Source organism: Cucumis melo, chromosome 5, assembly GCF_025177605.1.
Source record: "Cucumis melo cultivar AY chromosome 5, USDA_Cmelo_AY_1.0, whole genome shotgun sequence".
NCBI lineage: Eukaryota > Viridiplantae > Streptophyta > Magnoliopsida > Cucurbitales > Cucurbitaceae > Cucumis > Cucumis melo.
This window is the reverse complement of record NC_066861.1, coordinates 20205900-20268586: the sequence shown is the minus strand read 5'-3', so window position 1 is coordinate 20268586 and position 62687 is coordinate 20205900. Positions and strand designations below refer to the sequence as shown.

General features: G+C 33.6%; 3 protein-coding genes and 1 long non-coding RNA gene across 12 annotated transcripts; 2 read left to right on the top strand and 2 right to left on the bottom strand.

Annotated features, from left to right (window-relative positions):
• Nucleotides 1–3936: 3936 nt before the first annotated feature.
• Nucleotides 3937–8963, bottom strand: LOC103485908 (2-alkenal reductase (NADP(+)-dependent)). The gene is made up of 5 exons (XM_008443688.3): nt 8532–8963; nt 7004–7184; nt 6271–6437; nt 5484–5566; nt 3937–4586 (listed from the first exon to the last, which is right to left on the bottom strand). The coding sequence occupies exons 1-5, from the start codon at nt 8751–8753 to the stop codon at nt 4208–4210; spliced, it is 1032 nt and encodes a 343-aa protein (XP_008441910.1). The 5' UTR covers nt 8754–8963; the 3' UTR covers nt 3937–4207.
• A 2048-nt stretch (nt 8964–11011) lies between these two features.
• Nucleotides 11012–13972, top strand: LOC103485907 (uncharacterized). Of its 8 annotated transcripts, none has more exons than XR_007821322.1 (10): nt 11013–11308; nt 11507–11651; nt 11886–11957; nt 12067–12122; nt 12206–12257; nt 12343–12427; nt 12505–12621; nt 12706–12824; nt 13332–13400; nt 13751–13972. It is a non-coding gene; the product is annotated as an uncharacterized LOC103485907 (long non-coding RNA). The 8 variants fall into 8 exon arrangements; XR_007821321.1 differs by having other exon boundaries at nt 11013–11328; XR_007821320.1 differs by adding an exon at nt 13547–13590 and having other exon boundaries at nt 11013–11651.
• Nucleotides 13973–18327: 4355 nt separating this feature from the next.
• Nucleotides 18328–30901, bottom strand: LOC103485906 (sister chromatid cohesion 1 protein 4). 2 transcript variants are annotated; one of them, XM_008443686.3, is made up of 16 exons: nt 29987–30901; nt 28610–28871; nt 28399–28496; nt 28250–28299; nt 27298–27347; nt 26437–26527; nt 25966–26287; nt 25356–25850; nt 24769–25221; nt 24516–24660; nt 24004–24140; nt 21903–22843; nt 21415–21448; nt 20794–20896; nt 19469–19598; nt 18328–18843 (listed from the first exon to the last, which is right to left on the bottom strand). In XM_008443686.3, the coding sequence occupies exons 1-16, from the start codon at nt 30108–30110 to the stop codon at nt 18745–18747; spliced, it is 3534 nt and encodes a 1177-aa protein (XP_008441908.2). In that variant the 5' UTR covers nt 30111–30901; the 3' UTR covers nt 18328–18744. The 2 variants fall into 2 exon arrangements, with proteins under 2 accessions (XP_008441908.2, XP_016899503.2); XM_017044014.2 differs by having other exon boundaries at nt 25356–25754.
• A 20324-nt stretch (nt 30902–51225) lies between these two features.
• Nucleotides 51226–51838, top strand: LOC103485957 (uncharacterized). Its single transcript, XM_008443735.2, has 2 exons — nt 51226–51330; nt 51416–51838. The coding sequence occupies exons 1-2, from the start codon at nt 51226–51228 to the stop codon at nt 51836–51838; spliced, it is 528 nt and encodes a 175-aa protein (XP_008441957.2).
• Nucleotides 51839–62687: the final 10849 nt, after the last annotated feature.

The window sequence follows — 62687 nt, the reverse complement described above, 5'->3', positions numbered from 1 at the left end:
TTAGTATTTTTCTTTTTTCTTTTTTTCGTTTTTTTCCTTTGTTGAGTTTGTGGGAGTCTATTTATTTTGTTATTCCTTATAATGCAATTAAAAGTTATCAATGAAAAATATTATTGAGTTTGTCAAAGTTTATTTATTGATCAATAAGTTTGGGGTATTTATTTTGTTATTGATTAAAAAATATTATTGAATAATATTATCGTACAAAATTTACGGCCCATAAATACTCTTTGTTTGAATTGCATAGACGTTTTTTCTAGAAAATATTAATTTATATTCCTAAATTATAGGAGTTCTATCCATTTAAGCCCTAAACTTTTTTTTAGTGTATCAATTTATCCACTCCATTATGTTTTGTATGAATAAACATTACGTGAGACAGACGTGTAATTTTATTATTAAACTCAAATAAAGTGAACCAATTTAGTTTCACAATGATGATCGTTTTGATAAGCCAACACTTTTGTGAAATCTACACGTATAAAAATTGAATGTATGGACAATTTTCAAATATAATCTTAAGAAATTGTCTTTTACTAATAATATTTTGAAGTTTTATTGAAACAATTACAAGTCTCACTTTAACATCTTTTTTTTAACTTAGTATTAATTGATATGTATTTATAAAAGTTTATGATTTTAAACCTATTCTATTTTACATTAAATAATGAATCATTCTCATCCATTATATATGCCTAAGCTAGTTAGTATCAATAGATTATAATTATCATAAAATATGCACTTTTAATTAAGGAATGAATCTCCGTCGTCTCACGTAGGAGAACTAAAAACAGAACATGTTTACATACATAATATATACATCTAAATTCATCAATTACATTGAAAAGTGTAAAAATCCAATCCATTTATATTCCATTAAAATAAGAAAAATTTGAATGCTTCCATAGATGCATCCATCTCTTTGCACCCATCCATTCCGAATATAGTTCAATAAAATACTGTAATATGACACTTTTTTCTTTAAAAAAAAAGTTTAGAATTTTCTTTTTGTAAAGTAGAGGAGTGTGAAGTACAAGAATTAGAGTTGCACCTGATCATTACTGTTCTTCAACTATTTTTAATGTCTCGGAGGTAAAAGATACTCGAGGGAATAATAAAATATTTAAGATTAAGTTACATACTTAATCTTCCAACTTTTATGATTTATTTAAAAAGGTCATGAACTAATATTATGTTTAAGTACTTTTCGTATAATATAACTATTAAAAAAAAATCAATTTTATGTCTAATACATTCTAGTCTTGGGTTTTATGTCCTAAAATTCGTAAATAGTAAATATAATTTATTAACCGTTATTAATAAAATATTTTATTATTATAATTTCAATAAGTGTTATTGATTATATTATTCGTTTTATCTTAATAACTTAAATTCAATAAACTAACATTCTAAGTTGTTTGATAAGTCTCGAACAATATGTAAAGACATACAGAGATCAATGTTCAAGATCAACTTAAAGGATCTATAATATAGGGTTAAGATTGGGTATTTTATTCTGGTATACCACTATGGATACGATTCACTTTGTATTTGATACAAACGCATTGATCCAACACGTTCATGTAAGCGACATGTGAGAGAGTATCCTATGCAATGAGTTTTCATAAGACTAGACCACGAAATAGTAACCATTAGATGTAACTCCATCAACTAGTTGAGTTTCTATTTCATTAGGATGACCTAGGTAATTTAGTATTAATCCTGAGTGTATTATGAACTTCTATTCGCAATGGACTGTCCTTTGATTTGTACGGATGAAGTGGCCAGACTGTCGACTCAATATGCTTATCATTTTAGGGACAAGACCGAGTGGAGAGCTAGAAACATAATCACACAACATGAAATTCACTTATTCTCTACTTTATGGTAAGTAAATAAATATTCCCTTAAATGGTGTCTCCAGGACTTGAACAAAGGGCCCTAACTTCTCTATGGCACGAGAAGAGTTTCTATTTAGTGGTTGGACCATAAATAAGTTGTTTATTAAAGGAGCACCAGTATTTAAGGACTATAAGTAACCCAAGAGTAAAACGGTAATTTGACCCAGTTGGTGTTACGAACACTTGTGAAAGACTAACTTACTAGTATTGGTCTATATACGTGGACACAAAAATATATCTACAGTCAAAAGAGTTCAACTGTGAGTCTTTAGTGGAGTGTACACAAAGTTAACGAATATTGATTAATGTGGTTAATGAGTTTAGTCAATTAATCTTATATCGTTGAAACTTCTGATCTATGGGTCCATTAGGTCCCCTTTCTAGCTTGTAAAGGGTAATAAGTTTTATTTATATTGGTTGTAGTTTGAAATATTCAAATCTACTTTGGGAATTAATATAATGTATGGTAATATATTATAATATAAAGTTTATTTTTTAACATATTCAAAATTAATTTATGAGAAAATAAAATATTTGAATGAGTTCAAATATTAATTTAATGCGAATTAGATTCATACTATGGGTTAAAATTTAATGCGTATCTGATACACATTGAAACTATAGGTTATGAGAGAAATTTATATTTGAATATGATTTAAATTTGGATTAAATTAAATATATGATATTTAATTTAACAATTAATTAATTAGAGAATTAATTAAAAATTTAGTTTAATTTTATTTAATTAAATTTGATTTAATTAAATTAATTAAATTTAAAATATAGGTTGCGTGAGAAATGTTCATTTAAATATGATTCAAATGAAATATTAATTAAATATGATTTAATTAATGATTAATTTAATTAATTAATTAATTAATTTTAATGTTATTTAATTAGTTAAATTACTAGGTAACGTGGGTGGTTTACTCTCCAACTTCCCTCTTAGGAGATACTGGTATGTGAGAATAGATTTGTTCTGTGAGTTCTATGTATTGCAATTTCTCTCAAGAAGAAAACTCTCGTTTTCTTAGAATTTCCTTCTCCAATTTTGGTTCCTAAAAACCAAATCTCAACCCAAAGAATAGGAAGGTATTTGGAGTTTTGTAGATCTAGAGACGGTTGAGAATAGGAAGGTTTCCAGGTACCCCAATTTGGAGTTTTGTAGATCTAGAGACATCAACATGTCTAAGTTTACTTAATTTAATTTTAGAAGCATGTTTAGTCTAATAAATAAATTAGATTTTAACAATGTACGGTTATTTTTAGGTTCCTATTTTAAACTTTAAATTGTGTGTTTGATAAATATGTGAATTTCATGGCTCAATCCACTCAAAATCGAATGCCTAATAAGTAAATAAATAAATAAATAAATAATTTAAAAACACATTTTTTTTAAGTATTATTTTATGAATTTATTAGACATGAAATTGAAAGTATATCCATTAAAAACTTTTTAAAATTCAAAAACTAATTCAACGCATACAGTAAACATTAAGTGAAAGTAAATCTAAATAAAATAAACATTTTAAAGGTTTATGTACATAAGAATAAAATAGGTCGACCAACGTGAGATTTAAATCAAGAAATATATATGAAGTGAAATAATTGAAGTCTCATGAAGTGAAATATGATATTTTTTTTTAAAAGAATTGGATTCAAACTTAAATTATCCAAATTCTTAGTGGTAGATTTGAATTAAAAAAAAAAAAGTGTGAGGTAAGTTAAGATAAGGAGATTACAAATAAATTTGAATTCTTATCATATGACTAATAAAGAAAAATTGACAAAAGATAAAATGCAGTTCTTTAGATGGTGTTAGTTATTAAAGTATAATATTTAGACAAAATATGGTAGCAGTGCCCCACTCTTACAACTATCAAATTGTACGTCTTTCTATAAAATTTCTGGATCCACCTTGATTCTCAAGCACACGATTTTTTTTTTTAAACAATTTTTATCAAAATATTTAAATGAAAATGACATTTGAAAACATATTTATTCGGACTTGATCCAAACAACACTCACCAAATAATGACAAAATTAAAAATATAAATGGATAATCTAGGAAAGGCCTAACCACATTAATTTAAGTAAACAGGAAGATCTTTTGCTGATCTTAAAAGCGTTATCCCTTCCCAAAGAGTCACTGAAGGGACCGTAGTTTTGTTTATTTTGAAGAACAAATATTTCAACAGTAAACAACTTATTTTGATCATAAACCATAGGAAAATGACGAAGAATCCAATCTAGCTTCTAGTTTTGCTGTTATGCTACAAGTTCATGCAACGACCGACATCGAAAAATCATTGACGTGCAACACGAACAACTTGTTTACCTAAGTTATCTCCAGAAAAGAGTCCAACAAAGGCAGCTGGACCATTTTCCAATCCTTCTTTTATATCTTCAATATAAACAATCTTTCCCTGCTTGTAGTAGTTACTAACCTCTTCGTAGAAACGTGGAAACAAGTGCAGGTAATCGCTTTGAAGAAATCCCTTCATGTTGACACGTTTTGGTATTAGATTCCACAGATTGCTGATCCCTTTTGGATTAGAAATGCTGTTCTGAGAGATCACTCCACAAATGGCAATTCTACCATGAACCCTCATGTTGCAAAGTGCAGCATCAAGCATATCCCCACCAACATTGTCAAAATATATATCTATGCCTTTTGGAAAGTACCTGCACATGAGATAAGAGTTTGTGTAAAAGTCCTAAAGGCTTGAGATGTTTGGAGCTGGCCTCGGTAGTTTATAAACCCTTTCTAGGAATTAGGAAAAGAAAGAAGTTACGTCTCTACGAGATAACGACCTTTCTCCTAGAAGTCGCAAAAAACAACCAGATTTGAGCTAACTACAAAGGAAGAATCGTGCACAAGAAGAGTTTGAAAGTGTTCATCGGCGACAAAACAATTATGATACATTAAGGCCCCATTTAATTACCCATTTAGCTTTAGGTTTTTGGTTATGCTTACAAGCTCTACTTCCACATTTCATCTATCTACTTTCCAAGAGGGTTTTCAAAATCTAAGTCAAGCTTTGAAAATTAAAATAAATGGTTTTTAAGAACATGTTTATGATTTTGGGATTTGACTATGAATTCAAATGTTTTAAGAATATGTTTATGATTTTGGAATTTGACTATGAATTCAAATGTTTTAAGAATATGTTTATGATTTTGGAATTTGACTATGAATTCAAATGTTTTTCTAGAAAAGATTGTAAAAATAAATGGTTTTTAAGAATATGTTTATGATTTTGGAATTTGACTGGAAATTCAAATGCTTTTTTAGAAAAGATGGTAAAGGAATCGTACGAAAACAACACTTTTTAACGTACCAAGAATAAAAAAATCAACTGGCAATCTAACATGGCCTAAATAAGTCTTATCATTTCAGGTCATTCCCTTTCCTGTAATTGAGCAGTGCAGTGTGCTCCTTTTTTTTCTTTTTTTTTTTTTGTGCTTTTTTCTAATGCTGAGATTAACTAACAAATTTATTTTAAAATGGTCAAGAAAAAATTTCTTCATGAAGCGGTGAGGGTTTATCCAAGTTTTATCTTGATGAAACTCATTGCTAACCTTTTCAAAGTTGCATTCAAGTCGGATTCTTCTTTATAGTTGAAAGCTTCGTCAAATCCAAGTTTGTTCTTCAGAATATCAACCTGAGATGATCAATGCAATAATAATTAGTAATGATTATCCCATATTTAATTTAAATTCTTCTTCTAAATTGCTCTATATCATTAAGATTTGTTTGCCTATCTATCATGAGCATGAAAGTTTTGGCTATAAATAGAGTATGCTGGAGGTGTTTTATTAAGGTGGATTTTTAAATTGGGAAGAACTAAGCCTTCTCAGAATCCATAATACCCTCATAATTTTCAGCTCCGAGTAATTCACAGGGAAATGGTATGGATATGATAATGACATTAAATGGGCGTATATGAAAAACCGACCTTTCGTGAAGCATATACAGGATATTCGACCGGGCAACACAAAAAAATCACCTCAAACCAAGAAGAGTCAAGAAAAGAACTGAGGATTGAAGATCAAGAAAAACAGAACCAAAAAAAAAAAAAAAAAAAAAAATTGCTGTACCAAAGAAAATTGCAAGGATACTAAGCATATTCAAGATGCTTAGAACTCTCCCAAAACCATTCTCCAAAATCTGTAGGTCTAAAATTTCTTCAACCTACTCTATTAAAAGCCATTCCATTAAGGAACTCTCAATCCATTGATCAATGTGCGCTTTTAATATCCTAATAATATTCCTCATGAAACAATATATTTTGTCTTGATTTCTTAAAATTGAAAAATGAGAATTCAAAATGCTTACCACGGCCCCAGAGAATCAAAGAAAGATTACCTTTTGCTTTGTCCCAGCACTTCCTACAACATAACAACCATGCAATTTAGCAAGTTGGCCAACAAGTTGACCAACTGCTCCAGATGCTGCAGAGACAAATACATAATCACTTTTCTTCGGGGAGCAAACCTCAAAGAATCCCGCATAAGCAGTAAATCCAGGCATGCCTGCGCAAATATGCATAGTTGCAAGACCATTTTAAATAAAGTACAAAAGAAAACTTTTGAAAGAATGAAATGAGTCATGTTGGAATATCCAGTCTTCCATCTGAAACCAACAAAGCTACACGCAGATATGCCTTTCAAGTGCTTAATCCAAAATTAGTATGTTGTTACCCCATGTATTTTGATGTGGTTGACTTTAAGACCTTAAGCTTAGAAATAAACGACTAAATTGTGTATCTAACTTGTGAGCATATGATAGTTTTGTATGCAAAAGTCAAAGATATTATAGGTGAGAAATAAAAGCAAAGAACAAATGCTTATTAGATTCATCCTGGCAATCCATTTCACGAGAATTCCCTTTCATGTACATTATTGCTATAACCTTTACACGTATCTGGTAAAGTAAGAACTTAACCACTCTAAGCACTATGCCAATAGAAATAACCTCTGCAGTTTAAACCCTCGGGGGCAAAATGGTTACGTTGGTACTTCCAATTTTGTATAGCAAAGGAAAAAGAAAACTATTTATTTCCAATGGTGAGAACTGCTTTATGACGTAGAGAATATACCAAGAAGGCCAACATGGAAAGAGAGAGGGAGATCGTCCGGTTCAACTTTTCTCAGTTGAGTACTTTCTTTATTAATTAAGCTGTAATCCTCCCAACGTGTAAAGCCTGAAATGATGTCACCAGGCTTGAAATTGGAGTCATCAGAGTCCACAACTTCAGCAACCCCAAAACCTTCAATTGGCTTCACAAAATATAATAGCTATGAAGTGAGGAACCTTTCACCAATGCAAAATCTCATATAACTTGTTTACATACTCTATAAACTATCTCCTAGCAATAAAATGTGGCAAAAAGAAAAAAAAAAACCGAAAAAAAACTGTTTGTTGTAATCAAACCTAGCTTCCTTCTTATAAAAAGCAAGGGGTAGAGTTGGACAAAGATTAACCCACTCAAGACGAATAGAAAAACACTCAAAATTGAAAACGATACTCAAATTTGCTAGAAAATTTTCCTTTTTTCCGTACTATAACTATTAGGGGTTAAATCATTACTACCTGGTGTGACAAAGTTTATCTGTACTACTCTTCATCATCCCAACGAATACTTATCCATGGATACAGAAGTTTCAATCACTTCACAACCATTATTTTCTCCATTAGGATTCAAGAGGAGCAAAATAAAATTATTCAACGTTAGCATACACCAATTTGATTAAGTGTTGTGAGTTCACAAAGTAAACAGTCAATTTGTCAATGGCTAAAAGAACAAAAGAAAATGGTTTTGCTAATATACAAACTAAACAAAAAAGAGCTAAGAAGCACGAATAGGGGTAATAGACATGGATACAAACTTTTTTTTCTTTCTAAATCTAGGGCATGGACACATCTACTAAAACATACATTTTTTTAAAATATATTTCATTTTTAGACATGAAGGAATCAATGAGTTTATGTATTTATATACTTAAAAATTTAATTTGATATATTTCACTTTTAAATTATACGTAACATGTGTTTGATGTATGCCTAACAAGTTCGTCTTGTTTTGACTTGTACAACTTGTATCTTAAACACATATATTCCACTGACTAACAAGTGTCCAATACATGTCCAATAGGTATTGTACTAACTAACAAGTGTCTAATACATGTCCAATAAGTATTGGATACCAACACGCTTACCAAACTAATTAAGGTGGCTGTTCTCCTTAAACAAAGAGTATTTGAGAGTTTTCTAGATTTCTATTTCATTTCATTTTCTTGCTCTGCTTTCTTATTCTGTTTATAAATGATCAAAAACTCAATTATACTCGAAGACATCAATTCGATCATCACTAACCATAGAAATGCATCCAATTAATTATGGTAAACATGATTAACTATTCAAGCAATCAATCTAGATCACTATTTCTTGGAGAAAACAACTCAAAAACATGCATTACAGCCGTCCAACACGGAAAGGAGAAGAAAAGGAAAACCCAGAAACCAAACCGCGTGATGCTATAAGAATCAGAAACAAGAATCATATACGACTCACAGAGAAAGCCAAAACAAGAAAAGAGGAAATTAATTACAGAAAAGAACAGGTACCTGGCCAGGAACAAAAGGGTGAATGTAGGAATCGTGGTAATCGCGCATACGGCCACGCATATAAGGATCGCATGAAAGGAAGAGATTTTTGACAAGAAAACCTCCGGAACCTTTAGGAGCTTCAAGCTTGAGCTTCCCAATTTTGAGCTCGAAGTCTCCCAGTTGGGGAACTCCGTCAATGTAGCCTTTGAATATCACTTGCTTGTTCTCTACTTCCGTCATTGCTGCGAAATCGAAGGAAGAATTTGATTGCTGAAATGATATGGAGAAAGAGAGGTAAAATCTTCAGCAATGTGGCTCGCAATGCAATGGAGCGGTTGAATTTCGTGTACAAAAATGACCGAACTCTTAAGCGTTGTTAATAACGAATAGTAAGAGAAATTTGATTAAGCAAATAATTAATAGCCGTTGATTTTAAATGCTTCTTAATTTATTAAAATAAAGGTTAAATTATATATATATATATATATATATATATATATAAAACATTCCTATACTTTGAACAAAGGGATATCCTCCTAATGAGCACACTCAAGGCTAGCACCTTTTTTTTTTCTTTCTAATTCCTTCTAATACTTTTTTATTTCGGTCCATCTTGAGCTAGAACGATACCGAGATTTAGTTAAAAATGTTGATTTTTTAAGTTATTGATTGTTTTGGGTCTTGTTGGTATATAATTGCCATATTACATACCAATTGCCCAAATATATAGAGCCTCAATGTTATTTTACATATGATTAACATTGAGATCCATGTAATTTTCTTTCAAATTATATACAATCTCCCCAAATTTCACACCAACCCTTACCTTCCCATATATTCTCTTGCAATATTTCCCAAATCTTATATAAAATTTTGGAAACCTAGTCTACAATTTATATTTACATATGTTTCTAAGTAAATTTTTAAATTTTGAAAAGATTTGAAAAAATTACAAATTAAATAAGTTTTTTACTCAAATCTCAGTATATAATATGTTAAGAAGTAGCAAAAAGACCCAAATCAATAGATAAGTTAGAAAAAATAAATTTTTTTAACTAAATCTCGGTTTCAATCGTTCGAGATGAATCGAGAAAAAAATTATTTGAACGAGTTTTCGAAAAGTGAGTCGTTAGTTTTATAGGGTGAAAATCTAGGGATGTTAGTTTTGACATGTTTATCATTTAGAGATAATTAGTTTTCTCGTCCCTCCTATGATATTGCTGGAAGGACAATTCTATTGAATATGGTTGGATGGTTGCTCAAGAGATGATGCAGATGCAGATCCTTTAAAAGAGATGTGAGTGACACTACTTTTAACAAGAGAAAGAACACTTGATTCTTCTTCCTCTTGATCAAGAAAACTTGTTTAAAGAGTTGCATCATCAATAGCAACATTAACGGATTTCATGACATAATAGGTTTGACTATTCAAAACACGATAAGCATAACTATTTATGGAATAGCCAAGAAATATGCCCTCATCAATTTTCTAATTCCATTTTTGTTTGGCGTTACGATCAACTAATATGTAGCAAGGACTACAAAAAATATGAAACTAATTGACATTAAGTTTTCTTCCCCTCCATATTTCATAAATGGAGCTTCAGGATCCTAGCCAAAAAATGACCCTATTGTGGATATGACATGCCATGTTGAGAGCTTCTGCTTAGAAGTGGAAAGGTACCTTATTAATATGTAACATAGCTCAACCCATCTCTTGGAAAGTCATTATTTCTTTCAACAACCTCATTCTACTAAAAAGTGATAATGCAAGAACTCATGGTGAATATCAACCTCATTGCAAAATTCTGAGATTGGCGATTTTCAAATTTCTTTTTATGATCCCTTCGAATTCGAACAACAAATATATTTTTCTCATGCTGCACATGCAAACAAAGAAATTGAAAGACAAAGAAAGTCTCTTACTTTTCTCTAAGAAATTTCACCCAATTGTAGCAAGAATAGTCATCAACCACTACTAGAATATAACGTTTTCCACCAAGGCTTTCTATTTACATAAACCCATGATGTCCATACGAAGGAGTTCAAGAATGCACATGGAGCCACCATGAGATGCTTTGCGACTATTATAAACTTGTTTTCTTGATTGACAGTTAGCACATATAATATCTTCATCATACTAACATGCCAAGACAACTATGACAAAGGTTGTCTTTGTCTTGGCGGCTAAGGTGGCATACCTATGTGGTATTGTTAGATTTTCACAAATAGCAGTTATGTGAGGAATACATGCCTATATTAACATGGGCATTGACATCATCGGTGATGACATATTTATTTTTAGTAAAATTCATGCTCATTCCTTGTTCACAAAGTTGACTAATACTAACACTGTAAGAAAAGGAACCTATTAGGAGAGAGTTTATTCCATCCCAAATTGAGAGGAGAGAAGAAAAAAATGTTATAAAATTTTAAAATATGTGTTTTTAGCCTTAAAAGATGATGATTTCGGATTTTACTGATACATGACGGTTATTTGTTATTCTAAACAAAAGAAACAAAATGCAAAAACCGTCCGTTCCACTTTTCTTCTTCAAAGTTCAAACTCAAAAACGATTTTCCTGTGAACGTCCTGTCCCCCATCCTCGTTTCCTCTCCCTGAACGCCTCCAGCCGCTGCTACCCTTAACGTTTGAACACTGTCGCTCCCTTAATGTTCCCGTCCCCATCTCCTCTTCCTGAATGCCGCTGCCACCCTTCAAACGCCGCTCCTACCCTTCGAATACAATCGAATACCGCTGCTACAATCGAATGCCGCTGCTACAATCGAATGCCGTAGCTCCCTGAAACTCTTCGTAAATCTCGGTTTTCGAATACGTTTATGTTTTCACCACTTCTTTATCTTTTTATTATAATTGTGATTGAAATTGTGGTTATGGTGTTGAGATTGAGATTGAGAATTTCAAATACCGCCGCCCCTCCATTTATCTGCAATTCTCTGCCTTCTGATTATGATGTTGTTGAGAATGGCAGAAGTGAAATGGTAATTGATGGTAACGAACAGAAGGCGAAGAAGATTGTGTCTGATGGGTTCGATGCGAATCTTTCTGAAATGGAAATTTCGGTCAAGGAAAAATGTCCATTTAAAATTGATATTGGGCCTGTATAGAGTGTGGATGTAAGTAAGAGTCTTCCCAGTTTCTCCCATCAGTTTAACACTCTCTTTCCAGTTTTCTCATGATTTCTGATGATTTAATTATTAACTTTTGCATAATTTGGTTTCAAGTAATCAGATTTATTTCAGTAACAAACATTTTGCATGGTTGTTTTGAGTATTATTTGTTTGAAAGAGTTTTATTTTTTTGCGAGATTCATTTGTCTTTCTCACACACTTCCAACTTTTATACTTCAGCCTGCAAAGAGACATGCATATGCTGGCAATAACGTATTTACTCCAGTGGAAAGGGAGTTGGTTTTTGATATTGTAAGCAGATTGTTTTTCATGATGGTCACTATATTCTAATTCTATTTAAAAGTTAATTACTAGGTTCTTTTCGTTGAGAAATTAATTGGAAAATTTCCTCCATATTCAGGATATGACTGGTAGCCGTGGTGTTCATTGTTGGGCCTGTGATGGAAAAGCTAAAAGGTAAAGCTAGTAATCAAATTGTTGAATTTGTAGTAAATTATATTATCTGTAAAGGTCTAAAATTCCCACCATCACTGCTACAGGTTGTCTAATGAACAGCGAGCTGCCATTGCTGAATATTTCCATTTATATCAGGTTATACTGTGGTGTTATAAAATATTGGCCTATTGGGGAATTTTAGCTGTCTTTAGCTATGGAGCTGAATATGGTTGATGTGCAGGGTAATGAAAATAGTAGCAAGAAAATTTCTCTAACGGGTCCAGTTCTTCATCCATTTCTCGCGTAGTTCTTCATCCATTTCTCGGGTAAGTGGTGCTTAATATTTAAATGTGATGATTCAAGTCTCATTTTTTTTCTCATCCAACTTATGTAATTTTTTCAGGAGATCGTACACCAAAGTTCTCAAGGATAGCTTTGAATCACAATTGCTTTGTAGTCAAAAAGATTTTTTCAACTGAGGAGAGATATGAGAAAATATTAGATATGATTCCTGATGAATGTAAGTGAATATATATATATATTTGTCTCAGGTAAGTACTGTCAGTATGATAAGCTTTAGATACTAACAGAGTTACTCTTGCAGCGGCCATTACCTCAGACCTACGGGGAAGGTGGCAAGATAATAGGCGATCCTCTAAAAATGATGTTAACTCATTAAGATGGGAGCAACTGAAAAATCTATTGCAATCAGGGAAACATAAGGTATAATCAACATCTATTCACGTACTTGCAAGAAGTTACATCTTGGAAATAGTTTATTGATGAGGAGTTTGTGTTGTTATGTTGCAGTTTGGAACCATTTTTGTCCAGTGCAATAATTACCAAAAATAGAAAACAGTGTTTGTGGGCTCGTTTTTTGTTGGCTCATGTTGCAAGCCTACATTTGTCCCTTTTATATACTATCATCTTTTTGAATCAGAACTTGGTTCTTTCATAGTGTTTGTGCACATACAAATATTTATTTCAACATTTATCATGTGCAATCCAAGTAGTTGTAATTGTTATTTTCAGTTCCCGCTTCTCCATCATCTAGCTTCCTCTTTCCGCTTCTTCATTTCTTTCCAGCCATGCGTTGTGTGGCTGTCAATAAGATGTGTCTTGGTGCAACATTTTCTTTTTTATCTTTTAGTCTTATATGTGAGGATTTGGTTGCGTAGAGTTCAACTGTGCTACATTTAGTCAATAATTATGATGTTTTTCTCTGTTCAGGCTCAAGGAATGCGTAGGCATGTTGAAGAGATTGTTTTCTCTTTTACCTACCCTAGGCTTGATTTGGAGGTATCTGTATTACCTGACTTTCACTCAATATTCTTAACTAGATTTTCTGCTCCATTTATTGTAATTAGATCAATCTGTACTTGCATTTAGCTTTGTTACATTTTGGATCTCTAATTTAGCTTTGTTACCCTTGGATGTATCAATAGTTCGATATCATTTGTATTCCAATGGAATTGATCGAAGTTACAAGGTAAGGTTCTGACATGGTGAATATTTAAACTCAGAGAATGTTACTAGTAGAATGAAAAATACAGTGGATGAAAAAGATGAACTGAACTGAATGTAAACCTTATATTCTTATCTTGATGTGTAGAGTCGTACTCTAAAATTTCATTTTGTTTTCTTACTAGGTTTTGCAAGAATCCATTTGAGCAGTGAAGTCATATTTGCGGCAATTGATTGATATATAGGTCTTTTTTAGGTTTGGTAGAAAATTTTGGTTCAAATGTACTTATTTAAGTATCTTGGTACCAAAGCATGTATGTTCATTCTATCATACTACAAACCTTTACCAATAATTGTGTACACATACTACAAAGTATATATATTAAATCGTTCATGGTTTCTTTCCATATGGGCGTGTTGTATAGTACTTTGTGTTTGAATTGGTTTGTGTAATTACAGGTCGGCAAGAAAAACAAGGATTAAAAAAAATAGGGCAAGAGAAACTGGGACTGAAAATAAAATTATGACATTTAAATTTTTTTAAAAAAATATCATAGAAAAGGTATTTTTGACAGTCAATTAAAGTCATAGTAGGTGAAATAATGACAGTTAATTATTATCATAAATTATAAATAACGATAGTTAATCATTATCATAAATTATAAATAATGACATTTAATCATTATCATAAATTATAAATAATGACATTTATTATCTATCATAAAATATAAATAATGACAGTTATTATCTGTCATCAATAAGAGATTCGTGGCATTTATTTTCTGTCATGAAAACCACCTTTTGTGATAGTTCCATGATTGGTGGAACAATGACTGTCACGAAATCTAACTATGACAATGTTTAACTGTCATTGTAGGTCATTTTCTCTAGTAGTGTAATGAGATTAGCCATAAATCCATCTACTGACATCATGTCATTTGGAGAAGAAAGTCTTGAATAGTTTAGTCTTAATTTAACACAATCTTGCAGATCATCGTCTAGAAAGTCTTGAATAGTTTAGTCTTAATTTAACACAATCTTGCAGATCATCGTCTTAATTTAACACAATCTTGCAGGAAACACCATCACCAAATGTAACTTTTCTTGTACTTACTAGTTTAAGATCAGATAAGTAGCTTTTCTCTCATGTCATGTGTCTTAAGCTTCCACTGTCAAAGTAATAATCGTACTTCGACGAAGACTTGAGAAATGTCAACACAACATTACATTTATTTTCTACAAGCTTGATTCTCCACTCTGTATGATCTTCGATACTTGATTGAGTTCTTGCTTTAAGTTCAACAATACTAGAAATGAGTCTGTGATTATCAACCATCAAGGACTCAAATCTTTATTTTTGAACATCTAGAAGTCTTTTAAGTCTTCTTGCCATCTTTTGGAGAGAGTTTGATAATTTGATAGATAATCTGATAGATCTTCATCCATTGAACTTTGTCTTGCATACTCCTTTATTTCATTAGTGTAGACATTGAACTCAGAATTTATGGAAGAGGTGTTCGACATGATGTTACCAATACCTTTGAAGGGACTAAAGTTTTTAGGCAGCGAGTTTTCTTACAAAACTTTAGATTCGATTTAATTTTGGATTTAGAAATACCAATACATTGACAATTATAGAAAGATAATCCTATTGTAAAATAAATTTATATCGAAGCATGCTTTTAAAATTAAAATTATAGAAATATAGATAACAAGAATTCTTTCCCGTTGTCATCTCTGAATCTTCAATTCATCAAGTTTGTAGTCACGAACACCACCAGGAGCATTTTCAATTCTTTGAGTAAGAGAGGCCTAATGTTTGTGGAAACCTTCAGGGATTTGAAAATATTGAGAGAGAAAAAAAAAAAAAAAAAAAAAAAAAACTAAGATCACAATTTTCTGTATAGTTTTTAGAGAACAAAAAAGTGTCTCACTTACATCCTTTTCTGTTTTATAGGTCCTTATAGAAGGAGATAGAAATGATAGGAGAACGTGTGATGATCCCCACGTTTTGGTTAATCCCACGTAAGAGGGTTATTTTTATTATTTAATAATAAAAAACAATATTTAATTACAATTTCATTTAAATGATTTAATTATATTAAAATAAATAAATTATTAATTAATTCATCAACTAATTTATTCATTTATTTTTATTTATAATATATTTTTTACTTTAAATTTAAAAACAATAGCCTCTTTTGTTAGCTTCTTTTCTTTCTAATTTTCATTTAATAATTAACTTAACTTAATTTTTTACTTAAGTTTTAAAAAAACAATTGTTAAAAAATTTATTATTATTAATTTAAAGAGGTTTTTTTTTTCAAAAATAGAACAAAACACGAAAATATTTAGACCGTATAGAACAATTTTGAAAAAGAAAAAACCCACAAGTCTGCAACGTGAAATAACAAAAATACTCCGCAATTAACTGGTCAAACACGCGTGAAAAATGATTTTGTATGTAGTCTAAACGATCTTGTATCCTTGTACTAAGTCCAAACGATCTTGTATCCTTGTACTAAATCCAAACGATCTTGTACCCTTGTACCTAACCTAAACGATCTTGTATCCAGTATAAACGATCTTGTATCCAAGTTAAAAAATCTATTAATGGTAGTGGTCTACTGTTTATCTAGGATAAACAACTCATCGTTCAGATATTAGTACACAATTATTTAGATCATATACCAATATCGTTTAGATCTTATACCAAGAAGAAGAAAAAAGAATATGAGAGTTGAAAAAAATGAAGAAATTCTAGAAGAGAAAATGAAGAAATTGCAAACAAGAAATGGAAATATGAAAAAGGAGAAGTAATGATATGAAGAAATTAAAAATATGGAAAAGAGAAAAAGAATAAATCGCAAAGAAGAAAAGAAAAAGAATTGATCGCAATAATCAAAATCCAATAAGAAAAAATATGGAATTTATAGAAAAGTAATTGGCTTCATTGACTTTTCTTAAATTGTTATACAAGTCATAAATATTTAACACTTTTGTTATATTTACGTAAATTTATTTAATTTAAATTTATTTTAAATAAAAAAATAATTAAAAAATGGAAAAGGGAAAATTTTCCCGTGAGGCACCCAAAATGGGGAATGGGGTAGGGACGGAAATGGGGAGTGTCCCCTGATTCCGCACTAGCCCCGTTGTCAACCCTTTGATCAAATTTAGTAGCCACTACTGCCAACCTTTGATCACCATTTTTTTTAGTGACCACCAACGGTCACCATTTCCAACGACAACTTTTTAGCAACGGTTTGTGGCCAAGTTTTTAATAAAAACATTTTTTTAAAACTAAATGAATAAAAAGTATATTTACTATAATTAATTGGTTGAATAATTTTCAAATATAAAATATAATTTAGTAATTTTAAAATCACTTAGGGAACCAAAGATAATGATTTGAAAATCAATTTTAAATATTTGAAAATCATTTTTAAAAGTTTGGAACCAAATGTAAATTTGATTACTTGAAATTTAATTTTACAAAATCAATTATACCTAATATTTCTTTCTAAAATCACTACTCCACCTATCACTCCCAAACACATACTTATTTTATTTTGCCATGCAATGTTGATCAAGATTTTATGGTTATAAATACTTTATGTATTTATTTTTATGAAACCAATATTTGGGTGACATCATATAATTTCAAACTCTGTCCACACCATTCAAGTCATCCCACAAATAGAGATTGGTACAAGCAAGATGGGATCTTGGGATGGCTTCCACATCTCTTCCTTGCTCCCTCTTTCATTTCCCCTAACCCTACAAAAAAAAGAAAAAAAACTTCATTTTCATTTTGTAGAGGAAATCAAGTAGGGATTTGGTTCCCATCACAATATCTTCTCTCATTCGTTTTTTTCAAACAAATATTTAACTAAAATAACTATACTCTTCAAAACTTTTAACTACATATTTGAGTTCACTAAAAATCTTCCAAAGGATCAATTCACGTGTAAATTTTGAACTTAAAGAAAAGTGACTCAAATATTCTAGCTCAATGAAATATCTATATAATTATTGATATAATTTAAATCTAGATGTTTAATTTAGACATGAGATCTATGATACCTCCACTAACCGCTTGTCATGATCTCTACATATTTATGATATAAACTAACGAATTATGAATCTCATAATAATAGAAAATTTCTCAATATTTTTCTCGTCAGGGGTAAGTCTCCAAGAGACCTCATCTCCACGTGGATAATTAATATAACATATCGGTACTCATATGGCCTTTTTGCCCTCAAACAGTAACATTAAAATATACAAATATTTCATAAACTTGTATTTCAGTAATTTAAAAAATTGAAAGTAAAATAGTTATATTTTATTGTGTTCTACCGTAGTAAATGAACCATAGAGTGGAAATTAAGAGGTAAAAAGGGAGAAAAGTTATAGTTCTGGACTATCATATTTTATGTGATTACACTATAAATGGTTGTGAATCCAACAAATGTGGAGATGAAAGAATCAACTCTTATTGTTAATAATAAAGAAACTAAGGCCCAACTCAGATGTAACTTACTAGTTAGCATGGATCCCTTCACTTGATCTATATAAATTCCAAAATTATCTTTGCTATTGTTTGATCAAAATCCATGGGGAAAAGTCCATATAATCTCTCTAACTAATCCAAATGCAAAGTAGATTGCTCAAGTTCACAGATATATTTTCATTCTGATATTTACAAATCCAAACTTTTGTAGTAAAGCTTTCAAATTTGAGCTGACTCCATCATAGGTGATTCTAACAAATAAATCAGCATCTTCAATAGCAAGAGACTATTTTTACAGATAATATATACATGAGAGTATCTGTCATAGTACAAAAGTTGGGTACAATAAACACATTAATATACGATGTGCCCACTTGACTCGACTCGACCCAACCTGACCTCACTGTTAGACTCACTGAGCACTTAAGTAAACGTCTATCTTAAACAAAGCAATATATAAATAATAATAAAAAAAGAAGAAAGAAGAAAGAAATACAAAAGATTATTTTGTTGGGAAGGGGAGTTTCTGATGATGAAAAAAGCTATTGACATCCCGAGTGGAGCATCGGCCGAACTAACATCTACCGGAGCCTTTTTGTTTTTTGGTTTTCTGTTTTTTGGTTTTTTTCCCAGCTGTGTATCTCTGCCTTTTCCTAAAGTAAATCAGAAACTTGACTTCATGAGGTTTATTCTTGGCTTTATACTAATGTTGTCAAAGGGTCTTTCCTGTTCTACATGGAGGTAATCCTTTGTCTTGAGAACCTGGAGAAAGAGTTATTTAATATAAATGAACAGCCAAAAAAATTTGTTCCAATTAGCACGAAAAGTAAACATATATTCAAGAACACAAAAACCAGAAGACGTCAATATAGGCAGGTGGCGAGAACTCAGAGACTGAATGAAAGACTTTTATAAATTTTAAGTTGGTCTCTATTAGCTCAATCTCCATGCTTATTACTGGATGGTGGCACATTTTCTAAACCAGTTAAGGTCTCTCCAAATGTCCAATGAAAAATTTGTCGTGAAAGAAAATTTCCACCATCCCACAACGGCATGAATGGTTTAGAAGATTCAATCCTCCCATACAAACTAAAAGAAAACTTCTAAAACTCCAATGCACCTGCCATAACTAAAATGGAAATTAACTAAGAGTAAAAACCTGAAAGCTCGAATGCATTTTAATTTTACAAGTGAAGTAAGAGGTGGGTAATATTTGTTACATGATCAAGAGAGTAACACATAAGATGCAGATGTCACTTATCTGAACACTAATCTCTTAAAACGTTTTCTACCTACAGTGGTATTCAAAAGCAATGCACAAGGACCACTAGGAAACCATACTCATAGAAACAAAAATGTAAGTACATGAGGGTACAAAATGACGTACCAATGTCTCAAAAAACATTCTTGATGCTTCCTTCCGAGTTTTGTTAACGAGTAAACTATCCATGTGAAGAACCTTTCTCCCATGTACAGTGTCCCTATCAAAGAGATTTTGAAGATATCTGGCAACAGCCCTGTAACAAGGAATAGTGATTAGTTCCGATGAATTGGAAATAAAGAGACACGTGATATGAGGGACTTGGTACGCAAATCAAATTTCTGGAATACATGCTATTCAATGAAAAAGTAGACAGGTTTAGTGCTTTCTAAGCAGCAGACATTCAGAACAGTTTGCAACGGTCAGAAGTTACAGCACACTAATTATCCACTCCAGCCTATGTTTATTATTTTAAGAACATTATGTTCAACTACTAGTTCTGATATCATCTTAAATCATTAATTCACCCAAAAGGTTAAGAATATTCAATTCTGTGTCCACAATAGTGGGTATAGGTAAAATTAATTATATATTACAAACACTCTCCTCACTTGTGGGCTTGAAATACTTGAAAGACAACAAGTGGAAATCAATTTTAATTGGGGAGAAAACAACAATACAGATGCTTGAACCCAAGATATCCTCAAGCAATCTTTGATACCATGTTTGATAGTATGAGGTTCCATCTCAAACCAATTAACAACAAGAGGAATAACTCATCTATCTTATAAAGAGTGTGAATCCCATTAGAATCTAATGCAGGATTCTCAATATCTCAACATGCTCCTCAAGACGGTGTCGGGTTCACAAATCTTGATTGAACCTTAATTTTATTTTATTGGATCGAATATCCATTTTGGTTTAATGAATTCTGATACCATCTTAAATCACCAATTAAACTCAAAAGCTTCAGCTAGTGGTTGAAGGAAAATTTAATTACATATCACTCACGGTTTTTTTCAAGTTCAGAATCATTACAACAACTGAATACCTAAAAAAAGATTAACTACCCGAGCATGCTTTCTACATTAAAAAGAAAAGACAAGTAACTTTCTAATTTCATTCCAAAGTAGCTAGATTATACGTTGTCCCCTGTTTAATAAATTGTTAGAATTAACTTCAATCCAAAAAACTTAAGATTGGTGAAGCTAAATGATGCAAACAATTTGCGGTCCAAACCAAAATATAAAACAAAAGAATATACAAGAGAAAGAGTGAGCCAAAAAAACCTTCAAATTCTAAAATTCCAAAATGAGAAAATGGCAACTATCCTTTATCAGCATGTGCAGTTATAATTCAAGTAGCTTTCAACTTAGAGCAAAACCACGAGTCCAAACATCAAAGAGAACAGAAGAGACAATATATGTATATCCAAGCAATAAAACACATACCTGGTGCGGGAAGACCATCCACTGTTTTCAAGAAAGCTAGGATCTCCACCAAATTGCATGTTGTCCTCGTCTTCTTCATCGTCATCATCTTCATTCAAAAATTCTGGAGGAAAATAACATATCATCAGTAAGCATAACAAGAGTTGCTCTTAAGTAAAACAATAATTTGGCCCCTCAAATATTAATTTTTAATTTTAAAAAATAATAATAATAAAAACAAATAAACAAGAAAGAAAGAAAGAAAAAACTCAGAATCTGATTTTCTCGAGAAATTTTACTAATGAAATGAAGATTACTGTCCAGGTAATGAAAATATATAATAATAATAAGAAGAAGAAGAAGAAGAGAAACAACAAGAAAACCACATACAATTTCTAAAAAGGAATTGAAATATGATATGAGGGTAAAATTCCATGGGGAGAGAGAAGAGGGCAAGCTGCTGTCTGTAATTTGCGTTCCTTTTCTTTAATCAATATAGGAATACTATGTGAACACAATATCTATCGGTCAAAATAAGAATATAGATGCCATAGAATTATGACCGGAGGGAATTATGGTGATACTAAGGACACTACTAAAACAGAATCAAGAATGTCAAAATAACCAAAAAGAAAAGCAAACCTATATCATTCGCCACTGTAGCATCCTCGAAGTCCTGCACATCAAAGAAATTTTAGAAACAAGGGAAACAAACAAGTACTGATGTGTAAAATGGGTACAGTTTTAGGGAACTGTTTACAAAAAAATAATAAGAAACAACTTTTCAATGAAAGATGAAAAGAAAAGATTTTAGAAATTTTATAAAAAATATGTATTTGATTTTAGTAAAACTACACGCGAACCTTTATATTGATTAGTAAAACATTAAGAACCCACAAATTCATCTAACAGCTGTCTCCTCCCTAAACAGGACAAGGACGTTAGGATAAAAAGAGAACATCAGAAGATCCTTTCATGTTTTAAAAAGAATAAACTGGAACATCAGAAGAAATTCTAAATTACAACACCCCCCCTTTATTTTTCTGCAAAAGAAACTTGTAATTCTTAAGATCCTTTCATGTTTTAAAAAGAATAAAAAGAGAACGAGGAAGGGAAAAAATTGAACATACACCACGGTCTTCCATAGGATGGTCAAGAATATTCAATTCTGTGTCCACAATATTGAGCAAATCAACTTCTTCAGGATACTCCGGATTTACAACTTCATTGAAGGAGGTACTTTTAAAATCCATATCAAATCCCGATGAAAAGTGAGAATCCACCTGAGCTCCATCAATTAAACAAAGAGAAGCCGCATCCTTTTCATCACAAACAAAGTCTGTCGTATTTACTCCATCCACATCAATTTCCCCTAACTTAACAGGTTTGTCACAATTTTCGGGTGTCAGATAATTGGATTCACCATTTTCTCGAGGTGAGGTTACAAGGGAAACATTGTGATCAGATTTTTCATCGTCAACATTATCTCTGATTTCAGTGCAATTATTAGTATTAACACTGTCAAGACCTACATTCCCTGTCTCCACTGTAAGAGTATCTTCAACACCAGGCTGCGATTCCAAAATTTTCTCTGAAGAAAAACAAATATCCATCTGCAAAGAAGCATTTGGATCATCATATTTATCCCCAATGGCTAAGGATGGCAACTCTAACTCCGGAATGTCAAAGCTATTGACTGCACCACCAACATTTCCCGCTTCAGAATCTATTTTTTCCATCTCTCCCATGGGTTCCAGTCCAGCATTCTTGGTTGAAGTCACTTGCTGCTGATCTTGAACATCAAGATCAGGACACTCCAATGTTAAGTCTTGGGCTAACTCAGTTTCATTCTGAACAGCAGCCTCAGCAGGCTGAGATTCGAGATCATTTTTGTCAACCACTGCTTCAGGGTTTGTTTCTGTAGCACTTTCTTCAGTGGTGTTTGGCCTGACAGCAGACTCAATATCGTTTCCTGCCTCAGTAGAAGCACTGAATGGACCCTTCTCATAAACCCTGATTTCACTAAGGTCAAATGCTTCTACATGCAATGAGAACAGCTCCTTGGAGATGCCTACAGCATACGGAAAACACCTTGCCTTCAAAAAATTATTCAACTAGCTAGCAAGAAGAAATTATTTAAAGAATGCAAGCAATGAAATACCTATGGAACAGCTCCAAATACTATAATACTACCAATCTATTATCATTAGAACTGAAGGACTCAGTTATACAATTTACACAACAGATCCAGTTCAAGTAAGGTAGTTACAACCAATCCATTTCTCTGTGACAAAAGTTTCATCAACAAAATTTCCTTCTTAGGGAAAGCTTGATTTCATTTTAAAGGAAATATTATGAAAATATTTACTAAAGAAAATATATTATCTGATTGAGAAAAAAAAAAGAGAGATTTCTTTTGGAGTGGCATAGGAACGGAAATTGGAACATCTAGATGTATAGAATTGACTCCCGATCCCCCATCAGATCTTAGGGGTTTTGGTATTCACAAGTGAAGGAAAAAATGGAGCTTCTTTAGTAAAATGATGTTGGAGATTTTCAAATGAATCAAGTGGATGGCATACGACAGTAACAAGTAGTTTGGGTTTGCGAGTTTATGTGGTTCACAAAATAGAAAATGAGGGAAAGTTGTAGTGTAGCAGTCCATTAGAACATATCAAAACCTTAGAGTTATATGTGACCAGTATTAAGTTTGGAACTGGAAGAACTCAATTTAGTCAGACTCTCAACTCGTCAATTTAACTTTAGCAATTCAATTTCAAATATTCTTTGCAGTGGTTAAAAAAAAACATATCTAACTTTTTATGCACTGCATTAGAAAAGAAATTCCAGGAAATTTTTGGCAGGGAGGATATTACTAGAGGAAAAACTTGATATATTTAGAGGCTTAAAAGAGGTGGTTGATGGAACGTTCCCTCGTTCTTCAGATAACAAAGAATCACAAGATCTATCAAGTCATCTTCAATCAAATCCATGAAAAAGATTTCTACTATTAACTCCTTCATCGAATGTCTATACTTAGGGCCAAGTGAAATTTGAACGTGCAGAAAACATACATGTTTTTCAATGAATTGAACGTGCAGAAAACATAATTGTTTTTTCATTCATTCACAAGTACAGACGATATTATGAACACATTTAATCTTCATTAACAAAATTTTACTACTGCTGAAGGTGATGGAAATGAATATTGTCTAAATAATGACAAAATACCTGAATATATGGATTCACTGAAAATTTCATCTTCTAAGAATTGTCTCTGAATCATTGAAATTTCAGAACGAGTACAAGGTGCCTTTTTCCGAACACGACGTATGTCTTCAGTGTTTGTAAGTTGTTGACGTATTGTGCTGAACAATAATAGTACACATGCTATTAGTGTTTCAACACTCAGCAGGAAAGGTCAATTTACTACAGTGAAAATCTAAATAAATAGTGAAAATATACCAAAAAACAAACATTTCAGTAAAATATTAAAAAATAGTATGTTACAGACAAAATCTCATACTTTGTGACTTAATACTTCAGAATTTTTTATCAATAAAACTTAAGGAACAAGGAACTACAAATTAATAAGCTTGCAGAATCCATAATAAATAAATATAAATTTTAAGGAAACTTTAGATGCAAGAAATTTAAGAACTATATAGAAAACTTGTGAAATAAAGTACAACTTAAATATCACATCACGTATAAATAAACAAATAGATGCATATGATACATACTCTCCATGCAAAACCATCACATCATCCATAAGCACCTTCTTCTTTGAGGTGCCAACTCGAAGTGCAGATCTTGGGCGTTTCAGGGATATTGTCTCGTGCACAGGAGGTGACGGTTTCAGTTTCAAAACTGAAGATCTTCTTCCAACTAAATCAACATGAAAAGCTACTCAGTTACACCCAGGCTACCATTACCAAGTTAAAAGTCAGAAAAATTAGCACACTCTCTCAGACGTCAACAGAAATGTAATAATACCTAAAATAGATGATAACAAATCATCATCATCAGGAATGGATTCTGTAACCTTTTTAGAAGGATGCACCCCAACTGACTCAGCTGAGTTCAAACTCTGGGCTGTTAAAGTACTTTCAGTAAAGCTTCGCTTCTTTCCCGATATAAGATTAGTTCCAGAAACACCTCCATCATCTTCAATTAAATTTCCTTTGTCCAATGAAGAATCCAATGGTAAGTTGTCAACATGCATTTCGGTAAGGCCCTCTGGTACAGAAAGAAACTTCTCAGGTGCAGGGAAGTCCGAGGTGGGAGACCTATTAGAAATCTCTGTGCAAATATCATTAGATAATGCACAATCCAAAGGTTTGTCAGAATCCCTGAAACCAGCTTGTCCGTCTTCAGAAACTTCTGTACCAGCTTTCTCACTTGATTCCAAATTTTGGGTAACAGCATCGGTTCCCTGGTAGCTTTCACCTAAAATCACAAAAAATTAACTAAATAATTTTCAATACAATGTATATCATGGGAGGTCCAGAAGAATAAGGTGGATCCTATATTCTTGGCATTTTTATAAGCATAACAGTATACTAAAACCACCAATTGATCACCTTCAAGAGATGACCTATCAGGTTCCATTGCATGGGAATTGCATGGCTGAAGCACAGACTTCTCCATGGATGTAATTTCCTCACCATTGAAAGAATTCTGAGCCTCAGTGTCTTTTGGCTCCTGAAATTCCTTAGATTCAGCATCAATAACCTCAGGCCTACCAGGAGATTCTTCTTGGTACGTTCTATCTGGAGCAACTTTTTCAGGTGAGAGCACTTCAACCAAGTTGTCCGTGGGATTTGAGGATAGTTGATCACCAATCAAACCACCTTCTGATGCTGTTGCATGCATGGCATCTGAAGGAGCTTTATGACCCAAGTCCTCCATATCAGGTGTGACACCGGACCGGCTAGGAGACATCATAGTTGCATCTAATGTAGATTGGCTGCGGTCATATTCTGCATCAACGTGATCAAGAAAGGTCATTTCAGGCTCATTGTTTATTACAACTCCATTGTTCAATTCTTCCCCTGTGCTTGGGCCACCCAATGCATCTGTATATATGAGCATTTTACAGCAGAGGATTTATCTTTTCGATAGAAACAACAAAGGATAATTCTTAGGATTCTAGAAAACAATACGAGTGAGAAAGAATTAAAATGTAATTACCTCCTTTGATCTTTTCCATTGCCTCATCAGTTGGCAAAGAAAACTGTTCAAGTTTTCCATCTTTGTTTTCTGGGTCACTAGAAAGATGGCCATTCTCTTCAGGCTGCATGCTTCTTGTAGTCTCATAATCCAAATCATTATGGGAAGACCAATCCAAATCGTCAGTAGTACCACGATAAATATCTGATTTCCTGGATTCATTATTTTCAATTCCAATGGCTTCCAGGTCTGTACCATGATCTTCCATTTTCAAAGAAACGTCACAATCCTGTATGCTTGACAAGTTGCATTCATGCACTTGTCTCACAGTAGATGATGGATCCTGCATAACATACAAACGAACCAAAAATTTGTGGCCAACTCTTACCAATTTGTATAAATAGATTCTATCATTTACATAAGCTACAGTGAACAAACAATTAACAAATAGAAAGCTAAAATCATAATATGTCTATTAACCTGAACAATTACCTGCACTGTTGCAAAAGTTTCTACATGTTCCTCCATATCTTCATCCTTGTCTTTCAAGAAGGTTGATTGAGAAGGCGTTGGAGGATCATTACTGCAACAACACACACAAAGAGCAAAACATATGAGTTCATGGGTCAACTGGCAGACTGTAGATAACCTTAAAAGATAGAGGCTTCAATCACAAGACTCAAAAGTAATCAGAGAACTATAATTCTTTTGATTCTTTTTGGACTGTGTCAACACACAACTTCTTGGTGGAATATGAATTACATCAAACACTTTTGTAATTACAGCCTTTCTATGATTTTCCACAATTGGAAGGCCATTATTCTTTAGTTTCTGTTGGGGAGGGCCTTCTTGTCCCATGCCCTTAGATTGTTCTCTTTTGTTCTATGAGTATACATGTTTCTTATCCAAAAAAAGCATCTGCTAAAGGAAAACTAATCCCACCAGATGACGATCTCAGATGCTATGGGGAAATTATCCTAGCAATTCATACAGTCAGATTCATATAGATACTTACATACTTGATTAGTTTACAAGGTAAATACCTATTTCTTCATACTTCACATAAGCATTTCGATTTAATCTGATCATTCTTAAAAACTAAATTGAATAAAGCACTCTAATAAAAACTAAAAAATTATATCAATTTAAAATTATGTATTACATTTTAAAACACACACACACTCCAACAATACTTTTTATGGTGAAAATTTAGTCAATCAGAAATTCTGCACTTCTAGTAAGGATCTTGTTCTTTTTATGGTGAAAATTGATACAGAATTCCAATTTTATGAATAACAAGATTAAGAAGAGCCAACAAGCTTTAAAATCCCATATAGATATAAAAATGCTTACTCTGAAATATTATCATGGTCCTTAACAGTGATCTTCTCCACAAAGAGTTCCTGCACACCGGTAGGTGGGAAAGGGAAGACAAAATTACAAACAAGAGGGAGGAATAAATTAAACAAGAAACCCAGAAAAAAAGAGAAAGCAAATAGAAATAAAGGAAAAACTGAAACCCAACAAAAAACACAATAGTGGGCATTTGTTCCATTTTTCTCTAGCTTTTTTCCTATCAATAAATGAACTTATATTACGATAAATGATGACCAAAAGCAAGGGCAGTACAGAAACAAATTAAAAAAAAAAACATAAACAGATATTTAAAAGCCAAAACTAAAGGATAATCACAACAGTTCTGGACTACCAAAAGGAGAAAATACGATGGACAGAACTGCATGTACACAACAAAATTAGACATTTGATAATGAATAATACACTACATGAGCATAGTAAAACCGAAACTTTGGTGAAACAAATATGTTTTAGATTATTTTGTGATAATCATCTCATTCGGGCAAAGTATGTAATTGCTTAGTTTTAAATATTGGCACCACAGAGTGCTTTTAACTTTCTAAACAAGCTCCAAGGCGTTTTTCGGGAATGGGATGTATCAACCTTTCTGTCATATATCTCAACTTTTAAATTTTAATGAAATCTGTTTCTTTCTCTACAAATCAGTCCCATCATGATCTAATAAATTTAATTCAACACCAAAGACTTCAATCATAAAAAATTCCAACTCATTTAGGAAACTGCATTTATAAAAGAAAATCAAAAGATCTACATTCATCAGCATCCAACCAGATATTCAAAACAGACATTGTATAATGTGACAAATTATTCAGATGACCCCTCCTAATAACTGTTATACTAGATCTAAAAATATATTTTCTCAACAGTGCAAAACTAGCAAACACATTAATGCGGCCTCCTCAAATAATTTACTGTATTATTATGTTACCTCTTCAAGATCTAAACCAATTTGTGAAGCATCACCATCACCAAATCGCTCTGCATAGCCAAGAAAATTAAAATTTGTCAAATCAACACTTGATGCCCTTTATAAAACTAAAGTATCATCACATGAAACATGGAGCAAAGAATACTAACCATCCAAGCCAAATTGAGAAGTGGTGTAGACTACACCCTCCATAGTATCTTGAAGTGTAATTTGCTCTCGAGAACTAACGTGATGATCAACATAATTACTGCAACAAACTTAGAGGTCATTCACAGAGGGGAAAATTCTACAATGTACCTTAGTTGCTATTGCTGCTGGTTTATCATATTCAGAAATATAACTGAAAATCCTTGAACTAACCCTTGATAAATTTCATTGTCTGGAAGCTCAAAATCATCAAGATCAAAAGTCTCGGGCAAAGTGATAGAATGATATGGAGCAGTAGATTCTTCAGGGGGTAAATCAACAGCAGTAGAACGGAATGCCTGCTTTATCTTAAGCAAAGCTTCGCTACAATCGTCAAATAGGTAATTCACCTTTCTAGAATATATCCTCACCACCCCAAGAAGAAGATGGCTGGACAATCGCAATGCAATTGGCACATCAGGGAAAAGAATTGAATCTGTTCCAAAAATTTGAAAAGATAAGTAATTTCCTAGGTTCCTACCAGGGAAACACAAATAATAAATAAAAAATTGCCTCATATGGCATTTTAAATTATCATTTACAGGCAAATTGAGTCCAATCTCCAAAGGTTTGATTCCCCCAAAAATTGTAAAAGGTAAAATATTGCATGTAATCTTGGAATCATACTATCACAAATTAAAATATTGCATCAATCTTTGGAACCATAATATCACAAACTATAAGTTTCTGCCACTAAAAATTGGTTGTTTTTCTTTCTTTCGGTTGGAAAACTAATCTTTCATTAGAAACATGATAGAACCTGTTACTAATGTTATCAGTACTCCATAAAGCTAAAAAGATTACAGAGAGACAACTCTGTAGAGCTGAGTATCGAAGCTTTTCTTGGATCACACTTGTATTCTTATTTTTAACAGCGAAAAGCTGTTTGTTGTGAATAATGATATAATTACCAACCTACATCAGTGCTTAGATCCAGAACACAACCAGTCACAGACACGTGCATCTTAAATGACAAACATTGTAGGCTAGATTAAAACCACCACACTATAATCTCTCATTAAAAGAAGTACCGCACAAGCACAAGTAAGACATATTTTCCATAACCAAAAATAATTTCATTCAGACAGATCATGCTGCTGTATGCTACGACATCTATTTGAAAGAAGATTAGTACCCAAAAACATTCGGACACAAAAAAAAATCGATCAGCTCTTACAACTATATGTAAAAAGATCCACCAATGCACAGGAAAAATAATTTGCTCTTTCAACTTGTAAGGGAGGTACAGCCGCACAGGAAACTATTGCATCCTAAAACTGCTAAATTCATCCCCCAAAAGAAAAGGATTCTTGGGCTTCACTAGTGAGAAATTACACCACTAAATGCTACTAAAAGGGGGAAGGAGAGTAACCCGCAAATCGTACTTTCAGTCAACAGCTTTGGGATTGGTCAAGTTCATCTACACTACACCAAGCTTTTTCCAAGAGGGGAGAAAAAAGATTTGATTTGTCTAAGAAGGAAAGGGAAAAATGAAAGAGCCAAGAACACAGAGTGAAAAATAAAATAAAATAGAATAAAAAAGCAACTAACCAACTGAGACCCCGATATCAGTGTCCGCCACTTGATTTTTCCGCAGCTTCCTCTCCAAATGTGCCGCTATCCATATTGTCCCAAGCGGCCCTTTCTTGGCCAATATGAATTGAGAATAGAACATCTTTCACTTCACCTATGGAACCTTAACTTTAACACAGAAACTGTTTCCCAAACCTTCCTGAAGTCGCAAAATCCCATTAAAATCTCCAAAGAACCCAGCAAGAGAATATCCCAAATTCTAAGCCAACAAGAGGTCTCAGATACAGTTGAACCCCAAACCCATCTTCTCCACCACCAAAAACACCATAAACAATCAGTACGAATCAAAACCAAACAAATTTGTATAATTCACAACAGAAACCCTAATTCCGACCCACCAAAAAAAAAAATCTCAATTTCCAACCTTTAACACACAAATTAAGCAATTCCAACCTAATTCCAAACACAAACCCCAACAACTACAAACTCCAGTAACAAAAAACAACAAAGGCGAAGCTAATTAAAAACCCCCAGAACTTCGAATCCAAAAAAGAAGAGGCCCCAATTCCCAAAATCAGAGTGGGGGCTCCTTAAAACAGTTGCCACAAAAGCTCGAACACCACGACTCCGATAACCAACGCTCAAAAGAATGAGAACCCAGATACGGAAGCAGCTAGAAATCCCAGGAAGCAAAGTGGTTGAAGGAATTCGAAAAAGGAGCAAAAAGTGAAGAAGTGAGGAAGAACCCAAGTGAGGAAAGAAGTAATCTTGAGAGCAGAAGAGAGAGTGAACCGGATCAGACCGAGTTGACCCACAAATTGAAGTGAGAGAGCATAGGAAGTCAGTCTGCAATTGAGAGAGAGAGAGAGAGAGAGAGGTTGAAGAAGCGGGTCTGGCTCGAAACTTGAAGGATTTTCGGACAGTGAGCGGAAAAAATAAACGCTGTTGGTATAAAACACAAAAGAAGGTTGTCTTCTTGATCACACGCGTCAAATAACGATTGGAGGGTGTTTTTTAGAGAGTGAGATTTGAGTTTTTGATGAAAAGTTTTCAAATATTTGAATGAAGTTTTGGGAAAGAGCCGTCTTGGGAAAGCTTGGATTTTCCTAAAATTTATCCTACTTTTCTCCTTCTTCTTAGCTTTATTAATTGTCATTGTGGCTGATTAAATTTACAAGGATATAAAAATGAACTCGAAAATAAAAATAAAACTTGGAGCCAAAAAATATACAAATTCATTTTTTGGTCCACTAATTTTAAGGATCTATTTGGTTCAAGGGTTATTAGAATTGGAATATGGTACCCAAACATTGTTTGGAAAGGGTTATCATTACTCCTCTTCCATTTTTTTTCTTCTTAATCCCTCTTCAATTCCCCCATAAACCCTATGGGTGTGTTTGGGCCTCGGGTTTAGAGGGAAAAGGAAAAAGATTTTGGGCCAAACCTTGTTTGGCCCAAGTATTTTGTTGAAAGGGGATTAGGGTTATCCTAATCCCCCTTTTAACCTATCTTCTCTACTTCCTTAGCCGTCGTACGCGTCTCCTAACCCTACCATTTTCCGATCTGATGCCGTACATCTTCTCGCGATTTTCCTAACGTTTTCCCTTCATTATCTTCCCTTTTTTTCTCTGATTACTTCCCTTTTACCGATCTCTTCTCTTTCCGTCTTGAAATTAATTTACATCTCCTTCGTTGAATTCGAAGGAGATGTTCGTGTTCTTCGTCCTCCATTTTTTGCCCTACTCTTCCCGAAACCCTTCTTAATCTCTCTGTTTCGTTGATCGGTTGCCACCAACGTGCGTGACCTCCGAAACATTTCTCATCCTCTCTCCATATTTCCATACCCTTCGTATGCCGAACAAACCCTTGCCGCTCCCCACTCTTGCCAGTCCTAGAACGAGTTTACTACACTTTTTTCATACCGAACAACCATTTATGGTAGATGCTACACTAAATCGTGAAAGGAATTCGAGTACGGGCATGGCGGAGCACGGCAGGGGTCTTCGGTGTGCACCAAAGGTATGGTCAGCCGATGATGAGCATTGTGGTGGTCAATCTGATTACATTATGCAATTTTTTTTCTTATTATCAGTCTAATATTTATTCCTCTTCGCGGTGCTGAGTTTAATTTAGGCCTTATGTTGAAATTTTGTTTACTGCCTCGTCTGTGAAGTTCATTAATCATCCGCGCTCTCTGTTTTTCATATGAATTCCGAATTTCTTCTATCATCCGCACTCTCTGTTATTCACATGTATTTCATATGTTGTAATTCATATGTTCTTCTGCCTCCTAATGAGCTAAATTTTGTGGTAATATCCATGCTGTTGAACATGTTTTTATTTGTTTTGCCTACTGTTCAAAAAAATGTCATAATGTCATGGATACTGTGTGCTTCTGTTGAAAAAGATTACCTACTTCCTTCAAGTTTGACTGAATTTGTGAAATCCCCTTTTTTATGGGATTCTTGTTGGGTTTCTTTACTGCTGGTTTATACTCCCTTTACTATATAATGGACCCTTCCTCCTTCCATTCCATATTCAACTAACTATCCTTTTTGGTATACTTGCATTTGTATTTGGTATGTTATTCAAATTCCATTGTTATACTTGCATTCCATTCTTTGTTATATGGTATGTTTATCATGTTTCCAACGACAATTGATATTTTTTCAACTATGCTAATTTTTTTTTTCAATTCAGCCCCTGTGTTTCACCTTCTTTGCCTTTGTCTGTATTTTACAAAAGAGTGCTTTTGTAAATTTGTTTCCTGCTGCACTGTGACAAGTAATGCTTTGTTTCCTTCTGCACTGTCACAAGTAATGGTTGCTGTATTTTATGTCTGTATTTGGTTGCTTCTGTTTTACATATGATGTTATGAACTCGACCGCAAAAAATGGTACCGTAACTGCGTTCTTCTTGAACGTCTTTGCGGTAATCAAATTAACTCTGTGTTTCGCCTTCTTTGCCTTTGTCTGTATTTTACAAAAGAGTGTTTTTGTAAATTTGTTTCCTGCTGCACTGTGACAAGTAATGCTTTGTTTCCTTCTGCACTGTCACAAGTAATGGTTGCTGTATTTTATGTCTGTATTTGGTTGCTTCTGTTTTACATATGATGTTATGAACTCCACCGCAAAAAATGGTACCGTAACTGCGTTCTTCTTGAACGTCTTTGCGGTAATCAAATTAACTCTGAGGCTATGTTCTTTTACATACATTATGTACTCACACCTTGTTTGATTTTTTGACCCGTTCCATGGATTTGTGAAGTTTCGTTTCGGTTAAGGTATGTTTCATTTTCGTTTTGTCATTCATTTTTTTACAATACGTTATTCTTACCGGCACGCATATGTAATAACAAACTATTTTTTTGTCTATATCTTCAGGTTGTAAAGGTTGAAGCATTCGTAAACGAGGTACTACGGTTATAAAACTCCTTCTTTGACGAAGTCCATCTATATATTCCTGTACTTAGTTGTTTTATTACATTTTTGTTTCAATTATAAATCCTCAGACGTTTACATTTGTTTAACTCTCTCTCTATCTCTCTCTCGCTGTCTATATATATATCTCCAATAAACCATCATACGGAATGTGTCATTTCTAGATTTTCAAATAGTCCTCTATTTCCTTTTTTGTTGTGTTGGTGAGTGATCATGTATGTCTTCCAACCACTGCATGTTTGGAAGTTTAAAATCATTTCTCATGTCTTCAAAATCAATACTTTTGAAATTTGTACTACAAATAAAATACATTTTAAATACTATAAATAAAATTGTTTTTAACTAATTAAAAAGCATTGCTCGAGTCTTTTTAAAATTTTTTTAAATCACAATGAACGTGCCCCTTCTTCATAAATGATGAAGCAATAGGTAACAAATTCATTTTATTTAGGGTATGTTTCGACCATTAACAATTCTTCTAAAAAAAAATAAGAAACCAACCACCTAAGTAATTTCCATTTCTTTGTAATCTGTTTGTTTTTTTCCAACCATAACTTGAAATTTTATTATTTTCGAAATAAAATATTAGTTTACTTTTGCAAAGAAAAAAACTATTATTTGTACTAGTTGTAGTCACATCTAATTTTGAGGTAGATTAAAAGTTGCTTAATTTGACTAGTTTTCAATTTTGTGAATTTTTATAAAAAAAAATGTTATTTAATTACTTTTGTAATTTTGAATTATTTAGAGTACATTAAAGAATATAGAAACGTTCCAACAATGAGACGCTATAAAATACAAATTGAGTGGTCAAATTGGAGACATATACAGGATGATGCATAATAACGAGAATAAGGGAAAGTATAAAAAGAAAAAAGAATTGATTTCTTGAATGCTACTATTTATATTAATTTTAGAAGTCTGTTTCCTACGAGCAATATAATTTATATTAGGTGGAAATTTTTTTATATAAATGTCACGTAAGAAAAATTATATGGATGATACTATTTAGCAATATGTTTTATTTCGTAAACTAATTATCACGATAGATTTCAATTGATAATTAGCAATATGTTTTATTTCGGAAATTTAAATACGTATACTTCCATATATACATAAATCAAAACATAAACATAAATGAAGTTTGCACAAAAACGTATTTTCAAAAAAGTAGTAGAAGTCAATTACTTAATTTGTAAACATATTAACTTAGTTTACCTTTGAAGATATTTCCAACATTTCAAAACCAACATTGGTATTATGTGATTAGGTTAACAACAGGGTGTCAATCTATAATTTAGAATGGATGAACACGAGTTGGCGTCTATTGTAAATGCGTTCATAGCATCCCAACGACAGTTGTTACTAATGTTGGAGCTCTTGAAGAATGATACGAAGAGGATAACGCACATCCCGTATGAAACTAGGCATAGGATTAGACAGTTAGCTTACTTTCGCATGATTCATGGGTCAGACCTTGTCTGTCGCCAAAGTACGAGAATGGACCGAAGATGTTTCGCCATTCTGTGTCACCTACTGAGGACCATTGCTGGACTAACGTCGACGGAAGTCGTCGATGTTGAGGAGATGGTAGCAATGTTCCTCCACATTCTTGCGCACGATGTGAAAAATCGTGTCATTCAACGAGAGTTCATGCGGTCGGGTGAGACAATTTCCCGCCATTTCAACATGGTCTTGTTGGCTGTCATTCGACTTCATGAGGAGCTGTTGAAAAAACCACAACCAGTGCCTAATGAATGCACAGATCAAAGATGGAGGTGGTTTGAGGTACACATTTGTCTCGAACTACGTACTTCCAACACAACGACGTTAGTTCTTCTCAATAATTTTTAGTTATGCGGTGCAGAATTGCCTAGGTGCATTAGATGGCACGTACATAAAAGTCAACGTTCCAGCAAGTGACCGGGCTAGGTATAGAACACGCAAGGGGGAGGTGGCCACAAATGTACTTGGCGTGTGTGACACGAAAGGAGATTTTGTTTACGTACTTGCCGGTTGGGAAGGATCAGCTGCGGACTCACGCATCCTCCGTGATGCCCTTTCAAGACCTAATAGGCTTAAGGTGCCCAAGGGTAAGTAACAAGGGCATTGTACCTATGAATGGAATTTTAGAAGTAACAACTGCGACATTTTAATCGTGCATTGTGCTTACAGGCTATTACTACTTGGTTGATGCCGGGTACCCAAATGCGGAGGGTTTCCTGGCACCATACAGAGGCCAACGTTATCACTTACAAGAATGGCGTGGCCCTGAAAATGCACCTTTAACGTCGAAAGAGTTCTTCAATATGAAACATTCTTCTGCTCGTAATGTAATCGAAAGAGCATTCGGTGTCTTGAAGGGTCGATGGGCGATACTGCGGGGAAAGTCATACTATCCTGTAGAAGTTCAATGTCGCACAATACTCGCATGTTGTCTCCTCCACAACCTTATCAATAGGGAGATGACGAACTTTGATATAGAAGACAACATAGATGAGGTTGATTCCACCCACGCGACTACTGCCGCGGATGACATACATTACATAGAGACGTCGAATGAGTGGAGTCAATGGAGGGACAACCTTGCAGAAGAAATGTTTACTGAATGGGAGTTGCGTAACCAATAGAAAAATTAAATGTTCCCCGTTCATTTTCATACTTAAGTAGTTCTGCCAATAAGTCTTATTCTGTCATAGTTTTTGTAACATGATTATTTTGAATGTATTGGTTAACCAATTAACTTACTGCCAAACTGTTTTTCAGCAGGAGTTCATTGTACTATGAAATTAATCGTATGTATGTTATCTAATCATACGGAACTTAATGAAACTAATATGTTTTGCGTTTTACGTCTAGCATGACAAGTTCATCGAGACTACCTAAACATACTTGGACTAAAGAGGAAGAGGCAGGCCTCGTGGAGTGCCTCGTGGAGTTGGTCAATGCTGGTGGGTGGAGGTCCGACAATGGGACCTTTCGTCCCGGGTACTTAAATCAGCTGGCGAGAATGATGGCGTTCAAGATCCCAGGTTCTAATATCCATGCTTCAACCATCGATAGTCGAATCAAATTGATGAAGAGAATGTTTCACGCACTTGCGGAGATGCGTGGCCCAAACTGTAGTGGTTTTGGGTGGAATGATGAAAAAAAATGCATCGTCGCTGAGAAAGAAGTCTTTGACGATTGGGTAAAGGTGCGTTACTAGATATTTGAACACTTGTTTGATTATTTGAATACATGGACTAATAATTTATTATTGCACTTATACAGAGTCATCCGGCGGCGAAAGGCCTCCTTAATAAGTCGTTTGTCCACTATGACGAACTGTCGTACGTGTTTGGCAAAGATCGTGCAACAGGAGGTCAGGCTGAGAGTTTTGCGGACATTGGGTCAAACGATCCTCCTGGGTATGACGCAGGAGCTGCTGATGCTATGCCAGATACGGACTTTCCGCCAATGTACAGTCCGGGATTGAACATGTCGCCTGATGATTTGATGGAAACAAGAACCGCTAGGGTCAGTGAACGTAGAAATGTTTCAAGCGGGTCTAAGCGGAAACGTCCAGGACATGCCACAGATAGTGGGGACATAGTTCGTACTGCCATTGAGTATGGAAATGAACAACTTCATCGCATTGCTGAATGGCCTATCCTACAACGTCAAGATGCTACCCAAACACGTCAAGAGATTGTTCGACATTTGGAGGCCATCCCTGAGCTCACATTGATGGATAGGTGTCGCTTAATGCGTATACTTATGCGTAACGTCGATGACATGAAAGCTTTCCTTGAAGTTCCCGACCATATGAAGTACCCCTACTGCAGCCTCATTCTTCAAGAAAACCAATGACTAGTTAGTTTGTTTTATTTGTATTAATGAAACTTTTCTTACTTGGACTATATGTTATTCTTCTAACTTGTTATGTCTTATTATATAACGAACTTTAAATTCTGTTGAAGTTAATTAGTTTGTATTTTCGTTTCGCTTTAAAATGTAATGGTATGAATTGTTGTATTATCCTATTAATGTAGTGTTTTCGTTCAAGTTTTTTTTTACAATATTTATAAGTTGCTAATACGTGGAAATAATTTGGTTTAAATACGCTAATGAATTTACGGATTTACGATTTAATTTTGGACGACATAACGTAAGAGAATTATATTTTCAAAACCTAGTTACAGAATTATGTTTAGATTATTCTAATTACATAATTGAATATTGATCATGAAAAAAAAATTATATATTTTTTATTCTTATATTAACATTCCTTATTTAAAAAAAAATAACATAAATCTAATTAACGTAATCTTTGCCCCAAACAAGTTTTATAATAATACTACAATCACAACTCTTCCTCCAAACACATTTTATAATAATACTATAATAATAATCTTTCCCCCAAACACATATTATAATAATACTACTATAATAATTCTTTCCTCAAACACATATTATTATAACACTACTATAATAATCCCTTTCCCAAACACATACTATTATAACACTACCAATAATAATTCTTCCCCCAAACACATATTATAATAACACTACCAATAATAATTCTTCCCCCAAACACATATTATCATAACACTATCAATAATAAATCTTCCCCCAAACACATATTATCATAATACTAGGATTATCATAATCCTTTTCAACTTTCCATAATTTTACTAATTAATTTAATGATCTTAAAAAGAATATTATTTTTTAATTTATTTTCTTTACGAAATTAATTTTGACTAAATATTAATTGTGACTTGTTTACGCATTTAGTCCTCATATTTAACTTTTTTTTTTTATTTCACGTCTTTTATTTGTTTTTCACCTTTCCAAATATTTTATTTTAAAACTAATCTATCTATATCTAAACTATTTACGATAAATTTAAGTTAAATGAATTTCTAAAAAATGAATTTTATTAAATTTATAAAAAAATCAAAACAAAATCAAACGATTTAAGATTAAATTAAATAACTTTTGAATCCTTAAATAACCTAAAAATATATATAACAAATATTTTAAAAAGTATTTAAACTTTAAATGTATAAGAATTTTCTTTAAAAAGATTGAATTTAATGGTGATATTTGATTTAAAATTTATTTCAATTAAATTTTGAATCTAAAATCATTACCAAATTATGCTAATATTTTTTCTTTTCTCTTTCTTCTTCCTTATTTTTATATCTTCATTAATTCATTATAATTTTTATTTTAAAAGAAAAAACAGTAATTTATTCAATTTAACGATTACTTAAAAAAAAGTTGAAAATTTCAAGTCGTATTTAAAGAAATTAAGGCAAATTGTTTTACAAAAACTAGAACGATTTGTTAAATTAAATATACAATATTCATGTACTTGATTTAACATATGAATTAAAATAAAAAATTATTCTCACGTAATGATTACTTAAAAAAGATTTTGTAAATTGTTTTACAAAAACTAGAATGATTTGTTAAATTAAATATACAAAATTTGGGTATTGGAGTTATAATATGAATTAAAAAAAACTAATATTTGCATGCACCAATAATGTAAAAAAGGTTGATGGACGTCGTATTTAAAAAAATTATTGGAAATTTTTTTTACGAAAATAGGACATTTTGGGAAATTAAATATACGAAATTTGTGTGTTGGTTTTAGAATACAAATTTTAAAAAATTAATAATTTATTTGCACGTAACAATCACGTAAAAATGTTGAAAATAGACGTCACATTTAAAGAAAATGCTGAAAATTGTTTTACGAAAATATGATAATTTGGTAAATTAAATATACGAAACTTGTGTATTGGATTTAGAATACGAATTTTAAGAAAAATATATAAAAAATAAATTTCATAACACTACCTACATAACCCTTCCTCAAACAGATCTTATCATAACCACCTCATAACCATAACCCTTCCCCCCAAACACGTCTTATTATAACACTACCTACATAACCATTCATTCAAACACATACTATCATAACGCTAAGTTCATCATAACAATAACCCTCATAACCTAACCCTTCCCCCAAACGGCCCCTGATTAGTTATATATAAATTTGTACATATAATTAATTTTTGGAAAGAAAAATAATTATATTAATGATAATATAATTATTTATGAAAAATTTATGATGTTTTGAAAAGAGGGAAGGTATGAGATGATATGATGGAAGAGTTTAAATGAGGAGAGAGGATAAGAGTTATTTGGTTTTATTTTAGAAAAAAAAAGAAAAAGAATGATTTGATCGGGTATTAAATGAAGATAGAAGATTTGATTTGTTTTATTAGGAAAAAGGAAAAGGAAAAAGAAAGAAAAAAAAGGAAAATAATAATAATATTATATTGATTATTATTTATTTAAGGCCTCGTGAAGCGTGTCCAATAACTATTCATCATCTTCTTCACCACACAAAAAAATCCTAGCTTCACCTTTCGCCGCCCATCTCCACCTCTATTCAGCTGCGTCCTCGTTGTCTCCATCAACCCCTCCACCGCGAGTAGATGTCTTCACTTCTGTTAAGTCGTTCTCTACAAATGACAAAAGTCATCACTTCAAGCATTGTTTCTTGTCTTTGTCAACTTCTTCGTCACGCATCAGGTCGTCTCTGCTCGTCTCTGTTCGACTGTCGCGTCTCTCCATCGTTGGCCACCATTCGAAGTGCCATCTGAGCTAATCCTTTTCTCTTCCAGCCGTGTGGAAGAATCATTCCCTTTCCAAGCCGAGTTCCTTCGTTTCGAGCCATACACATGCACACCAAGTCGAGAGCAAGTTGTTTCCCATTCTGAGTCGTAAGCTAAGCCATCCCCCTTTAGTCGAGCCGTCCAGCAGCTTCATGCCCTCTTTTCACCTATTTTGAACTATTTATGGTGAGTTTAATGAGTTTTGGGTAATAGTCATTAAATGTTAATTGGATTCAACCTCAACTTTGGATAAGTTGAATTAAATAGATTTTTGGGTCTTTAAGCAACCATTAGATTTACTATTGAACTTAGTTATTTTTCTACCTTACCGTTTGGGGTCTATTATTTAGAAAGCTTTGACTGTTGCTGTTAGGAATAATTTTTGTTTAAGCTAACCTCTCAGTTAAGAGATTCTCCAACTAGACCTTCGAACTGAAGTTAAGAGCTTGCATGTAATTTCTCCCTTATGCATTGATAAAGCTAATATGCATAATGTATTGATGACTTGTGTTGATGATTGATATTATGTAGATGATGATGGCGATGGATGGTACATCAACCCAACCAATGGAATTCAATATTTTTATCGTAGTTTAAAATGATGTTTAAGGATGCAAATAGATAAGGGAAACTGATTATATAATTTTTTTGGGAGATAATTAATAATTGAAATAATAATGCTATTAAGAGGTCGATCATCCTTAAATGTATTTTACCGTGGCTAATCTAACACATACATATCCATTTAAATGGCTTGAGTTTGATAGTTAAGTTCCACTTATATAGCGATGAAGAACCAAATTAAATTCGGCAAGAGTTAGCAGTGAAGATAAAGAATAAAATTAATTAGAAAAGCCCTTAAATTAAATAGTCATTCATAATATAATGTTTTAAGTCTAGAAGACAAGAAAGATACAACACACATAGAATTTTCAAGCCTAATATAAATGATAATCATCAAATGAAAGAAAAAGACAACATCGTCTTTGTTTTTTGTTGTGTCGTATATAAATGAATATTCAAATCCATTGTAACAAATCAAATATGGTACAAGAGACTTTGTTTCTAGTTGTGTGGAGTTGGGACTAATTAAGGGAAAGGCAAATTCTTTGGAAGTGTAGGTAAAACTTAATGTAGGAGGATGGACAACTCAGGTAACCTAGGGAGTTTTGGTTTATGCACATTTGATAATTTTGGTAATTTAGAAATACGAGGTTTAGGCAATTCAGAAAGTTTATGGTTTTTTAAAGGTGGAAGGTGGGGCAATGAAGGTAACTCAACCTTTGGTAGGGGAAGAAGGTCGAACTTTGGCAAAATAGGTATTTGTGGTTTTGCAAGCTCCTTGGGTACCTTAGGTAATTGTAGCTGTAGGAGATTCCTTACACTCATTTAGCTACATTTAGCTGACCACGAGGCCGTTTTTGATCATTTTCTACCTATTTTGGTAAGTTTTAATGAGTTTTGGATAATATCCATGCGATATTAATTTTGGACTCTAAATAATTTAATTTTAGATTTAAGCTGGGTATATTTTTCATGAAGGATTAGTCAGATCTAATTGAAATTTTGAGCCGTAAAATTTTCCCAATTAAGAATAATTTGGATTCAACCTTAATTTTGGGTAAGTTGAATTAATATGATTTTGGGCTTTTAGTTAGCTGAGGAATTTATTAATTTAGTTTCATTTATGTTTAGGAATTGTCTATTTGGAAAACGTTGACTATTGCTATTATGCATATTTATCTGTTTGCTAATCTCGAGGTAAGAGATTCTCCTACTAGACCTTCGTACTGAAGTTAAGAGCTTGCATGTAATTTCTTCGTTATGCATTAATGTAGTTAAGATGCATAATGTATTGATGACATATGTTGATGACTGATAGTTATGACTGACATTAAGTTGATGATGACTGATTCACGTTAAAGATGATGCATGAAATTTTAATCGCATGATTAAGGACGTTAGAATTAATATTCATGTCATGCTTATGATGTTATGGTGTGCTATATGCTATAGATTGGGTATTCTGTTAACTTTATTTGTTACAGTTGTATACATATGAGTGTCCGTAGAGATCACCACCATTTTATGGTTGTGGGGTCCAACGGGATCACTAGTCTGTCATGAGATGTTACGTATATGAGTGGTTTGACGGGGTCACTTACAGTCTAATTGTCTTAAGTGTTCCTTCGGGTTCATTGAAGACTAGTTTTGTCCTAGGTGTTCCTTTGGGTTCACCCAAGACCAGATGTGTTCCTTTGGGATCATTAGATTGTGTGTGTTTGGGAATGTGCCAGTTTAGGGGTACTTCTTTATAGGACTCTAATGGGAAGTTAATAGACACTTTACGAGACTAGTAGTAGGTTCCTTATTGAGTATATGTTTATACTTACTCTTTCTATGTTTAATTTTTCAAAAAAAGGTAAAGGTAGAGGTAGAGGTAAAGGTAAAGGTAGAGGGAAGCTGCCGAAAGACAAGAAATGACCATGACTTGCCATAGGAAAACGTTTTACTTTTGTTTTTACCTTTTAGTTTTGATTTTAGTGTTTTTTTTTGTGTTTTTTTGACTATTTTTTCTTTAAAAGTAGATAGGGACCAAACTAGGATTTTGTTTTAGATCTTATTTCTACAAACTTTTATTTATTTAAAAATATAATGGGTTTTTGAGGTTTTCAATGAAAGTTGGTATTAATTTCCATATTGGTTAAGAAAGTTTTTATTTTCTTTTAGTAGTAATGACCTCAGCTTAGTACGGAGAATTGAGTCGTTATAATTTGTATCGAAACCTCTCCCACTAAGATGTGGTTTGAGAACAAACCAAGTGGAAGCTGATGGGCATGTAATGCCCGAGTTTAGGAGGGAAACATGAATGAACCGATATCACATCTGAATGAGAGGGATCCTAAGGACATGAAATGAGGTCATGAAAGTACGATTAAGAAAGACTTAAAAGAATTAAAAGTAACTACCTATACCAACAAGGTGTACCTTCCTTTTCGATGGCTTAATCATAGGAACTATCGTAGTTTAAAATCATGTTTAAGGATGCCATTAATAATAGAATAAAGGAAAATGATTATATAATTTTTATGGGAGATAATTAATAATTGAAATAATGATGCTATTAAGAGGTCGAACATCCTCAAATATATTTTACTGTGGCTAATCTTACGTATATATATCCATTTAAATGGCTTGAGTTTGATATTTAAGTTGCACTTATATAGTGACGAAGAAGAAAATCAAATTCGACAAGAGTTAGCAATGAACATAAAGAATAAAATTAATTATAAATGCCCTGAAATGAAATAGTCATTTATAATATAATGTTTTAAATCTAGAAGACAAGAAAGATACAACAAACATAGAAATTTCAAGCCTAATATAAATGATAATCATCAAATGAAAGGAAAAGACAACATAGTTTTTGTTTTTTGTTGTGTTGTATATAAATGAATATTCAAATCCATTGTAATAGATCAAATATGGTACGGGAGGATTTGCTTTTAGTTGTGTGGAGTGGGGAATAATAATTAAGTGAAAGGCAAATTCTTTGGAAGCGTAGGTAAAACTTAATGTAGGAGAATGGACAACTCCGATAATCTAGGAAGTTCTAATTTATACACATTTGGCAATTTTGTTAATCTAGGAATATGAGGTTGAGACAATTCAGAAAGGTTACGCTTTTCCAAAGGTGGAAGGTGGGCCAATGAAGGTAACTCAACCTTTGGTAGAGGAAGAAGCTCGAACTTTGGCAAAATAGGTATTTGTGGTTTTGCAAGTTCCTTGGGTACCCTAGGTAATTGTAGCTGTAGGAGATGCCTTGCACTCATTTTCGTGATAAAAAACTCAAAATTCATGAACATAACGACACCAAATCTACGCTATGTTTACATTAGGTTTTGAAGACTCTTCGAGCCAATAAGTCATATGCTAAGTTTTCTAAGTGTGAATTCTGGCTGAAGAAGATGTCTTTTGTTAGCCATGTAGTATCTACTGAGGGAGTTTCTATAGACCTAGCAAAAATTGAAGCTGTTACCAATTGGCCTTGACCTTCTATAGTCAGTGAAGTTCTTAGTTTTCTAGATTTAGCAGGTTATTACATAAGGTTCATGGAAGATTTCTCTCGTATAGCCAGTCCTTTGACTCAGTTGACCATGAAAGGGACTCCTTTTGTTTAGAGCTCAGCATATGAGAGTAGTTTCCAAAATTAAGCAGAAGCTTGGTAAGGTGGTCGCTTCTTTCGTCAGTTGTAGAGCGGCTGACGTCCTTAAAACGGTTAGTTTTAAAACAAAATAGGAGTCGCCATTAATCCTTTTTACGGTATGTTTGAACACTGAAATATAGTAAACACTTTTTAAATAAAATCGTTAAAAAATGGTTTGTGAAATCTAGAGTTAAGTTCGGGAGTCATTTTTGTATGAGGAAGGTGTTAGACCTCACAACACTCATTTAGGAAACGGTAGCCAAATTTCAAATCTTGAATTGAAAATATTCTTTAATTTTTTTTAAAACTAATGTCTTATTTTACCCCTCATTACTCCAATATTTGAAGCAATGATCTCATAAAATAAGTGGGAAGCATCCCATCAATTAGATTATATTAAAGAAAATCTTCTCACCTCAAGAAAGTGAGAAATTAGGACAATTTCTCAAAATCCATCGTAGGATATCCTTCTAATAAAGAGATTTAAAAAAAAAACATTAATTAAATCATTTTTTCTTGGGATCAAATCTTGGACTCTCAAAGACGTGATCTATAACCTCAAGAATTCTAGGAAATCGAACTTCCAAATTTCCTAGATTCCGTTATAGGATTTTGTTTAAGAAAAACGATATAAGTTATTAGAAAAGATTGATTAAGAAACTTTATGAAATCATAGATTTAAAACCCTAAAAAAATTATAACTTTAAAAGAAAAACTTTCTAAATGATTTAAAAAAAGAGTTTTGTGAAAGATTTTAAAACTTGGAGAATTTTATATTGGAAGGATTTTAAAATATTGAAAATTTTTATTAGAAATAGTTGAAAATGTTAAATAAGAAACAAAATGATACTTAATAGAAAAATTAAATAAGTAGAAACAAGAGTAAAAAAGCACCATAATAAATTATGCAAACATAAAATAACATATTGAGATTTTAATAAAAACATATTGGAGATCGATCTTGGACTTCCAAAGAATCAATTTCCTCACCTCAAGAATTCTAAGAAATTGAACTCCCAAATTTCCTAGATTCCATTGTCGGATGTTTTTAAAGAAAAACAATTTAAATGTTAACAAATTTAAACAACTATTAGCAATAACATATTAAATTGAACACAAATGAAAGAAAAAAATAAAATATTAAATAATATATAAGAGACAAGAGCATATTAAAGAAGCAATAATCAAGATGAGAAAAATATTAAAGAAGCAATAATCAAAATTTGAGAAAATACTACAGAAGCTATAATCAATGCTATCTTAAGCTAACAAAGAATAGATATACTAATAATAATAAAAAAAAGATAACAACAAGGTATCAAAAAATATGTAATAAATTAAAAAAAACTATAAAAGAGAAGCTCACAAGATAATAAATAAATAATGAAGAGAAAGAAAAGTAGAAAAATTACAAGAACAAGAATAATAAGCAAATATTTAATCATTTAGTCGTTTTTTTTTTTTTTGCATTTTTTATGGAAGCTTTTGAAGAAAGATAAATAAAATAACGAGAATAGTAAGAATAAGAAAGAAATAAACAAAATAAAAAGAAGAAGATGAGAGAAAAAAAGAAAAGAAAGAAAGATTGAAGTCCTAACACACTAAACTTACTTATTGTTTGAGGTGTGGATCATTGGGAACCTCCATAGCATACACCTAACTAAGTTAGAGTTTTTTGTGTGTTGGATTCTTGGCATTGTAGAGAGAAAGATAAAGATTTAAGGAATTGCTAAAGGAGAAGATAAAATGGATGTTGTAGATCTTTTGTTTTTTTTTAAGAAGATATGAAGGTTAAAAGAAGTAGGGGCTATAAAGGTTAGAGATTTAGATGAAGAAGAGAGGATTCGAAGGTTGTAAAAATTTCAAGGTTTTTTTTTTGTGTGGCCTTTTCTTTATGTTGTGTTCTGATGGATGAAGAAGAATGGATTATTTATAGCAAAAAATGCTTCTTTAAATGGTTAAAAAAAAATCAAAATGGCTAGCTTTTTTTTTTAATTTTAAAATAATACTAACTTTAGCATTCATATCAAAATGGCATGAAGCCTTTAATAACCAAAACCAAATTAAAAAAGTTATCATATTTGGTATTTTTCCACCTATCTTAGTTACCTTAACTAAATGGTTTAGTTACTTTAACCAAACTACCTATGAAACTTAAAAAGTGGTTAAACATTTTTTTTAAAGAAAAAGGTAGTTAATCACAAAATTAAAAATGAGCCTAATTAAGGCAAAAATTAATCTAACAATTAAATTAACTTTAAATAAGATCAGACCAAATTAGGTGGCTATAATGAGCAGAACTACCCTACACACGATTTAGAGTTGGCAGTAGTGGTTTTTGCACTTAAGATATGGACACACTATTTGTATGGTGAGAAGATATAGATCTTTACTGACCATAATAGCCTGAAATACTTCTTCACTCAGAAGGAGTTAAACATGACACAAAGAAGATGGCTTGAGTTAGTAAATAATTATGAATGTGAAATTTTGTACCACCCAGGTAAGACAGTGTTATAGCTGATGCTCTTAATATAAAGGTATCACATTTAGCAGCACTTATTACTAGACAGACTCTTTTGCACAGAGACTTTAAGAGAGCTAAGATTGTAGTTTCAGTAGAAGAAATCACCTCATAGTTGGCTCAGTTATCAATGCAGCTGACTTTGAGACAGAATTATTGTCGCTCAGCTTAATGATCCATATTTGGTTGAGAAGCGCCGCTTAGCAAAAGCAGGACAAGCTGAGGAGTGCTCCATATCCTTTAATGATGGACTTATGTTTGAGAGACGGTTATGCATGCCAGTCGACAATGTAGTTAAGACAGAGCTTTTGATTGAGACTCATAGTTCCTCATTTTTTATTCATCTAAGCAGTACAAAGATGTATCAGGACCTAAAACGAGTTTACTGGTGGTGTAATATAAAGACAGAAGTGGCAGGCTTTGTTAGTAAATGTTTGGTGTGTCTGCAGGTGAAGACACTGAGACAGAAGCCAGTAGGTTTGTTGCAATCCTTGAGTGTGCCAGAGTGAAAGTGGGAGAATGTGTCTATGGACTTCATCACAGGATGTGTCTAGGACTGTGAAGAATTATACAATGATTTGGGTTGTTGTTGACAGGTTCACGAAGCCAGCACATTCGTGTAACGACCCAACTTTTTATACTAAGTTGAGATAATTACTACTTAAAATAAAATAAAACTTCTTAAATCAAAATGGAAAATAAAACAAATGCTCATAATCAAAAACCTCAAATACTCATTAAAATCATAAATAAACAAAGATAAGTAGAAATAAATCTCAAAATAAAATCCTAGCCCGGGTCCTAACTAGTTTTAAAAGAGTAAAATAAAAATACATAAATTACTAAAATAAAAAACTACTAACATAAAGCGGAAGCAAAAGTGTTTCCCTATGGCATGCCACGGTCACTTTTTGTCATTTGCCATCTTTTCTCTGCCCTTACCTCTATCTTTACCTAAAAAATTTAACATAAAAGAGTGAGTATAAAAATATACTCAGTAAGAGACCTATTACTTGCCCCGTTAGGTATCTATTAACTTCCTTTTTGAGTCTTGTAAAGTGGTACCCCTAAACTGGTACGTTCCCGAACACGCACAATCTGTGATCCTGTAGGAACATCTCTGGTCTTCGGTGAACCCAAAGGGACACTTAGGACAAAATTGGTCTTCGAACACAAGGAACACCTATGACAAAACTGGTCTTTAGTGAACTCGAAAGAGACACTAAGACAATCGGGTTGTGAGTGATCTCGTTGAACCACTCATATACATATCATCTCATACTGGATTGGTGATCCCGTCGGATTATACAGTCATAAAAAGACGATGATCCCGAGGGACACCCATGTGGGTACGACTCTAATAGATAAAACTAACAGTACACCCTAACCACAACATATAGCATAACATAACATCATAAAGCATGACATGAATTTTAATCATAGCATTCTTAATCATGAGGTTAATATTTCATGCATAAACATCAACATCATCAAATATCATCAACATACCTCATGTCATAACTATTAGTCATTATAAACATAAACTCTCACTACAAGAAATCGGGCTTTTCTCGATGTCGAAAAAGACATCGACATAAAAGACGTCGGGAATAAGAGGTTCTCCCGACGCATAAAGTAAGACGTCGAAAGAAAAAGCTATTCTCGACGTATAAAGTAAGACATCGAGAATAAGAGGTTTTCCCGACGCACAATTCACGCATCGAGACAAGACGTCGGGAAATAAGGGATATTTCCGACACCAACCTAACGTGTCGAGAAAGGCCTAGGTATTCCCGACGTCGTAAGTAATGCGTCGGGAAAAGCCTCACGTGGGAAATAAGGGGTATTCCCAAGGCCTAAGTTTTTCTGACGCCGTAAGTGTACGTCGGGAAAGGCAAGTAGTGCGTCAGAAAAAGGCCTAGGTTTTCCCGATGCCATAAGTAGTGCGTCGGGAGATTCCCTGAATATTTATTTCGTTTCTGTTTTACACAAAACTGAAAATGAAAGGGAAAGGGTTTGGAGAAGAGAGACACATTCGTCACCGTCCGTAGCTCGCCGCCGTTTGTTCCATCGTCGTTTCTGTCCGTCCCGCCGTCCGTCGCTGCAGTCGCAACTTCAGCTTTAGCCTTCCTCCGTCCGTAGCTCGCCGCCAACCTTCTCTTTGGTGTCTTTCAAGTTCTTCTCTCTCCATTCTCACTTTTTCAGGATCCTGTTTGTCACCCTGTAGCTAAGTCAGTCCTAAACAAATATATCTTAAATGAATATTTTTTTTATTGAAACAACTTTCATTGAATGAATATGTGTGCATTTGTGCATCATAGGGTTGACCTAACATTGGACAAACAAGAAAAAATCTCAAGTTTAACGAACATTTTCAAGTGCTTTTTTTCGAGCTTTCAGTATAGTGTCGACAAAACTGTTCCTTAACAAAGCTGCACGATAAAGCCTGTCGGAGGAGGCTTTCCCGATGCAGTACATGGCGTCGAGAAAGCAGACGAGGCTTTCCCGATGCCGTGGATTGCATCAGGAGAGGCTTTCCCGACGCATGACCAACATAGTATCGAGAAAGCCTATCCCGACTTACTTCCCCCGACGTTTGTCCCGATGCCGAGGACTGCGTCGGAAGATCCTTTCCCGACGTATTTTTCACTTTCCCCGACGTTTTTTGACGTCAGGAAAATCCCGATTTCTTGTAGTGTCTGTCATGTCTATCAGTCATCATAAACATAAACTCGTTATGCATCTTAGCTATATCAATGCATAATGGAAAATTACATGCAAGCTCTTACTTCAGTTTGAAGGTCTAGTTGGAAAATCTCTTACTTGGAGATTAGCTTAATCCAAAGATATTCCTAACAGCAAGGTCAAGCTTCCCAAGAAAAAATTCCTAAACAGTAAGGGTAAAATACTAAGCTCATAACTTAATTAACAGTTGCCTAAAGACTCAAAATCTAGGTTGAGGTTGAATTCCAATTCAACCTTGGTTGGGAAAATTTCACAGCTCAAACATCCAAGTAAAATCTAACTAAATTAATCCAAAATTAAATTAGTTAGGGTCCAAAATTAATTTGTATTGGGCATTAACCAAAACACAAACAAACTTACCAAAATAGGTGAGAAAAAGGACAAAAAACAAGCTTGGCGGCTCAAATGGCTTGGCTAGGTAGAGGGGAAAACGACTAGGTGGCTCGACTACAGAAGACAGGACGACTCGAACGAACTTGACTCGACTAAGGCATGCGTGCAGCTCCACTTACGCAAGGACGCGACTCGGCTACTTCTAATGACTTGCACGACTCACCGTACGGCTGATGAAATGCGAAAGCTAGAAACATTCGAGAGCCTTTCAACGACCAACGAGAAAGATCAAAGCTTCGAACGGTGAAATGTGAACACGTGACGCCTTGTGAACGGAGAGAAGAATCGAGCAACAAAAGCTTTGATGGAAAATGATGGAGGGATGCAGTGGCCGACGATTTGCGATCGAGGACAGCACGGTGAAAATGACGATGATCGGCGATTTGAATAGCAGTGAACGAAACGACGAGTGACGGAGCAAGGGGCAACTAGGATTTGTGAAGAAGAAGGATGAATAGTTAATGTGCATCTCAAGGTCCAATTTAAAGGAAAATAATAGTAATAATAATAAAATTATTTTATTCTTTTCTTTTTTCTTATTCTTTTCCAAATAAACCAACTTCTTCTCTTTCTTCATTTAAAACTCATCAAATCTCCCTTTTAACTCAAATATTTCTCTCCTCAATAACTCTTTCCATCCAATCTTCTTTTTATCTTCCCAAAACAACATATATCCTTCATTAATTATATTATCTTCATAATATAATTATTTTAACTTCAAATTCTATTAATTATATAATTATATATATAATTAATCATAGTTCCCTTAAATACCAATCTTCCAACTTCATCAAAAATAAATCGAGCAAAATCCAACTAATTAAATAAACATTTTCCTACGAATATCTAATTAAGTTTGATTTCTACAAAATCAAACAACTCCATAATTAAATCAAATAACGCCCAAAATAAATTCCACAAGATTACAATTAAGCTTATGGTAATTAAATTAAAAATTACCTTACTTTGGGGCGTTACATTTCGTTCTAGGGAAATCCATTTATACCGCCAGTAAGTGGAGGTTGTTATATATGACTGAAATAGTGAGATTGTATAGAGTGCCCGTATCGATCGTTTTTGACTGAGATGCCCATTTCACTTCTAAGTTCTATGAAGGACTTTAGATTGCCTTGGGCACGAGATTAGATTTTAGCACAACATTTCACCCTCGGACTGATGGTCAGACAGAGTGTTTGAACCAAAATTTGGAGGATATGCTGCGAGTTTGTATGCTATAACTTTTAGGGAGTTGGGACTCCCATTTGTATTTGATGGAGTTCGATTACAATAACAACTATCAGGCTACCATTGGCATGACACTATTGAAGCTCTGTATAGTAAGTGTTGTAGATCTCCTGTTTGTTGAAGAGAGGTTGGTGAGTAGAGAATGTTAGGCCTTAAGTTAATTCATACCACCAATGAAGTCATACAGAAGATTAGAGCCTAGATTTGACAATGTAGAGCAGACAAAATAGTTACTCTGATGTACGACGTAAGGATCTCAAGTTTGATGCAGGGGACATGGTTTTTCTAAAAGTAGCACCTTTGAAAGGTGTTTTGAGATTTGAGAAGAAGGGAAAGTTAAGTCCACATTTTGTAAGGTCATTTGAGATACTGAAGCAAATTGACCCCGTAGCTTATCGTTTGGCGTTGCTTCTATTATTTTCTGCAGTTCATGATGTATTCCATGTCTCTATGTTGAGGAAGTATGTAGCAGACTCGACCCATATAGTTGACTTTGAACCATCGCAAATTAATGAGAATTTGAGTTATGAGGAGCAACCCGTTGAGACTTTTGCAAGAGAGGCCAAGCTGCTCCATAATAAAGGAATTGCATTGGTTAAAGTTCTTTGGCAAAACCTCGATGTGGAAGAGGCCACATAGGAAAGAGAGGATGACATGAAAGGTCAGTATCCCGAGCTGTTTGAGGATTATAACTTTCAAAGATGAAAGTTTATCAAAGGATGAAAGATTGTATCACCCCAAAAGAAGGTTATTTTAATTTTAATTTTAATTATCTTAGTGTAATTTTTATTGATGTTGGAATTATTTTGAGGTGTTAATTTGAGATAATTTGAAAATTGTTGTTTTGTGAAAATTATGATTAATTAAATATTTATTAGAAGAATATTTAATTAATTTGGAGATTTGAGGATTTGATGTTTGTTTATTTAAGTTTGAGAATTATGGTTTAATTTAATTCTTTTGGTGGGACTTAAAGGATTATGATTAGTTATATATTAATGTGTATATATAATTATTTTTGGAAAGAAAGATAATTATATTAGTGATAATATAATTATTTATGAAAACTTTATGATGTTTTGGGAAGAGGGAAGGAATGAGATGATGTGATGAAAGAGTTTTAATGCGGAGTGAGGATAAGGGTTATTTGGTTTTATTTTGGAAAAAAATAAAAAAAGATGATTTGATTGGATATTAAATGAAGAGATAAGATTTTATTTGTTTTATTTGGTAAAAGAAAAAGGAAAAGGAAATAGACAAAAAGGGAAATAATAATAATAATAATAATAATATTTATTTAAGGCCTCGTGAAGCGTGTCCAATAACTATTTTTCACCACACAAGGAAAACCTGAGCTTCACCTTCCACCGCCCATCTCCACATCTATTCAGATGCGTCCTCGTCATCTTCGTTAACCCCTCTGCCGCGCATTAGATTTCTCCACTTTTGTTCGGTCGTTCTTTGCAAACGATGAAAGTCGTCGCTTCAAGCATTGTTTCTCGTCTCCGTCAACTCCTCCATCGTGTGTCATGTTGTCTCCACCCATATCTGTCCGACCGTCGTGTCTCTTTACTGTCGGCCACCATTCGAAGTGCCATCCAAGTCGTTCCTTTTCTCTTCCAACCGTGTGGAAGAGTCGTTTCCTTGCCAAGTCGAGTTCCTTCGTTTCGAGCTGCATGCACGCACACCAAGCCGAGTGCTCTCTTGCACGAGCTGTTTTCAATTTCGAGCTGTGAGCTGAGCCATGTCCCTTTAGCCGAGCCGTCCAGTAGTTTCATGCCTTCTTTTCACCTATTTAGAACTATTTGTTGTGAGTTTTAATGTGTTTTGGGTAATAGCCATCAAATGTTAATTTTGGGCTATAAAGAAATTAATTTTGGCTTTAAGTTGGAGTTTTTCCTAAAGGTACAAGTAGCTAAACTTGAGGAATTAAGCTGTGAAATTTTCTCAAATCAAGGAAAAATTGCATTTAACCACAACTTTGGGTAGGTTGAATTAAATAATTTTTTGGGTCATTAAGCAATCGTTAAATTTATTGCTGTTTAGGACCACAACTTTAGTTATTTTTCTCTCTTGCTGTTTAGGACCTATTATTTGGAAAGCTTTGACCGTTGCTATTAAGAATAATTTTTATTTACGCTAATCTCTCAGGTAAGAGATTCTCCTACTAGACCTCCGAACTGAAGTTAAGAGCTTGCATGTAATTTCTCCATTATGCATTGATGTAGCTAAGATGCATAATGTATCTATGACTTGTGTTGATGACTATATTATGTTGATGATGATGAGTGATTTGCATTGATGATGATGCATGATATATTATCACATGATATATTAATCACATGATTAAGGACGTTATGATTAATATTCATGCCATGTTTATGATATTTATGATGTGTTACATGCTACAGAGTGTTCTGTTAACTTTATTTATTAAGGTTGTACCCATTTGGGTGTTCCTCAGGATCACCACCTTTTTTATGATGTGTGGTTCCATAGACCATCAGTCTGTCATGATATGTTATGTATATGAGTAGTCCGACGAGGTCACTTACATCCTCATTGTCTTAAGTGTTCCGTCAGCTTCACTAAAGACCAGTTTGTCTTAGGTGTTCCTTCGGGTTCACCAATGACCAGTTTTGTCTTAAGTGTTCCTTTGAGTTCACCAAAGACCAAATGTGTTCCTACGGGATCATAAGATTGAATGCACGTGTGTTCAGGAGTGTGCCAGTTTAGGGGTACTTTTTTACAGGACCCTAATGGAAAGTTTAGGGTTACATTACAGTTTTGATATTTAGTATTTTTGTATTATTACGTTTATTAGACTCATGCTTTAATTCTTTGATTATTTCTATTAAAAAATTAGATTAGGCCCGAACTAAGATTTTATTTTATTTTTCTAGGTTTTATTTCTTTGCTAACTATTTAGTAGGTTTACTTGGAATTTAATGTAAGTAAAGGTTTGTAGTCTTTTATTTGACATTCCTTAACAACGAAAGATGTTTTTTATACAGATACCTTTTTCTTTATTAAGGATAGTATAGAAAAGACGACCATTTCTATTTCTTTTTTGGGATAACCTACTCATAGGCTATCTTTGAACATATATATTCCTTCCATATGCTCATCTTATTGTACACAAATCAAAAAGTGTTGGAAAACTAATTTCCCAACATTTCTATAGTCTAAAATTCTCCCCCAAGCAGTTTAGAAGGGAACAATGTTTACAGTGCTATCTCTATTACATGTCTTAACCAAAGTTCGATACCTTCCTAAGAATTAATTTTCCATGAGTTTCCTTGAAACCAAATATTAGAGGGTCAAAAAAATTGTCTCGCGCTGTTAGTCAAGCTGCACGAAATGCTTTGAAATGGACTAGTTGAAAGTATATTCAAGATAACAACCCAAATATATTGATTTAAACAACAAAATTGTTGTTTAAAGAATAATAATAATAAGTAGTGTTTCAAATCGTTGATTAAATGTAATTAATGTCTAAAAAAAAACGAGTAGGGGAATAGATTATCCATAAAAACAAAAACTTTGAAATAGATTAATTTGATAATTTTCCATAAGCATTATATATATATATATATATATATATATATATATATATATATATATATATATATATATATGATTGTAGTTACTTATTTTTTCTTTAATCCCCAGTCTCTAACGTTTGGGGCACAAATTATAAGTCGGTGAATGAAGTTATTACAACCAATATGTAATCATATCCATTACTTGTAACCATTTTAAATTGGTAAGTAATTGGACAATTTAAAAACAAAATTTGAATGTTAATTTAAGAGCGTACTAAATGGACTAGGATTTGGAATTTGGATCCCCGATATTCCTCTACGACTTGGCAACATCATGCTTACTTTCTTAAAGACTTATTAGAATGAAAGTTCTACCTACAAACTAACACGAGTCCTTTTAGTATGTTTTGTCCTTACTCACATGCATCCTAGGAAAATTCCCACGAGGTCACTTAACATAAAATTGCTCCAAGCTAAGCACGCCTAATTTTGGAGTTCCTATGATCCAGCCACCAAAAAGAAAAGTGCACATTGTTGGTATATGTATTAACTTTTAATTCTTTTAAATCTTTCTTAACCTTACTTTCATGTTCTCAGAATCTCTGTCATTCAAATGTGATATTGGTTCATTCATGTCTTCCTTCTAAACTCAGGGCGTTACATGCCCACCTTCTTCTGTTTCATCCCCGATCCATATCTTACTACGAGAGGTTCTGCTTTGATACCATCTGGCACTATAAGGACTGATGCAGTAGCAAGCTTCTGCTTAAGATTCTGGAAACTACTCCTACATGCTAGGCTCCAACTAAAAGGGGTCCCTTTCCTGGTCAACTAAGTCAAAGGACTGGCTATACAAGAGAAATCTTCCACGAACCTTCTATAATAACCTGTTAAACTCAAAAAACTATGAACTTCATTGATTGTGAAAGGTGAGACCAACTGGTAACAACTTCGATCTTTGTTGGGTCCATAAAAACTCCTTCACTAGATACTACATGGCGAAGGAAAGACACCTTCTTCAACAAGAACTCACACTTAGAAAACTTAACATATAGCTTATTGGCTTGAAGAGTCTCCAAAACTTTATGCAAAATGCACCTCATGCTCAGCCTCTATCTTGGAGTAAAGAAAGATATCATCAATAAAAACTATCATAAAAGTGTTTAAGAAATCCTTAAACACCTTGTTCATCAAATCCATGAACATAGCAAGAGCCTTTATCAAGCCAAAAGATATTACACTGAACTCGTAATGCCCATATCTGAAACGAATGACAGTCGTAGGAATATCACTGTTTCTAATCCTCAACTAGTGAAAGCCTGAATGTAAGCCAATCTTAGAGAATACAATGACTCCTTGTAACTGATCAAGCAAATCATCTATTTTGGGTAGTGGATGTATGTTGTTGACTGTCACCTTATTCAGCTCTTTATAATCAATGCAAAGGTGCATCGACCCATCTTTCTTCTTTACGAACAGAACTAGTGCTCTCTAAGGTGACACACTAAGTCTGATGAAACCCTTGTCCAACAACTCCTGCAACTGGACCTTCAGCTCTTTCAACTTAGCTAGAGCCATTATATATGGAGCTCTCGATATAGGAACGGTGCCTGGCTCTAACTCAATGGCAAAATGGATCTCTCTATGAGGCAGAAGTCCTGGAAGCTCATTTAGGAAAACTTCAGGGTATTCCCTTACCACTGGTTTAGATGATAAGGAAATTTCAGGCTCTCTGGTGTCCATTACGCTAGCCAAGATACTCCAAATACCTTGGTTGAGTAGTTTACTGGCTTTCATGGCTAAGATAACTTTGGGTAGGACCACAGTCCCTGTCCCTTTATACTTGAAACTAGCTGTAGAAAGAGGATTAAAAATAACCTCCTTACATGAACAATCTATACTTGCATGATTAACAGATAGCCAATCCATACCTAAAATTACATCAACTCATGGTTCGCTATTTCTATTTGACATGCTTTTATCTTTTCTTTAGATAACATGATTTCTCTAGATGGAGTAGAAACTGATAACATACTACTCAAGGGTTCTACCTCTAAACACATATGTTGAACAAATACTAACGATATAAAAGAGTAAGAAGACCCAGAGTCAAACAATACAAATGCGAAGTGCCCCAATATTGGGAGCGTACCTTTCAAAAGCTAACCACATCTAGGCCTTGGTGGGGTCTTCCAAGGATCCGTCGAATGTCTTAGGGTTATACTTCTTAAAATTCCTCAACCGTTTAGCCTCTGCTGATAACTGATCTAGCATGCTCTAGGGTTCCACTCGGGTCTGAACAAGGACTAGCGGGGTGTACTGGATAGCTTGAAACAGTGTCAACACCTTCCTTAACATATCTCGATACCTCTCCTCTATTGCAGTGAGCTCTACTTGAGTGACAGGTGCAGTGGGGTTGATAGCTTGTACGGTAGGTTGCTCCTCTGCCTCTCTTAAAACCTTTATGAACACCTCTGCATGACAACATTTTTCCTAAATTCCACCACTAAAAGTCTTTCATAATACAATCATAACATTCATACTTATCTAGTTTAATTTAGACAAGGTCATATACATAATTATGAATCATAAAGCATACCTGATGGTGACGAAGGACCTATTATCCATAGGGGTAAAAAGAAAAACTTACATCGTAAGTCGGTCTACAGAACCTAAAACTTAAACTCTGATATCAATTGTAACGCCCTAGGCCCAAGTTTCGAACCAGGATTCAGAATTCGCATCCTCGACATTCCTCTACATTCTCTACGACCTGACAACATCATTCTTACTGTTTTAAAGGATTATTAGAATGGATGTTATTCCTACAAACCAACACATCTGGGGGTTCCCGACACACAAAGATATTTAAGGATGATATTTAAGGATGCACTATAAAACATCGGGGGGTTCCCGATGCACAAAGAGGCGTCAGAAGAGGAAACGTTGGGAAATAAGCTTATACCCGACGTCGATTTACATCAGGACACGGTGAAAATATTCTTTTAATATTACCTTGTCTCGATGTTTCACGACAGACGTTAAGATACAAAAACCCATTCTCGATGTTTGTATCTAAAGTGTTAGGAATAGTTTAAAATTAAAATAAATGTTTGACTTTTTTCAATGCACTATGCATGATGTTGGAACTGGGTAACATAGATTTTGACGACTTGCATGGGCCGTCGTGAAAAAGTCAGACATTAATTATGTTGAAGATGGGTCCTTAACGGGCCATGCAAGGCAGCAAGTATAATGATACCTTGTCCCGATGCCATTAGTGATACATCGAGAATGGTTTAGACTATTCCTGATTATTTACTAATTGCGGTGGGTACTGGATGGAACTCCCAACGTCTTTGTTACTGTTGAAGTTAGTTTAGGTTAGTTAGTTTGTAGTTTTGTTTCATGAAGTTAGTTTAAGATGGAATATTGAATTAGTTTTAGGATATTGAATTGGTTTTGGAATGTGGATTGAAAATTTGAGGGGCGGTTATTTGAGAAATTGGGTTGGAAAATTTAAATTTTGGTTCTAAAATTTGAAAATTTAAGGGTGAAAAATTAATTGAATGGAATGAAATGGGTTAAGAATTAGGGGGGGGGGGTGAATTGGAATTATGATTTGGGGATTGGAATTTTGTAATGGAGTGGGGTTCAATTGGAATTTTGAAACAGGGATTGATAAATTGAACTTTTCAAGAGGGTATAGTAGGTTTAATTGAATATTTGAAGGGGATGGGTTGAAAAGTTGGGGGGGGGGAGGGGGGAGGTGATGAAGATGAAATTTTGAGGGGGCAATAGTTATTACTGTTTTAAAAATTCTGTAATTTGTGCTAAGATTCGTTTTATCTATCTTGTAGTTATGGTAGCCTTTGGTTAAATTCTAGTTGTTTATTTCTTAGTAGTTTTGAATAATTTTGTTGTTGATTTAGGATGGCTATCCTACAGTTATGGTAGCCTTTTTTGTCTTGAATTTGTTTGTATTTTTGAGAGTTTGAAGGGGTGATAGTAGGGTAGCTTGTAAGGCCGCATTGTTGGAAGGAGTGGGTAGGATGCGAATATTGAAGTTCGTTGTGGTTAATAAGGTTGTGTGGTTATCATGCAATTATGGTAGCATTTGTAGTTTCAAGTTTGTTTTAGTGAAAATTTTAAGAGATTGTATATTTAGAGGAGTAAGTTTAGGATGTGAGATGAGAGGAATATGCTTCTAATCAAACATATTTATGTTTTAGGGACTTAAACGATGGACAAGGGTTGGATGAAACTTAGGAATAAGTTTTCCCTTGAGTATAGAGAGAGAGTAACCCAATATTTAGAAGTTGCCAAGTTTCACGTTGATGCCTACAGACGAATAAGGTGTCCATGCAAGAGATGTGTGAACTCAAATTGGAAGTCACTAGAGGGTGTGGAAGGATATCTACTGACTATTGGAATATCCCCCTACTACACAAAATGAGTGTATCATGGAGAGTCAGTTAGCTTTAAAGGTATAGAAAACTTTGATGTAAGAAATAGTAGTAACCCTTTTGATGAAGGAACTAGTAGTAGTTTGATGAAGAAGATGATATGTATGGTATGCTAAATGATTTACAAGTCCTGCTTGAACAGGAAGAGGAAACAGAGGAAGGTTGTTTGGAGGATGAAATGCCGAGGAATATTGGGATAGATATAGATGAAGATAGAACAAACATATTTCAGGACTTATTGAGTGAAACATGTAATGGGTTGTACCCTGGTTGTTATGAATTTTCCTCCTTGAATTTTTTAGTTAAGTTGATGCATGTGAAGGTTATAAATGGTTGGAGTAACAAGTCCTTCGACATGGTTTTAGAATTGTTAAGAGCGTTGTTTCCAATTTGTAGTAGTACTATCCCTAGTTCATTTTATGAAGCCAAAGGAAAACTTCGTGACTTGGGCTTAGGATACGAGACTATTCAAGTGTGCAAGTACGACTGTATATTGTATTGGAAAAAGTTTGCTGTTTTGCAACATTGTCCTACATGTGGTGAGGCTCGGTACAAGGTTAATCAAACAAAGGGAAAAAAATTCCATATACGGTATTGCACCACTTTTCTTTTATACCGAGATTACAGTGCTTGTTTGTATCGCAGGAAGGATCCATTAATATGTGATGGAATACGGATAAACGTGTTAAAATAGATGATGTGTTCAGACATCCAGCTGATGCGGAGAGATGAAAGCACTTTGATTATGAATTTCCCAACTTTACTTCTGATCCATGGAACGTGCGTTTGAGGTTGGCTTCAAATGGGTTTAACCCATTTGGTTATATGAGTACCTTGTACATTATGTGGCCTGTTGTGTTACTTCCTTATATTTTTCCACCATGAAAATGCATGAACAAGACAAATTTCTTCATGTCATTGCTTATACCCGATCCTAGATCTCCTGGTAGGGAAATCAATATATATCTCTAACCATTGATTGAGAAACTTAAAGAGTTACGAAATTTTGGGCTGCGTACATATGACTCTTTTACAAGTAAGTTCTTCAACTACATGCAGCCTTGTTGTGGACGATTAATGACTTCCTAGTGTATGACAACCTATCAGGGTGGAGTACGAGGGGTATCAGGCATGTCCCATATGCATGGGTGATAGATCATCGTTTGGTATACGAGATAAAATATCCTTCATGGGACATAGACGCTATCTTCCAGAGAACCACGTGTGGCGTAGAAGTAGGCTACACGATGAAAAGGTAGAACATAGGGCTCCTCCAGTTGTGATGAATTGGTATGAAATCTTAGAACAGCTAGATCAGTTGGAGTTTTCAGTTATGAGTAAACATCATTTAATAAAGGATAAGAAAAGAAAGAGAGCTCTTAATTGGATGAAGAGAAGTATTTTTTTCGAACTTCCTTACTGGTCGAGACTACTGTTATGTCATAAACTTGACATAATGCACATTGAGAAGAATCTTTGTGACAATTTGGTTGGTACATTGTTCAATATCGAAGGAAAAACCAAGAATACCACAAATGCTCGATTGGACGTACAAGATATGAAGATAAGAAAGGATTTACACCTTATAGAAGTTGGTAATTGATTGGTCAAGTCACAAGTGAGCTACACGTTAACTAGTAGTGAACGAGTTGAGTTTTACAAGTTCCTGAAATCAGTTAAGTTTCCCGATGGGTTTGTTTCCATTATATCGCGATGTGTGAATTAAAGAGAGGAAAAAATATCAGGACTTAAAACGCACGATTTTCATGTTTTATTTCATCGATTGCTACCTATTGGTATTCGAGAATTCTAATAAAAAATGTAAATTTTTTCGTGACTTGTGCATCAGAACGATAAGAGTAAGTGATTTGGATAGATTGCGAGCAGACATCATAATCATACTTCGTAAGTTGGAAAGAATATTTCCATCTGCCTTCTTTAGCATTATGGTACACCTAGCCGTTCACTTACCATATGAAACCAAGGTTACTGGTTTGATTTCTTATAGTTGGATGTATCCCATTGAAAGAAGTCTACGCACTTTAAAATAGTATGTTCGAAATAAAGCACGTTCTGAGGGGTTCATTACAAAAGTGATGTGATGAATGAATTGAGCACCTTTTCTCTGCGTTACCTAAGTGGTATAGAAACTCGATTCACGAGTGATGAGTGAAATGATGATACCATTCCAGAGGACGAGGTGATTGGTGGGTTTGAAATTTTCAAGCAGAAAGTACGACCGTTAGGTGCGTCAAGTCTTCGTACTCATAATCATCCCCGTAAGAAAACATTTGAGGCCAATAAGTTGACATGCTCAAAATGTTACGGATTTATATAAAAGACATCAACGGAAATTCTCTGAATGGTTTCGAGCATAGGTATATAGCAAGTTTTTGTGTGACATGTATGCACTAACATAAAGCACGTGAATGTGTATAATCCTTCACATTGATTTAAGGTTATAGAACTGTGTGAGTCTGGAAATCTATCTCACAATTTCTTCTCACTTGCAATAGGATCATCATATGATGTTTGTTGTTACAATGGATGCATCGTGGGTGGACTAAGATTTCAAACGTCAAAACGTGATTCTTGATACATTACGTAAAATAGTGGAGTGATGGTCGTTGGTGAAAGCGATACAAGTGGAAGTGACGACAATAATTTCTGGTGTTTTGGATGAAGTGTTGCACGTTCAATATTTGATGGAAAGAAACGTTAGGGTGTTTAAGTATCATTGGAATGACACGGACGTCAACAAAAGTTAAAGAACACACGTTGAATTAGGGTACAAATCTCTCAACACGTCTTGTTTTTGGTTCGCCGAGGAACGTATAAATTTTGTAACACAAGCACAACAAGTTTTTTACCTAGATGACCCAAAAAATGGTAGTAATTGGAGAGTTGTCCAAGTTGTCCAGAATAAGTGTATATGAGATGTGTCAGAAGTGGGCGATGTTGAGAATGAGCACCTGAATATACTAGAAATCGTTATTAGCCATCAAGTGAATGAATACATCGATGATGACACTCTATACAGGATTGACGTTGATCCCACAATCGTTGAAAGACTAGTCGTGCATCATGTCACTGACAACTTCATAAACGATGTGGATGAACACTTGTCACATGAAAGTAGAACAAGCAACGATTAATGATAGTGATGAACCACGTACCCACATATTTATGTAGTTTATATATTTAGATTCTAGTTATGTATTCGTATTTGCTTTTTAAATGTTTGTTTTCTATGTCTAAAAGTACTATGTTGTCATTCTCGAGCAATTTTGGCGAGATGGATGTCATGTTCCTCGAGTTTGTAGAGGATCTAGATAACCTTGCGGGAGGGTCATGGTTAGTGAACGACAATTTGGGTGAGTCTAATAATCGTGTACATTTTAACTTAGGATTATTTGAACTTTTTTCTGACATTATTTGTTCTTATAATTTATTCAGCAGGTATTTCTCAACCATTTG

Bases quoted from the DNA above. Each gene is read 5' to 3' on its own strand.
- LOC103485908 (XM_008443688.3), bottom strand. From the start codon at position 8,753: ATGACGGAAGTAGAGAACAAGCAAGTGATATTCAAAGGCTACATTGAC. The intron at 6,438-7,003 runs GTATATTCTCTA...ATATTTGCGCAG, and splicing joins TTTCCATGTTGGCCTTCTTG to GCATGCCTGGATTTACTGCT. The intron at 4,587-5,483 runs GTTAGCAATGAG...TCTCATGTGCAG, and splicing joins TTGAATGCAACTTTGAAAAG to GTACTTTCCAAAAGGCATAG.
- LOC103485906 (XM_008443686.3), bottom strand. From the start codon at position 30,110: ATGTTCTATTCTCAATTCATATTGGCCAAGAAAGGGCCGCTTGGGACA. The intron at 28,300-28,398 runs GTTAGTATTCTT...TTGGCTATGCAG, and splicing joins TTCTCAATTTGGCTTGGATG to AGCGATTTGGTGATGGTGAT. The intron at 20,897-21,414 runs GTTTGCTTTTCT...ATTTTCCTCCAG, and splicing joins TACAGTGGCGAATGATATAG to AATTTTTGAATGAAGATGAT.
- LOC103485957 (XM_008443735.2), top strand. From the start codon at position 51,226: ATGGAGTTCGATTACAATAACAACTATCAGGCTACCATTGGCATGACA. The intron at 51,331-51,415 runs GTGAGTAGAGAA...TTGACAATGTAG, and splicing joins TGTTTGTTGAAGAGAGGTTG to AGCAGACAAAATAGTTACTC.